General features: G+C 45.1%; 1 protein-coding gene and 1 pseudogene across 1 annotated transcript; one reads left to right on the top strand and one right to left on the bottom strand.

The window, feature by feature from the left end:
- Positions 1-7876: 7876 nt before the first annotated feature.
- LOC120968634 (uncharacterized) lies at positions 7877-48385 on the bottom strand. The gene is made up of 4 exons (XM_040395543.3): positions 48098-48385; positions 36630-36647; positions 29650-29849; positions 7877-7986 (listed from the first exon to the last, which is right to left on the bottom strand). Exons 1-4 carry the CDS (start codon positions 48187-48189, stop codon positions 7877-7879), a joined length of 420 nt encoding a protein of 139 aa, XP_040251477.1. The 5' UTR covers positions 48190-48385.
- Positions 37718-39108, top strand: LOC141028073 (uncharacterized; annotated as a pseudogene).
- Positions 48386-54133: the final 5748 nt, after the last annotated feature.

Below are 54133 nucleotides of genomic sequence, written 5' to 3'. Positions count from 1 at the left end.
CTGCCATCTCTGGTTGAAGCTTTTTCTATCGCCGATTGTAGCTTTTTTGGATGCCCGTTGTAGCTTTCTTTGGCCTCAGTTGCAGCTTTCCTCACCGCGGTCGCAGCTTTCCCTAACACTGGTCGCGGCCGTCGCGTCACCAGTTGCAGTCCATCGTGGGACGGTTGCATCTTGTTGTAGCAAGGTTGCAGCATTCCCCATGGTGTCGTAGTGGTCGGGCGCCCTCGTCGCCTATGGTCGCCGTTCGCAGATCCGCCCTTGCTAGTCCAGCAGGAAGTAGTCGCCCCGTAGAAAAATGCCGCCGTCTTGTAGCAAGCCGACACCTATGTCGTTGCAGGACCTAGCAGCCGCCATCGTAGCACATCCGTCACTGCATCGGCGTGCCGCTGGCCGCAGCTCTCAACGTTGCCGCTCACACCACTGGCGCGTTCAGTTGAAGTTCTTTCTCACACCGGATGAAGCTATTTCCATGTCTTTGGGTTGAACCTTTTTCCCCTATTGTTGAAGCTTTTTAAGTAACGGTTGCAGCCTTTTCAGTTTGGCAGTGGCTGGTTGAAGCTTCCGTTGTCGATGAATGAAGCTTTTTGGATCTAGGCTTGAAGCTTTTTTTGTCAATGGTTGTAACACCTGTATCGGTGGTTTCAACATCTCCGCCGCCCCTATGTTTTTATTCATCGGTTGCAGCTTTTGGATTCATCGGTTGCAGCGTCTGTACATTCGAATGCAACAATTTTATCTCAATGCAGGCGGGAGGTAGAAAAAAGGTAAACGATAAGGCAAACGATAATTAAGGGACAAAAAGAACCGTCACGCAGGGCCCGCCACGTACATAAATCTCAACGGAAGCAGTTTTGTGTGGGCCTTTGTAGCCAGCGTGGCGCCCGGCCCATCACCTGTGTGACGCGCGTGCATGTGCATGTGCGCACTGTGCGCACGAAAGCGACACGGCCGGCCGAAAGTTGCGCCGGCGCGCCGCACACAAACATTTATCTAATTTTTTATCTAGGTCGTTTCGTTATTATAGTCAGGACTCAGGAGGCCTGCTATAATATTTCTCTACTCTGCATCGACTTCTGGGCATCGTGACCTGCCATTAGCTGAATTAAGCTGGAACAATGGGGCAGTTAGCTACTCACAACATCCAGCTGACCAAGTCTTCGCGTGGGACATGGACGGGCAGGGTGCCAGCAACAGAACTCTGGACCCAACAAGGATGGTGTCCAGGAACTGCACGATTATCGGCCAGTTAGCTTGGTGCACGATGCTGCAAAATATTTTGGCAAGGCCTTGGCAAATCGGTTGGCACCAGAGCTAGCCCAGCTGGTGGGCATGCGCCAGCGTCCGTCCGAGGTCACACTCTCAACAGTAACTTCATGTTGGCACAGGAAACTGCCAAGCGCCAAGGTCCGCTAAAAGAGCCGGTCAGTCTAATCAAGTTAGACACATCCAAGGTCTTCAACACTATGGACTGGTCTTCCTACTGCAAATCTTGCACAAGCATGGTTTTGGTCACCTGTGGATCAGCTCGATATGTGGCCACTTATCATCCGCTTCCACAAGAGAACTCGTCAATGACTCGCTGGGCACCCCTGTCTACAATGGCAGAGGTCTGAGGCAGGGAGGACAAGGAATGCTACTGCCACTGGGCCGACGGGCTCTCTCTCTCATCGTCTGTCCTTCTATCCCGATGATATCATCCTGTTCTTAAAGCCGTTGGAAGAAACATCTCGATTTATTTGGCCATCTTAGAAGAATTTGGGGAGGCGACATGCTTAAACATCAACAGATCGAAATGCACCACTCCACCCATCCGATGCAAAGATGAACAGGCGGAGCTACTATCATCTGCGGTAGGATTCCCATTGGCATCATCCCCGTGCCCATATTAGGGCCTCCCCACAGTTCGAAAGCGGACGGCTGTGCGCGGTTTAAGGAAATTCTGGAGGGAGTTGCTAAAAAATTACCAACTTGGCGCGCCCATCCATGGACAAATCGGGGCACCTGTCTTTAGTTCAATCCATTATGTCCGCCATGCCCATCCACACACTATGGCATGATGCCAATGCTGAATCACCCACACCCCCGCCGTCCCAGCCCCAACATTTTGGTCGACTTTGCGAGGACCTATCATGGATTTCTGTCAGCAAGTAGGGAGAACACCTGAGGAGGGCAGTGCGGGGTTGAATTGTGCATAAAGAAAATCGTTAGTTCCTTGGTATCAAACATACTTTACAAACTGCATGTGGGATACAAGCAGCTTGTTTACACGCAACCATTCTTCGGGGTTCCGGTCAGCTTACCTATTATTGCTAGCTACTTCCTCGAGGCATGGAGACATGGCACATATGAGCTAACAAGCAGAGGCTGATTTGCGCTCCGCGTCAAGCTGATGGTGAAGAGGAAAAAGCTGCGACAGCCCAGGTCTAATACTCATCCAAGTGCATAATCAATGCACGTGGGGCTGTTAGCTAAACTTAACAAATGTGCTCTCGTTCCTGGTGCCTCGTATTCCTCCATGCTTGTTTTACCGTGGCAACTAGATTCACTTTATTTCTCAAAGTTGGCCCATTTGTGAGGAGTAGAAAAGGGTGTCACTTTGTAGAGTAATGCTACTAGCTAGGTGCTTGGAAGAGGATCGATGGAGTGGTATACGTAACCACACACAACGTGGGATGATATATATTCTACCCCAAGTGATCAGTAGTGCCTTGTGTCCTATATGCTGGAATGCAGCTCCTTCTTAGAGCATGGTTAATAGCATAGCCAACAGCAGGCTATATGATGTTGCCACCTCACATATAGTCAACCTAATAGCCAACATGTATAATAGCTAGTTGCTAAGTAGTACTACTTTATAAATGCATGGCCCACCTTACACTCTCACAATGTTTCTTGAAGTCCGTGCTGCAGCCGGCTGTTAATCTACAGCCCGCTTCCCTTCTCTCTCCTCTTCTCTCTCCTCCACCTCAGCAGAGATATAATAATTTAATCCTTACAGCCTGCTGACTGTACCTTATTATACTTGCTCTTATGGAACGAGACTAGTCCTATAGTTGGTACCAATAATTATGTCGCATTTCCTAGGCCTACACAGCTCCTCCAATACAAACTGCAATGGGGGTAGGGATGCAGGTGGGCATCCCGCATAAGTCCGCATAAACATGATATTAGTTCAAACTATACTTTGAACTTTTTTTTGCAGGGAAAATATACTTTGAACCTGTAGAGGAAAGACAAATATAACCTTAACTTCTAATTCCTGAAATCAGCACACCGAACTATCCAATCCTGGTCTATTTTGAAACTTAAGCGTGTTTTCGAGGGAATTGTCGATGTGGCAGGTAAGGCTGCGGCCAAACCAGACTGGGCCGGCCCACGAGGTGTGAAGCATGTGTTTCTTTATCGTAATGTGAGACTTAAAAATACCTAATGCTTGACTTAAAAATTCAAAAAAAAACTTAGACTCACGGGGAATCACTTTGGAGCTGAGGATTCTGAGCTCATGCCGCCTGCTACTCTAACTGCTGACCTTTAGTGATTCATTCAATAGCCGTCTCTCAAAAGTAGTGCATGCGACAGTTTGATGTGAAGAACGCGTTCTTGCATGGTGTTCTCGATGAAGATGTCTTAAAGAAATGACCTAGTGGGTATGAAGATTCTAGCTCACCAATGTATATTGATAAGCTTGATAAAGCCTTGTATGGACTGAACAGGCACCTCGAGCATGGTACCCTCGCTTGTCATATAAGCTTCAATCCCTTGGCTTCCCCCCCCCCCCCCCCCCCCCCCAAAGAAGATACCCCTTTGTTCTTTTATCATCAACAAGGAAATACCATCGTTATGCTCATTTATGTTGATGATATATTGTTACCAGTTCCTCTCCCAAAGCACTTGATGCCCTCCTTCATGATTTGTGCATGGACTTTGCACTCAAGGATTTGGTCAGTCTGCATTATTTTTCGGCATTGAGGTAAAATCTGTTTCAGATGGCATTGTTTTGTCTCAAGGAAAATATCTGCTAGACCTGTTGAAACGTGTTGACACGAAAGGTTGTAAGCCTGTCAGTACACATTTATCTATCTCTAAGTAGTCGCACTTGGAGGGGAAGATTTCACCAGGTATCCAATATTGTAGGTGCACAATAATATGTGACCTTTACTAGAAGTGATATTTCTTTCTTAATCAATAAAGTTTGTCAGTACCTGTAGGCTTCTACTAGTGTACATTGGACAGCGGTCAAACGTTTTCTTCGCTGTTTGCATGTTAGCCGGTGCTTTTTCTGACGCAGACTGGACATGTTGTCTTGATGATAGAAGGTCGACCGGTGGTTTTGCAGTTTTTCTTGGCAGTAATCTTGTCTCATGCAGTGCATGTAAACAAGCAAGTTTGTCACGCTCAAGCACAGAAGCTGAATACAAGTCACTTGCTAATCCTACTGCAGCGATTATTTGAGTTCGGAATCTTTTGATAGAGTTGGGCGTGCAACATCCCAAATCAGCCTCTCTCTGGTGTGATATTCTTGGTGTCACTTATATATCTACTATAATCCTATTTTTCATGCTAACACGAAGCACATGGAGTCACCAAACCTCTCATGGTTCGATAGTTAGAGCCATTTTGGCACAATCTCAACTTAGATAGTTCTGATTGAGGGGGAATCTTAAACCTCATGTTTTTGAGATGTGCACGTGTTCTGATTGAGTAGGTTGTCACGGACTCCTCCTTATGTGATGTATAGCCTTACCAAAGGATCAAGTCTGTAACAACCTACACCTCTTGTACGTCTCTATCAACATAACCTGAACACGTCTCTGCCTATACGCTTCTAGCCTTTTCTCACACATGGCACATATGAGCAAAGAAGCAGAGGATGATCTGCGCTCTGCGTCAAGCTGAAGGTGAAGAAGAAGCTGCGACAGCCCAGCTCTGGGACTCATACAAGTGCATACTAAAAGCACGTGGGGCTGTTTGCTACACTTGGCAAGTGTCATGTCGTTCCTGCTGCCTCGTATTCCTCAATGCTTCTTTTACCGTGGCCACTAGATTCACTTTGTTTCTCAAAGGTGGCCCATTTTGTAAGGAGTATAAAAGGGTGTCATCTTGACCACACACAACGTGGCATAGTATATATTCTAGCCCAAGTGATCTGTAGTGCTTTGTGTCCTATATGCTGGAATGCATCTCCTTCTTATGGAAGGAGACTAGTCCTATAGTTGGTACCAACAATTATGTCGCATTTCCTAGGCCTACACGGGACCTCCAATACACACTGCAACAGGAGGCCGCGCCACATTGGGCTCGTTAGGTGCCATTTCTACCAGCTATATGTCAGCTATCTCGCAGAACTTTTTTTTTTCTCTTTGTTTCTACTGTGCATCTGCCACTTTTTGAAAGTAGAGAAGAGAATGAAAGGTCCATGTAGACCAACACTGAATGGACTGTCATGCAGCATGCGCGAGCTCATCACGATTTGCCTGCAGGATAGTCATCAGAAAATCCCTAGTTACTCAGGATCCTACACACTTCACAAATTGCATGCACTACAGGAAAAAAATTGTAAGCCGTGTACCTAATACACTCGGCTTATGGTACGCGTCTTACAGTGGACCAGCTTATCGGGTATAAGCCAGGTATCGTGGCAAGAAACACACGCTTTATATATAAGCCGAGTGTTTATACGAGGCACTCGGTTTAATAAAGTTACATGACGACGACCGAGTGTTAATGGCCACGTGTCCCACATGCCGCTAAAACAATGTAGATGCAAAACCTTCTCGCGGGACTGTCGCGTTTGTGAGACAAGAGCGTTTTCGGCCGCTAAGCCTTTCTGGACTTACAGTGAACCAGCTTATCGTGTATAAGCCAGGTATTGTGGCGAAAAAACACGCTATATATATAAGCCGAGTTTTTATACGAGTTACTCGGTTTAATAAAGTAACATGATGGCATCCGAGTATTAACGGCCACGTGTCACCACATGCCGCTACAACAATGCAGGTGCAGAACCTTCCCACGGGACTATCGCGTTTGTGAGACAAGAGCGTTTTCGGTCGCTAAACTTTTCTGGACTTTTTGGACATGACAAACCCTAAACCCTGAAGTTTTTTGCGTTATTGTCGTGTTTGTGAGGCATGTGCATTTTCGGCCAAAAAGTAGGGGTACATATTTTTGGACTTATACCCACCAACGGAGGCATCTATCTAATAACATGAATAAGGGACACAACAACTTATTCTTTTCATGTGATCCTAATATTAAAGTGGACGTAAATAGAGAGAGATAGAGAAATTGAGGGCACCGGAAAAAAAGACCCATGGAACTAATAGGAAGAAAATGGGTGAGAAAGAAGGGAAATGATTTATAAACCATTTTGCATTAAAAAATAGGCTTAGAAAATATTTGCGAAAATATAAGCCGAGTGCTCTCAAAGGGCACACGGCTCCGACGCTGTCAACCACCTCCATTGTAGACATGTGGCAGATACCTTTGTCGTGTGTGCACTATAAGCCGAGATCTTTTTTGTGCATATGTCGTGTAGCTCATGTAAGCCGAGGGCTTTTCGGGACCACTCGACTTACTGGATACTTTACGGCGAGAGCATTTTGTTTGCTGGGTGTTATTCCCTCCGCACTTGGCTTAAAGAAACTTAAGTCGAGTCCCTAAAAAATAGCCCACGGCTTATAGGTTAACGCACGGGAAAACAGGATTTTCCTGTACTGATGCGGGATACTCAGCTAGTTTCCTAGTTGGCAATTGAACACGCGTTTATTTTTCAATGGAAAAGACTCAATGGACTTGGGTGCTGTTTTGACTCTGTGGATTCAGCAAAAAAGTGGAATTAAGAAAAAAGTGGGATTTTAAAAACATGTACTCTGCAACAACACGTGCAAGATCTTACAAAAATATATTGGGTTATTGAACCCTCGGAGGCCAAGCTCCATGGAGGCCTCCAAATGCAAAATTCAAAATTCATGAAAATTCATATTTTTACGTTTCAAAAAATTTTGATCAGAAAATACAGAGATAGATGAAGGCATAGATCACACGTGTGTAAATTTTCAGGATGAAATACATTGAAATGAGGGCTATGCAAAAAAGACAAATCTGAGGCTTTTTCAACACATGATACTATTCATTCTTCCGGACCATGAATTTGTCTTTTTTGTACAGGTCGCATTTCAACATATTTCATCATGAAGTTTTACATACATACGCTTCACACCCTTGTTTACTTGTACGAAGTTTTTCAGATTTTTTTTGAAGCCGAAATTTTCGAATTTTGAAGGCCGAGAGCCAAAACGCCGTTCTTTATTGAACCATCCTACTAAGATCTACGTGACCAGCTCTTCTAACTTGCTGTTACGAGATGATGCCGTGCTACGGATGGTTGGTCTTATATGGTTTGCTTGCCTCGGCTAATTGACCATAATCAACTGGTACTTAGCTTGAGAGATTTGGCCCATAACTTTTTAGAAGTTGGCAATACAAAACCTGATATGTGCAAAAGAGATTGCTACTAGTTGCGTGCATATTTCTTTGTTGTGCTGTTGCAGCTAGCATATGGAGCAGTTCGTTCCTCTGAATTTCTTGTACCACTCATGTCGGGGATTAAGCCCTTCTACGGATATCGAAAAAGGATAGAACGTCTGCTACACTGCACAGAACGGTTCCGACCAGTTTACAGGCAGGCTATTTCATTCAGACATCGAGACATGGCACTGATGAGTGAAGATGCAGAGGATCTGCAGAGGAACAAGTTGTGACAGCCCAGGTCCAGCACCTTCTCCTCCGGGCCAAGAGCATGCGTCGGATTTCTGATTCTGGTTCCAACCAGTTTACAGGCAGGCTACTTCATTCAGACATGAAGGCATCGCACTCATGAGCGATGAAGCAGATGATGATGAACTGATCTCCGCGTGCTCCTGGTGGCGCACAGGAAGGAGTTGCGGCACCCCAGGTCCACCACCTTCTCCTCTGGGTACAGAGCTGCGCCCATAATGGAAGCTTGATTAACTCAGGTCTGAAGATTAAATGGATCAAGGAAGAAGTACGCGGCCTGCCTCTTAGTTGTTACATACCGTCGAGGGCGTACTCGGAAAGATGTAGCTCGAACCATGCGCGGGCGCGTCCGTGGCACTGTCGTCCTCGGGGAGTGGCGGCCTGCGGCCCTCAGAGGCGTATACGGCAACAGCAGCCCGCGCTAGGTCGGCCACGGAGGCCGGCAGCACGCGCACCGGCCACAGCCTCGTACAAACGAACAATACGTGGCCACGGGGCGAGGGAGAATAGCTGGAGGGAGACAAGAGGCACGGGGCGGGGGATGACGGCATGCACTATGAAAAGCACATGATCGATTGACTAACTGACTGAAATGGGCAGGCTAGCTTTTCCCGGAGTTCAGAGTTCAACTCTCAACTCTGGGCACTTCTCTATTTTTTCCCTCTTTCCATGTCTCCTTTTTGCTACTACATCCCTTCATAAATATAAAATATTGTGATATTTCAATATAAATCACATACAGACTGAAATGAGTGAACAGATACATCCAATTCAGAAAAGTTATAAAGTCTTGTATTTATGTACGGAGGGAGTGTGTTGTAAGAATTTTTTTTAGTTTCCCTCAAAATTAGAGGGAAATGCAGATGCCCGGTATAATTTGAATGCTGGCGCTCTCTTGGCGCAGGTCCGGCTTCAATAAGACAAATTGAGCCAGACAAATTTGTGCATTTACCACAAGCTTCACGTAATTGGGGCAAGCTTCATATAAATACAAGACATATTGCCTACCTTTGACAAGCTTCATGTAATTGGGGCAATTTTGCTGGTAGATCCGTAGATGGTGCTCTCAAAGAAGGGAAGTAAAAAAACGAAGATATGGGGGCTGAGGGGTACCCATGAGACAAAGCATGAGAATTGACACGGGCAAGTACACAGTGGACAAAGGAAAAGACCTCACCATCCAGCAAAACCTGATGGTCCGTGGGAAGATTAAAATGTGGTCTAGCAAAAAAAAATGACATTTTGGTTGGAGTGAATGTTGATATGTTCGAAACAATTAGCTGGGAGATTGTTGTTACTGGAATAGTTAAAGACAAATGGAATTACCTGGTCATTAGGTTTACAACATCATATGGCTCCCCTTGTGAAGAAGGAAAGCAATCTTTTATTTCCGAATTACATGTGATTGTTCTAATATGTCAGGACATGTTATTATTGGCGCTGATTTCAACCTTGTGAGAAAACAAAAAGATGCTAGTAGTGGTAATGTGGATTTCAAGTGGGTAAATAAATTCAATGCTTGGGCTTGTGGGCTAAGCCAAGAAAACAACCTTGAAGCCCACCTTGTTGTACACAACTCTACTACTATGGTACTGCAAGATCAAGGCAGAAGCCCATTAGCTATAGCTAAGTCACTACTGGGTTTCTCTTGTTACAACACACACTACTAGGAAATACACACTAGTGTCTATTTTTCTGGTAGTTGTTGCCGATTTGATCTAGACCATCAGTACTTCTAGTGGTGTAGATGGCAATGTTGGAATTGGAAGGATAGTGATGGTACCCTTGCTGATAAAAAAAGATTGAGGGGATGTAATGGATTCTAGCATTGTGATTAAGAACAACTTTCTATGGGGCTGCCTTAAGAGCACGATGTTACATAATGTTTTCCACCCATTCTCTCATTCTGGGTGCCTCTTATTCAATAATGTTCTTTATAGACCTTTTTTGTCCTAATCTTGTCTCTCCATCCCTTTAGGTAGCTCCCCCTACCTTCTCATCCGTGGCCTATTCGAATGAGAGTAGTAGAAATGTGTGTTTCGTCCACTACGTTTATGGAGAGGATTTTATGACTAGGTATACCTGAGTGAAGATGGAGAAGTACCGTATATGGGTGCACAATCACGGGAAATTTATTAGATGAGTAAAGATTGTACAATTATCGCAAGTGGTCTTTTAATTCTGAGCTCAGATGCTCCACATGGCGTAAACAGTAAACTCTGAAAAAGAATATATTTATTTTCAAAAGTATCTGATTTTGTCTGATAACAAACATTGCTTGGTTTTTTAATTACATGCATGCAAATTTTGTGATGAAACAACCTCATGGATGTCTAAACAAAAATAACAAATCAGCACTAGATAATCCTTTTAAAAATAGTCCTTTTGGAGCATCGATTTTGTTATTTCTTTCCCAGACCTGCACTAATGTGATTTCATCAGAATTTCTTTTACACAGGAAGATAATTCAACAATGTTTGTTTCAGAAAAAAAGGAAATTTTGGAAGCTCTTTATTTTTTTTTAATTTTCCTGTTCCATGCATGCATTTGTGCTCCAGGGTAGAAAAGAAACTCCATGCCCATATGCCTCTAATCCTTGTCCAACAAACATTTCTCTTTTGAAAGATACTAGAGTACCAACCATTTGATCGGCAGTTGCATGCGCTAGTCTTGTCGTGTCATCCGAGTACTTTAGTTTTGTACAATTTTTGCTGTCGGCATTCGGTCGACTACTAGTTTGTTTGACACACTTAGAAATGGTTCACAAGTGAATACCATGTGTGGCTAGCATGGCTCCACCAAACAAGATGATTTTGCTTTGGTTTTACGTGTGGGACAACGTTGTGGACGACCCAAGCAATAAAACCTAATTACAAAACGTCTTCCGTCCTCAAGGCTCAAGCCCCGTGCTTACCACCTCCTTTTCCTAGTCTCGTCTCGTCCTTCTCTTCTGAATTTCTAGCGTACGGTAGCCGCTTCCTCTCCTCCCACCTCACCTCGTCCTTCACGGTCGACCTCTTCCCAGTACCATGGTGAGCCAGCTTGACCTCTCCTCGATGCCGCCTCTCCTCTCAGCCGATGCATCACCTTTCTTATCTGTGCCCTTCACTACTGCCCTGAAACCTCCTCGACTAACTCGTTGCCCCCACCCCATGGGCCCCAACGGTATCTCCACGAGACCTCATTTTTGCCATGTGGTTGCTAAGATATGGTCGCGCCATGCTCTACCTACAGCCCTGTGCGCTCTCTCCAACTTTCCTTTGTAGATCTAAAAGTAAACCGATAGTGCATTCTTAAGTGGATGGTGGAGGGTGCGACCCCTATAGAGGTGTCCGTTGCCCTCTTCTGTAGCTACGCAACCATCACCTCGAGCCGTGAAGCAGTGGCGGCTGGTGGATTTGCAATGTTTGGCCAGATGGGCGTATCGATGCTGGCCAAGCCAAGTGTTTCTTCGGAGAGAGACTGAAGCCATCAGGAATTGTTGGGTTGAATCCTTGGCATGGGCCTACCCCTAAGCAATCCCGCCATCACCTAGCGATCCAATCATGTGTATTTTTTTCATATATGACTCAATATAGCATGACACAAAGTTTAGATGGTTGTGCGTGTGAAGAGAAGAAACACAAACTAGGTTGGAATGCATGTGTAATATCAAAATCAGTTAAATGAATTCTCCTTTTTTCTGCATGGTTTTCCCACTGAATTCTATTTTAAAAAGAAAGTTTCTGCTATTAAATGTTCCTTTAGATACAACACTAAAATACAATGCATCATTGTATCTAAATATCTACCAAGTCATAGGAGACCACACTAAAAGACATCGCATTGGGAGTGGTCCTAGGTTAATGATCTCATCGCCCCATATATCTTGACAAGGAAATCGCTAGGTGGCTGGTTGGTTGATCGGAAGGAATGTACTCAGCGCTTGTCCTGGATTGTTTCTTGTTCGAGGTGCTAGTGATCTCCTAGGAAATCATAGGACCACTAGTTCATCTTGGAATTGCATTCCAATAGGCTTTCAATTAATAAGTGAACATGTGGCTCCAAAGCCACGCAGCTATCCCTGAGATACCCTGCAAGTACTCCCCATCGAGAAATGAAAAGAAGAAGAAGAGAGAAGTGAGGAGGCAAGGAAAACCTCCATAAACCACAAAAAATGGAAAATCTTGTCAATAAGTAGAATACATTGGTATCAGTAATTTGGTTGGAGAATAACCAGGGGATCGAGGCAGGAGCATGTCGTGGCAATGGAAGAAACTAAGAGAGACAAGAAGAACAATAAAACAATTTCACGTGGTGATAGCTGGTTGGGATAATAAATGCAAGAGGATAAGTCACATGTGCTGGAGAAGGGTGATACTTGTTTCTTGCTAGAAGCACACCTGGATGTGCCGGAGAAAGCAAATTTGAACAATAATAAAAAAAACGTGTGATGTATTTAGTATTTGTTTCAATGACAATTGGTTTTGTATTTGATGGGTCTAAGCATGACGATGTTTTTACCGAAAAATTTCAAAACTTCATGCAGTTAACAAATTCATTGTTCTACAAACATTTTCCTTTGTGTCTCTTGTTATTGTTATTGTCAAACGATGCAAGAAAGCTGAAATGTTAAACTAAGAAAGAATAATCACCGGTTCAACTACTTTATGACCATGACAAATGATACAGTACAACAAGGGTAAGAAAAGAAGGCTAAAATGATCCTAGAAAGATGTCATGTAGAACATCAAATTAGCAAAGGGAAATGCCAATTGCATAGCAATCCCATCAAGTGTCTTTTTAGTATGTTTTCATATATGATTCTATATAGCATGCCACAAATTTGAGAAGGTTGTGCGTGTGAAGAAACACAAACTGGGTTGAAATCAAGTCTAATCCTATAATGAGTTAAATGAATGCTCTTTTTTCCGAATACAAGGGTCTCCCCCCTATTTTCAATTAAAGAGACAAAGTTTGTACAAATGAACACTCATTTAGATACAACACTAAAATACAATGCATTGTTGTTTTAAATATCTACCATGTCATAAGAGACCGTACTAAGAGACATAACATATTGGGAGTGGACTTAGATTAATGATTTCATTGCCATATCTGGTCAAGGAAATCCCTAGGTAGCTGGTTGGTTGAGGAGAAGCACACGAGGCACTTGTCCTGTATTTTTTTCTTTTTTGAGGTAATAATGATCTCTTGGGAAACACCAGGACGCCTAGTTCAGCTTGTCATTACATTCCAGTAGGATTTCAGTTAATAACTGAATATGTGTGGACATACGCTACCGGTATGTCAGACATGCACTATACTGGCATCAGACAGACGAGTGCGGACTCAAATCACGTGTGGCCATTAGCAACAATTAGCAAATGTCCTCTCGTTCCTGCTGCCTCCTATTCCTATATGCTTCTTCTATCGAGGCCACTAGCATTTCTCTATTCTTCAAGAAGTACACTATTTGTAAAGAGCACAAAGGGTGCTACCTTGTAGAGTTATGCTACTACGTGTTTGGGGGAGGATCGATGGAGTGGTATACATACCCACACACAACACAATATAGTATTCTAGCCCAAGTGATCGGTAGTGTCTTGTGTCCTACATGCTGGAATGCATCTTCTTTTTATGGAACCAGACTACTCCTAGAGTTGGTACCTACAATTATGTCGTGTGTCCTAGGACTAAGTGGCGCCACCATTACTTATAACCAGCACCACCATTACTCATTGCAGCAGGGCTCGCATCACATTGGCCTCGCCAGGTGCCATTGCTCACTAGCTATCTACTAGCTCTCTAGAATGTTATACGACAATATTATCTCTTTGTTTCTAGTTGATGTGCAGCCATCACTATTTGAAAGTACAATTAATCTCTATTGGAAGAAAAGGATAGGGTCATGTGAAGCAACACGGAATGGAGTGTCACGTGTAATAGACATCACAACATCCTCGAGCTTGTCAAATGTGCACGGCTGACATAAAGAAAATTGTTGATCCCCTAGGATCGCACATACTTTATGAACTGAATCTCGGTCGCACTCGGCTAGTCGGCAAATGCACAACTGAACAAACATATATTTTTCAATGGAAGAGACTCAATGGACCTTGGGTGCCTCGTTGACTACCTTGATTCAGGAAAACAGAATTGAAATAGGAAAAAGCCGGCTTACCAAGACATGTACTCTTCAACAACACGAGCAAGACGATAATGGTGGATTTCTACTTACTAAAAAGATACTAGTTACTGAATCATCCTATTAAGATCTATGTGACTGTAGGTTATGCATGAGCTTTGCTAACTAGGAGAAATGAGTGGGTGCACATGGTGGCAGCTGGTGCAGGTTATCAACAGACGTGCAAGCGCCAAAATTTGCATTAGAACCAACAAGCCTGTCATTCCTCTGAAGCACATGGGCTCGAAAAGTCTTGGCATCACACGCTTGAAAGGAACATACACTCCAACCATCTTAATCCACGCGGACCATGTTCCTGTGCAGATGGAGGCCCTACTACCCTCTCATATCAACGTATATAGTTGTATTGCGAGATAAGCCTGAATATAAAACCTTTTCTGGGACAGATCATGAGCTAACAGACACTCCTGAGATAGCAGTGACCATCAATCACCGTGTCCATGACGGCCGCACTCTGCTAACTAGCTGCTACAATCTGTTGTGCTACATATGCTTGGTCTTGTATGGTATGCTTGCCTCTGCTAATTAACCGTCTCATCAACTGGGACTTGACAATCACATACTCGAGAGGTCTGGGCCAGGGATTTTGCAAGTTGGCAATACAAAACCCGATTTGTGAACATTAGATTCCCAGTTGCGGGCACATTACTTTGTTCTGTTGTCGCAGCAAGCACACAAAGGAGTTTGTTCCTCCGAATTTCTTCTACCACTTATGTCGGCGAGTAAGCCTTCTACAGATTCTGGCTTTGGGTCCAGCTTTTGAGAATCTTCAGACCGAAGGACACATTAGAGGCCATCAAATATTCTTGGTGTCTCCTATTCCTTACTTATGTTCTTGTCTCTTCGAGATCTGCGCTACCGGATATTTTGCCTTTCTCATCCCAGTCTTATTTCATAGCTATAGAAATTCATAGGTCGCCCAACAGAACTTGAATTCTACTTGGGTGAAGATTGAGCATCAATATATATGCACACAAATGCTCAATTAATCAACATTGGGTCTGCTTGGTTGAATATTGTGGAGCCCATGCAACAACCTAGAAAGTACATGGCAAAGGCTTCGACAAGCCGAAAATTTCATGGGAAAGAAAGAGAGGGGAAAGAAATAAAATGCAAGAAAGAAACCGAAACATGAATAATATATTTTGCGTTTTTTCATGCACTTTTGCTTCGGTACACCCACCCCCCTGAATACAAGGATGGCCCAAATCGCACGATACCTCTTCATAATCAGGGGTACGATTGACATATTTAGAAAAGTCCGCCCCGCCTGCCCCCGGCTGGTACATATACACGTATGGTTTTTTTTTCTCGGCTGGACGACGCTCGACCGGCGCTGGATGACCAGCTAACCGCGGCCTGCATGCATGCACCTGCCCCGCCTGCGCCCTGCATGCACGCGCCTTCGCCACCTACCCCGTGCCTGCCCCCGATTGCCACCTACCCTGGGCCTGCCCCCGCCCGCCGCGCCTCCGCTGACCCGCTGGCGCCCTCAGCCTCCGCGCCTCCGCTGACCCGCTGGCGCCCTCGCCGGCCGCACCCCGCTGATGCCCTCGCCCGTCGCGCCCCGCTGACGCCCACTGACCTGCTGGCGCCCTTGCCCGCCGCGCCCCGCTGACGCCCTGGCCCGCCGCGCCCTGATGACGCCCGCTGAATTGCTGCCGCCCTAGGCCGGCGCGCCACGCTGCCGCTGTCGCATGCCACCTCACCCCCACCCTGGCAGGCGGCGTGCCAACTCCATCTCACACTCGCCCACAGGCAGTCGCCACCCTCGGTCGTGCGCCTATATAAGCGCCCTCGGATGCCACCTCTCCCCTACCCCTACGTCAATTTTTTCTGACGCCACATCTTCTCTCCCGCGCCATGCCACATGGAAGCGATTGTTTTCGGATGCGGTGATTCAGCGGCCGCCGAGGAAGAGACGGCGCCGGAGGCAGCCGCGATGGAGGCGGCACCGTCGGCAGCCGCAGTGGAGGTGCCACACCGGCCGGCTTGTGGTCGTCAAGCCTAACGGGGCCGTAGACGGTGGACATATACCACCATGGCATCCCCGTGCCGCCGTCATGCCACCTAGCGCACGGGTGGCACATCACCTCCGACGGCTATGCGACGCCGGGCCCATGACAACCTGGTCCGTGGAACCCTGAAGGTCACCGTAGTTTTTGGGAAGGCCGCGACTTCGACACCGTCGTCGCTTTCTACAAGTCTCGCGGCATCTGCGCAGATGATCCAAACGCGCCCTCGCGCCCCTTGCCGCCCCGCCTGTGCAGGCGCGTGCCGGTAGGCGCACTCGTGCGTCTGCCCCGGCCGATCCTCTCGCCGCATAGGCTGCGGACGCCACCGCACCCCAATTTCAGGTCCCGCCAGTACTGGCCGCGATGCAAGAGGAGGGCGACCCGTTGGAATCGCCGGGTTTGATTCGCACAATCCGAAACTCGACATCGGAGACGGGTTGGATTCCGCCGGCGGAGTTAGTTCACCCGAGGGACCCGCTGGACGAGCCGGGGTACTGGCGGGCGATGAGGGAGTCTACCGAACTGCTAGCGCAGCAGTGTGGTAGCGCGTCTGAATTTTTAGCGCACTTCGGTAGCTCGGACGGCTCGAACTCCGACGGTGGGGAAGACGGCGGTGCCGGTAGGCGCACTCGTGTGTCAGCGAGGATGAGTAGTTAGTTTGTTTTTCGTTATTTTTAATTTGAAATGTAAAATTTCGTTCAGAAAATCTATGTAAAATATTTTAAATATGAATGAAATGTTGTTGCTTTCAATAATTATGGAATGTCGTTTGCTCTTTGCTAATGTTGGTAGTTGCATTTTATAAAAAAAATGTGTGTGAAAGAATGCACGAACGAATTCCCCCACTCAAGGTTAGAACAAAATCGAACACCGAACGAACGTTGCGTCACGTCCGACCATTGTTTGGAAAATCCTAGGAAGTCCATCAAGCGTTGGAAAAATATGCAAATTGGCGTGCGTGATGCCGATGGTGACGCCCACGTGTGGAAAAAGTTTGGGGCAATTTGGCGGAGTCGTAAAGAAAACATCTTCGGAACCCCCTCCGACAGACCGATATGGTGCTGGTTGCACAAGGTCTACATGATCGCATGCATGCAATCGCACCAAACTGTGCAGAAATGTGGGCACGGCCAATGTATGCCCCCACGCAAGGTTGGAATGAAATCGGACACCGAAGAACGTTGCGTCATGTCCGGCCATTGTTTTAGGGTTTTTTCACCGGCAAAATCCTAGGAAATGCATCGAGCGTCGGGAAAATATGCGAATTGGCGTGGGTGTTGTCGGTGGTGACGCCAACGTGTGGAAAAGGTTTGGGGTCATTTGGCGGAGTCGAAAGAAAAAACTCCGTCGGAACCCCCCCTCTGGCAGACCGATACGGTGCTGGTTGCACAAGGTCTACGTGATCGCACGCATGCAATAGCACCAACCTATGCAGACATGTGGGCACGGCCAACGTATGCCCCCATGCAAGGTTGGAACGAAATCGGACACCGAACGAACATTGTGTCACGTCTGGCCATTGTTTTATGGTTTTTTCAGCTGGAAAATCCTAGGAAATGCATCGAGCGTCGGAAAAATGTGCAAATTGGCGTGTGTGCTATCGATGATGACGCCAGCGTGTGGAAAAAGTTTAGGGCCATTTGGAGGAGTCAAAAATAAAACTCTTTCGGAACCCCGCCGACCGATACGGTGCTAGTTGCACACCGGCAACATGATCGCATGCATGCAATTGCAACAAACTGTGCAGACATGTGGGCATGGCCAGCGTATGATCCCACACAAGGTTCGAACGAAAGCGGAGACGGAACGACGTTGCGTCACGTCCGGCCATTGTTTTGGGGTTTTTTCACCGGGAAAATCCTAGGAAATGCATGGAGCGTCGGAAAAATATGCAAATTGGCGTGCGTGCTATCGATGGTGTGTGCCAACGTGGGGAAAATGTTTGGAACCATTTGGCAGAGTCGAAAAAAACTCCTTCGGACCCCCCCCCCCCCCTCCGGCAGACTGATACGGTGCTGGTTGCACATTGGTAACGTGATCGCATGCATGCAATTGCACCAAACTGTGCAGACATGTGGGCACGGCCAACGTATGCCCCCACGCAAGGTTGGAACAAAATCGGACACCGAATGGACGTTTTGTCACGTCCGGCCACTGTTTTAGGGTTTTCACCGGGAAAATCCTAGGAAATGAATCGAGCATCGGAAATGGATGAAAATTGGCGTGCATGCTGTCGATGGTGATGTCAGCGTGTGGAAAACGTTTGGGGCCAGTTGGCATAGTCGGAAAAAAACATACTTTGTTTGAAAGATAAACTTTGGAAGCTATGACAATTTTTGTATAGAATAATATACTTGGTTCAGTTAGCTAGCGGAGTCAAAAAAACATACTTGGATAAATCAACGTAGTTGCGACAAAATTAAGAAAAATGCCAACACAATTAATGAATGGGCCCGGCGTATCCATCGGGGCTCAAACCCTTAGACCAGGACTCCACGATCGGGAGTCAATCCCATAGTCGACGACTGCAGCCTCCACGATCGCCACGCCCCGCTCCCTCCACGATTGCGACGCACGATCGTCAGCCTCCGCCGCCAACTTTGAGCTTTGCGTTGGTTTTCCGGTGAAGAGGAAAGCGTGATGCAGCAACATAGAGATAAGTATTTCCCTCAGTTTGAGAACCAAGGTATAAATCCTGTAGGAGACACCACACAAATCACCTAATACCTGCACAAACAATCAAACAACTTGCACCCGACGCGATAAAGGGGTTGTCAATCCCTTCACGGTGACTTGCAAAAGTGAGATCTGATAGAGATAGATAAACGGTAAAGTAAATATTTTTGGTATTTTTGATTTATAGATCGGAAAGTAAAAGATTGCAAAATAGTAGATCGGAAACTAATATGATGGAAAATAGACCCGGGGCCATAGGTTTCACTAGAGGCTTCTCCCAAGATAGCAAATAATACGGTGGGTGAACAAATTACTGCCGAGCAATTGATAGAAAAGCACATAATTATGACGATATCTAAGGGAGTGATCATGAATATAGAGATCATGTCCATGTCAAGTAGACCAAAACGATTCTGCATCTACTACTATTACTCCACACATTGACCGACTCCTGCCTGTATCTAGAGTATTAAGTTCATGAAGAAAAGAGTAACGCATTAAGTAAGATGACATGATGTAGAGGAATTATCTCAAGCAATATGATGAAAACCCCATCTTTTTATCCCCGATGGCAACAATACAATACGCATTTCGATCTTGACTTTCCCACATGAATTCGCATACCTAGGTATCTCTTATTAAGAGCTTGTTTCGAAATACCTAAAGTACGTGTCACATCATATTTATGCTTGGCCTTCACATTATTGCTAAAGAGAACTGCAGACTTGTCCTCGTTAACGGTTTGGCCTAAGCTTGCTTCATATACCCGCAGGATGTGTTGGATCTGCTCCGCGCTTTCTTTATTTGTCTTGAACAAAATGAGAGAGCCATCTGCGGAAAACATATGGGAGATGCTAGGGACATTGGGGCACACTAGTAGAAAACAGGACTTTGGTTCGAGCCTGGCCAGCCTATTAGTCCCGGTTCATTACGAGCCGGGACCCATGGGGGGCATTAGTACCGGTTCGTGAGCCCAGGGGGCCGGCCGGGGCCTCGTGGGCATTGGTCTTAGTTCGTCTGGATCCATTTGTCCCGGTTCTAGGCACGAACCGGGACCAATGGGCCGCGCTCCTGGCCCACAGCCATTGGTACCGGTTCGTGCCTAGAACCGGTACAGAAGGGGGGGATTTAGTTCCGGTTCCTGCCACGAACCGGGACAAATAAGTTGCCTATATATACCCCATCGCCGCAGGAGAGCACTCCACAGTGCTATGGTTTTTGCTGGCCGGCGAGGGGGAGGGCATTGGGTGCTCTAGCTCACCTCCTATGCACATGAGGTGTTCGATAAAATGCCCGAGCCACACTAGTTAAGCTTTCTTCTCTCGAAGCTCGACCTCGGAGCTCCATTTTTCCCGAGATTTGTCTAGGTTTAGCGGTCCGTCACACCCCGTCCCCGTTTTCACCGCCGTCGATCGCCCGCGCCGATCTCGTCACCGGCACCACCGTGGTGAGCCTCTTGTTCTTATCTTCTTTCTGATTTTCTTACTTTAGATAGATACTTGTCTGATTTTCTTACTTTAGATAGATACTTGTCTGATTTTCTTACTTTTGACACACGTAATTATATATAATGAACGCAGATGAACCGGCAATGGATGTACGGTGACAGACACACCTCCGAGTATATTAAGGGCGTGCATAATTTTCTCGAAGTGGCTGAGGCAAACAAGCAGAATGGTTTTATGTGTTGTCCGTGCCCTAAATGTGGGAATACGAAGTCTTACTCTGACTGGAAAATCCATCACACCCACCTGCTTTACAAAGGTTTCATGCCACACTATAATGTTTGGACGAGGCACGGGGAAATAGGGGTTATGATGGAATACGGCGAAGAAGAAGAGGACGATGACAACTATGTGCCCCCTGAATACGGTGATGCTGCAACGGGGGGAGCTGCTGAAGATCAAGAGGAACCAGACGATGTGCCCGATGATGCTGCAACGGGGGAAGCTGCTGAAGATCAAGAGGAACCAGACGATGTGCCCGATGATGATGATCTCTGTCGGGTCATTGTCGATGCAAGGACACAATGCGAAAGTCAAAAGGAGAAGCTGATGTTCGATCGCATGTTAGAGGATCACAAAAAAGGGTTGTAGCCCAATTGCGAAGATGGCAACCCAAAGCTCGGTACCGTACTGGAATTGCTGCAGTGGAAGGCAGAGAATGCTGTGCCTGACAAAGGATTTGAGAAGCTACTGAAAATATTGAAGAAGAAGCTTCCAAAGGATAACGAATTTCCCGACAGTACGTACGCAGCCAAGAAGGTCGTATGCCCTCTAGGATTGGAGGTGCAGAAGATACATGCATGCCCTAATGACTGCATCCTCTATCGTGGTGCGTACGAGGATTTGAACGCATGCCCGGTATGCAGTGCATTGCGGTATAAGATCAGACGAGATGACCCTGGTGATGTTGACGGCGAGCCCCCCGGGAAGAGGGTTCCTGCGAAGGTGATGTGGTATGCTCCTATAATACCATGGTTGAAACGACTATTCGGAAACAAAGAGCATGCAAAGTTGATGCGATGGCACAGTGAGGACCGTAAGAAAGACGGGAAGTTGAGAGCACCCGCTGACGGGTCGCAGTGGAGAAAAATCGAGAGAGAGTACTGGGCTGAGTTTGCACGTGACCCAAGGAATGTATGGTTTGGTTTAAGCGCGGATGGCATTAATCCTTTCGGGGAGCAGAGCAGCAATCACAGCACTTGGCCCATGACTCTATGTATGTATAACCTTCCTCCTTGGATGTGCATGAAGTGGAAGTTCATTATGATGCCAGTTCTCATCCAAGGCCCTAAGCAACTCGACAACGACATTGATGTGTACCTAAGGCCATTAGTTGAAGAACTTTTACAGCTGTGGAAAGGAAACGGTCTTTGTACGTGGGATGAGCACAAACATGAGGAATTTAACCTGCACGCGTTGCTGTTTGTAACCATCAACGATTGGCCCGCTCTCAGTAACCTTTCAGGACAGACAAACAAGGGATACCACGCATGCACTCACTGTTTAGCTGACATCGAAAGTATATACCTGGACAAATGTAGGAAGAATGTGTACCTGGGCCATCATCGATTTCTTCCGACCAACCATCAATGTCGAAAGAAAGGCAAGCATTTCAAAGGCGAGGCAGATCACCGGAAGAAGCCCGCCATGCGTACCGGTGATCACGTACTTGCTATGGTCAATGATTTACACGTAATCTTTCGAAAGGGTCCCGGCGGACTAGCTGTTCCGAATGACGCTGAGGGAGGCGCACCCATGTGGAAGAAGAAATCTATATTTTGGGACCTACCCTACTGGAAAGACCTACAGGTCCGCTCTTCGATCGACGTGATGCACGTGACAAAGAACCTTTGCGTGAACCTGCTAGGCTTCTTGGGCGTGTATGGGAAGACAAAAAATACAGCTGAGGCATGGGAGGACCTGCAACGTTTGCACGAAAAAGACGGCATGCCTCCAAAGCAGTATGAAGGTCCTGCCAGCTACGCTCTTACCAAAGAAGAGAAGGAAATCTTCTTTGAATGCCTGCTTAGTATGAAGGTCCCAACTGGCTTCTCGTCGAATATAAAGGGAATAATAAATATGCCAGAGAAAAAGTTCCAGAACCTAAAGTCTCATGACTGCCACGTGATTATGATGCAACTGCTTCCGGTTGCATTGAGGGGGCTTCTACCGGAAAACGTCCGATTAGCCATTGTGAAGTTATGTGCATTTCTCAATGCAATCTCTCAGAAGGTGATCGATCCAGAAATCATACCAAGGCTAAGGAGTGATGTGGGGCATTGTCTTGTCAGTTTCGAGCTAGTGTTCCCACCATCCTTCTTCAATATCATGACACACGTCCTAGTTCATCTAGTTGACGAGATTGTCATTCTAGGCCCCGTATTTCTACACAATATGTACCCCTTTGAGAGGTTCATGGGAGTCCTAAAGAAATATGTCCGTAACCGCGCTAGGCCAGAAGGAAGCATCTCCATGGGCCATCAAACAGAGGATGTCATTGGGTTTTGTGTTGACTTCATTCCTGGCCTTAAGAAGATAGGTCTCCCAAAATCGCGGTATGAGGGGAGACTGACTGGAAAAGGCACGCTTGGAGGGGACTCAATAATATGCAGGGACATATATTCTTGGTCTCAAGCACACTACACAGTTCTACAGAACTCTACCTTGGTGACCCCGTATGTCGATGAACACAAGAACAGTCTGCGCTCCAAACACCCGGAGCAGTGCGACGACTGGATTACATGTGAACACATCGGGACTTTCAGCAGTTGGTTGGAAACACGTCTCAAAGGTGACAACACTGTTTGTGATGAGCTGTACTCGTTGTCCAGGGGACCATCTTCGACTGTATTGACTTACAAAGGATACAAGATAAATGGGAATACATTTTACACGATCGCCCAAGATCAAAATAGCACCAACCAAAACAGCGGTGTCCGCATTGATGCAGCAACCGAGAAGGGAAAGGACACATATTATGGTTACATAGTGGACATATGGGAACTTGACTACGGACATGATTTTAAGGTCCCTTTGTTTAAGTGCAAATGGGTCAATCTGTCACGAGGCGGGGTACAGGTAGACCCACAGTATGGAATGACAACAGTGGATCTGAACAATCTTGGGTACACTGACGAACCGTTCGTCCTAGCCAATGATGTGGCACAGGTTATCTAGGTGAAGGACATGTCTACCAAACCGAGAAAAAGAAAAGATAAGGAAGCGAATACATCATACGATGAGCCAAAGCGCCACATAGTTCTTTCAGGAAAAAGGGACATCGTGGGAGTGGAGGGCAAGACAGACATGTCCGAAGATTATGAAAAGTTTCATGAAATTCCTCCCTTCAAAGTCAAGGCTGACCCAAGTATCCTGATAAATGATGAAGATTATCCATGGTTACGGCACAATAAGCAAAGGACAGAAGCGAAGAAAAAGTGAAGACTTTCTCTCCACAACTATTATGATGATATCATGCCAACTTTCAACCTTTTCGTAGTTCATTTGAAATGCCTGTTGTAACAGACGAGTTTCCGTATGAAATCCTGATACTTCGAAAGAGATTGTCCGTTTTGTACACGAAGTGCATCCAGTTTTTGCAGTAACCCTCTCAACTTTCTTGCACATGCTTTTCAACCTTTTCAGAGTTCATTTGAAACGCTTTTCAATTTTAGGGTCTTATAGCTCAAAATAATCACTAAATGCATGAAACATAACAAATGAAGTCAGAAAGGGTTGAAAATTGATGATGTGGCTTTGAATGGTGCATTTTGAACACACGAAAAGTCAGGAGTTCAAATAAGTTTTAAAAAATGAAATCCCTTTCTAACAGACGAGTTCCGTATGAAATCCTGATACTTCGAAAGAGATTGCCCGTTTTGTACACGAAGTGCATCCAGTTTTTTCCGTAACCCTCTCAACTTTCTTGCACATGCTATGTGGATGAAATGATGATACCATGCCAACTTTCAACCTTTTCAGAGTTCATTTGAAATGCTTTTCACTTTCAGGGTCTTATAGCTAAAAATAATCAGTAAATGCATGGAAAATAACAAATGAAGTCAGAAAGGGTTGAAAATTGATGATGTGGCTTTGAATGGTGCATTTTGAGCACACAAAAAGTTAGGAGTTCAAATAAGTTTTAAAAAATAAAATCCCTTTGTACAGACGAGTTTCCGTATTAAATCCCGATACTTCGAAAGAGATTGTCTGTTTTGTACACAAAGTGCATCCAGTTTTAGCCGTAACCCTCTCAACTTTCTTGCACATGATATGTGGATGAAATGATGATACCATGCAAACTTTCAACCTTTTCATAGTTCATTTGAAATGCTTTTCAATTTCAGGGTCTTATAGCTCAAAATAATCAGTAAATGCATGAAAAATAAAAAATGAAGTCAGAAAGGGTTGAAAATTGATGATGTGGCTTTGAATGGTGCATTTTGAACACACGAAAAGTCAGGAGTTCAAATAAGTTTTAAAAAATGAAATCCCTTTCTAACAGACGAGTTCCGTATGAAATCCTGATACTTCAAAAGAGATTGTCCGTTTTGTACATGAAGTGCATCCAGTTTTTGCCGTAACCCTCTCAACTTTCTTGCACATGCTATGTGGATGAAATGATGATACCATGCCAACTTTCAACCTTTTCAGAGTTCATTTGAAATGTTTTTCAATTTCAGGGTCTTATAGCTCAAAATAATCAGTAAATGCATGGAAAATAACAAATGAAGTCAGAAAGGGTTGAAAATTGATGATGTGACTTTGAATGGTGCATTTTGAACATACAAAAAGTCAGGAGTTCAAATAAGTTTAAAAAATGAAATCCCTTTGTAACAGACAAGTTTCCGTATGAAATCCTGATACTTCGAAAGAGATTGTCCGTTTTGTACACGAAGTGCATCCAGTCTTTGCCGTAACCCTCTCAACTTTCTTGCACATGCTATGTGGATGAAATGATGATACCATGCCAACTTTCAACCTTTTCAGAGCTCATTTGAAATGCTTTTCAATTTCAGGGTCTTATAGCTCAAAATAATTAGTAAATGCATGAAAAATAACAAATGAAGTCAGAAAGGGTTGAAAATTGATGATGTGGCTTTGAATGGTGCATTTTGAACACTGAAGATAAACCTCTAGTATTATTGAAACTAACTAAAATTGTATAAAATTGATGCAACTAAAATTATCAAAGTATTTTCTGTTCAAAATCATTAAAAGGAAAAAAATTCATAAAGAACTTTTTTGTTACAAACTTTAATAGCAAAAAGAATTATCATAAAATAAAATAAATAAGTAATTAGAAACAAAATAATATAAACTTTAATAAAATATATAAGTAGAAACAAAATAAAATTTAATAACATAAATAAAATTTATGAAACTAAAATTATCAAAGTATTTTCTGTTCAAAACATTATAAGCAACCTCTAGTATTATTGAAACTAAAATTATATAAAATTGATGCAACTAAAATTATCGAAGTATTTTCTGTTCAAAATCATTAAAAGCAAAAAGAATTTTCGTAAAGAACTTTTTTTGTTAGAAAATTTAATAGCGAAAAGAATTATCATAAAGTAAAATAAATTAGTAATTAGAAACAAAATAAAATAAATTTGTCCTATAGATGTGTGTGTGTGTGTGTGTGTGTGTGTGTGCATGCATGGTCGTACGAGAAATTATATAATATACGATTGGTCCTACGAGAAATTCTATTATATACGACGTGTACAATATGTAGTAGCAGTTGCACTTGATGACTTCAGTAGCGTAAAATATGTTTCGAATGAAAAACAATTAAATGGAAAACACAACGAAAAGGAAAAATAAACCATAAATCATAAATCCTAAAACCCTATACCCCTAACCTCTAGTCTCGGTTGATGTCAGCCCAGCCCCCAGCGCGGGCTCGTGCCACGTGGTGGGCCATTTGTCCCGGACCGTGATGAACCTGGACTAGGGGGAGGGGGGGGGGGCTTTAGTCTCCACCCTTTAGTCCCGGTTGGTGAGCCGGGACTAAAGGCCCTTACGAACCGGGACTAATAATCAATTCTGCACTCTGCACTAGTGTCTGGCCTTTCCTTTCGTTTGTAGACTGTATTCTATACTCGCAATAACATTCGTTCAAATTATTCCTGTTAGGGAAGCCTTCTAGAGCTACTTATTTCATACTATTTACCCCACTTTATAGATGGAGGTGATTATCTGAGTGTACTGTATGCAGGTTCTTGTTTGTCCCTTCTCAAATTATTTTAAGAGAGAATAAACTATTAGTATTTATGCCTTATAGGCTCTTGAGACTAGGTACTTCTTAAAATGTGAATATATCAACAGTGTTTCGACATGTGCCCAGATTTATTTTGTGTACCTCCTATGTTTCACTTTCACCGCTCTTTGTCAGATAAATGGAGAGATTCTTCATTCTTTTTATGTTGTTTCTTTACACGAAGGATCCATACTAAACTCTAACGTGCTGTTCTTGTTGGCTTAGTCTAAACACATGCATTCTAGATCACCTGCTTCTCAATTAATAATTTTTTATTCGTTGTATTGCGGTTAATTACCATAACACACTCACCCAATGTATCGACGCATCCATACATAATTTAAGAAAATAATTTATGATGTGTTGGTTCTACAAATGTAAGCTGACTATGTAAACTGACTATCCTGTTTGCGTATAGAAAAACGTGGCATTTTGTTAATATCAATAGTGGTAAGAAGATAACGTGTGGGTTGGACCGAGAAAACAACCCACAAGTCCACCTTGTACACAATTCTACTACATCCCCGCAAGATCAATGCAATAACCCACTAGCTATAGCTAAATCACTAGTGGGCTTCTCTTTGTAGAACACACATTGCTAGAAACACAAGCACTTGTATCCAATTTTGTGGTAGTGGATGCCGTCTAGACCGTCACTACTCTTGGCGGTGTAGATGGAAAGGTTCACATTGGAAGGGTAGTGATGGTATCCTTGCTAATATGTGGCTCTATGGGATGAAGTTGATTCTATCATTGTGATGAACAACAACGTCCTGTAGGACTGCCACCAGAACACAATGTTCCATAATGACATCGACCCATCCTCTCATTCAGTGGCGGAGCTAGCGCCCGGCCACCCCGGGCACTTGCCCGGGCTCCCTGGGCAGTGGACTGCGTACGCAGGTGGTAAACAATGGGGGAAATCCCACTGTGCATCGTGGTTTACCCGGGCAGGACCGCAGGAGTGTTCGTGAGCTCCTACCAAGTGTACAGCTAATATTTAAGTAGGAGTAATGTGCTAATTAAAAAAAACGAGACCAACCCGGGCTAGACTAGCCTGTTGGCATTTTTTTATAGAAGAAAACTCCGTGAGCACCAAATGCTCAAGCCGAGACTTGAACCCTGGTGGGCTGGCTGCGAACTCCCGCGCCTTGCCAACTGAGCTACGTTCGGTTCTCTAATATGCTAACTACAAAGGGTGATTCATGACATTGACTTGGGCAGCCCTGCCAAAAGCTGTTTCCCGAGTGTTACTGAGAGGGGACTCAAGAAACGCTCGAACGTTTTGCCAAAGGCAGCACTCGGGAAATGTCAAGGACACGTTGTGCCCTCCAATGGAGCCATCTTCGACAAGTATTGTGCGGTAGGTACTCGGCAAACCCACAAACGCTTAGCCAAAGACATCACTCACCAAATGTCGAGGACACGTGCCACCCTTCGGTGTACCCATCTTCGCCGAGTATGGAACGAAAGGTACTCGACAAACACAACGTGCCATGTGATAGACGTCGTTTACGTCGGTTGGTTGTGAGCCTAGTTTACTTTGTTGAGTACTTCATTTTAGCACTCGGTAAAGACTTTGCCGAGTATCTGAGGAAAGGAACTCGGCGAAGCTCTCTTTATCAAAATGGGGTATGCCGAGTGTCACACTTGGCGAACTGTTATAAAATTGAATGCTGATATATCATATGGTAGTTCACTTTAAAATTACATTTGCATGACTATCATGTTTATATTGTTACTTCTTTATTATGGTGCATTTGTGGTTCCGAAGTTTGGGGCTATTTTATATATTGTGTATAAAAATACTTGATTTTTGATTTCCAAATTAGACACTTAGGCTCAAGCTTGCCCAGACTCCACAAAAGTTCTGGCTCCGCCACTGCTCTCATTCTCGATGCCTCTTATTCTATAAGGTTCTTCACACACTCTTATTATGTCCTTCTCTTGTCTCTCCAACCTGCTAGCTAGCACCAACCCCTTCTCATATGTTGACTGCTCAGATGATAGTACTCCTCCGATCAACATTATATAGAGGATGCATCAATTAATTCGGATTGGAGGGAGTAGCAGAAATGGTTGTTTTGTGTACCACTTTTATTGAGAGACTTTATGCCAAGCGTCGGTATACCCGAGTAAAGATTAAGCAGTAGTGTTATATGCTTGTTGGATGAGTACATAGGAGTACAGTTACGCATTGATTCCTATCCAACAAACGTTACTAGTTTATAAGATGCTAGAGTACCCTCCATTTGATAGCAATTGTGAGTGCTGCCCTTTTTGTGTTGTCCGACTAATTTACAGTTTTGTGGTTTTGGTTGTTCGCGCTCGACCAGCTTTTAATTCATTTGACACGAGCTTTTAATTCATTTGACACGTTCGGGGAAGGTTCACAAGTGAAAGGCAAGTGGGGATCGTTAAGCATGGGTCCATGAAATGAGAGGATTTTGCTTCGGTTTTACTGTGAGAAAATGTTGCGTGAACGACCCGAGCAGTAAATTATAGCTACCAATCCCCTCCTGCCCTTGAGCCCCACACATCGCCGCCTTCTTTTCACTTCTCTCCTTCCCTTTCTATTCTCTATCTCCATCGCCTGGTCACCACCGCCTTTCGTCCCACCTCACTTCGTTCTCCATGGTCGATCTCTTCCCAGCACCCCGACGAGACAGCGTGACCTCCCAACGGTACTAGCTTAAGTTTCAGTCTTTGGATAAAGATCCAATGGACAGAAAAAGAAGTGACTGAAACCAGAAAAAAATTCGGGCACCTGTCACATAGGTGCTCTTTTATTTTCTAATCTTTTTCGCACCATCATTGGTGTTGCGCTGGCATTGCAATTGCATAGATACGTACAGCTCGTAGGACTATCGGACAAGTACGTATATGTATCGTCCCTTTGCCGAACTGTACCTAACTCTACGTGCTGATCGTATATGCGTCAACTTATGACTTCTGAGTGATTCCGACCATTTTTAGTGTTTTACAGCACTGCTTTCACAGTTTCACTCTTTCAGACATCAACACATGGCAGTTCGCCTGTTGATGATCTGATCTCTGCGTCCGCCTGTTGGAGCAGAGGAAGAAGTTGCGAGAGCCCAGGTCCAGCACCCATGCCCAACTCAGTATCTTATCGTCAGTGATCGATGCAGCTCGAAGTTGGACTGGAGAACTAATCAATCGAACAATGGAATACATCACGAACGGCTTGCTAGGTATACGTACCATCGAGGGCGTACTTGAAGTTGAAGAGGTGCAGTTCAAACCGTGCGGCCGCGTATGTGGCGCCGTCATCGGCGGGAGCGGTGGCCGGTGGCCTGCACCCCTCGGCGGCATAGGCAGCGACGGTGGCACGCGCGAGGTCGGCCACGGTGGCTTCGGCACCCAGCAGCACATGCACCGGCCACAGGCTCCGCTCCACGACGCTGCCACCCGGTGGCCCAGCAGTGCCTCTGCCGCGGCTGGCACGTGCACGGAGCTCCTCATGGCTGGGCCGGCCGGGACGGAGAAAGAAATCAATCAAGAATTCAAGATCGATATCGACGGTGCGTCCGTATGTGGCTTCGAAAGGAGCAAGAGACAAGCTGTTGTTTGACTGACTGATGTTCGCACTGACACTGAAACCTATATATGTTCGCCACCACGGTACAATCGCGGCCGCGGGGTTGATCTCGTCAGCCCACCTCTTGAGATTTGCTTCAGTCTGGAGAGATTAATCTGAGCTGGTCTTGTTGGAAGTCATCAACACAACTGCCAGTATGTTTCATGCGCATTAATTAATTACTTAGGTACATTCTCGTAATGAAGCCTCACGTACATTGTCAGTTTGTTGTGGAGGAGTTTGTTGTGGCTTCAATTTCACCTACTGGACCTACCCGTAATGAAGCCTCACGTACATTGTCAGTTTGGGATCAAATATAAAAGTATCCCTAGTCCTAGGGATACATTGGAGACCTGTGAGGTGAAGCAAGACCCGTGCTCTGATTCCCAGTGTCTCCTATTCCCTACTACTAATCTATTGCATCCTCTTTCTATCTCGTCTCATCTAGATTTATACTAGTACAGTACTACCATTGGCCTGTCCCATCCATGAACGTTTGATTTTATAGCTATAAAAGTGTGTGTCGCCTAACAGACCATGATTCTTCTCGGGTGAAGATGGACGAGTAATATATATGCACCCACATGCACAATTAATAAGCAATTAATTTGCATGATTGAATGTTGTGCAGCACATGCTAGCAGATAGCACATTGATTCCAGGTCAAGTATCTCGTGGAAACAAACGAAATTTTTGAAAGTGCACATCAGTTCGGTAGGACCATGGTTAGTTGTGTAGCCAACTGCTAGCTATATCAGAAAAGACTTTCGCCCTGCCTTATATATAAAGCAACCATCAACAGCATCCAGTACAAACGCATGTCCCCCCAATACACGCATATACACACCCAAGGCAGGATAGATAGCCGCTGAGTGCAGCAACACCATTCCTAGCACTGCAAGAGCAGCCGGGGGCTACAACCATGAACACGCCACCAAAAAGAAGTGAAGCCGCATATGATGATCCATGGTCCTGAAGCGGCCTCTTCAGGAAGGGGACGACACCGGAGCGCCGCCACCGCCCGATCCGAGGATCGGAGTTTCCCCTGAAGAAACACGACGGGCAATGAGAGCCGCGCCAACGACTTTAAGAAGGGAAAGAGCTTCGCCGCGGCCGGTCCATCCGAAGATAGAGTAGGTTTTCACCTCGGCCACCACTCACCGCCACCGAACGCCACACCCCGGCTACCACGCCACCCACACGGCCGTGGCAACCGGGCAGCACCAAGCCACACGCTCTACCCATGAGCACCGTGGAACCACCACGAGGGCCGCCGCCCCGGCATCCAAGACCTTGAAACCACCTCACCCGCGACCTGCCGCTACCCCAGCCAAAGATATGAGTGGAAAGGACCCGCATTTCCCACCCCTGGGTTGCCCCCAGTGTCGAGACCCAATAGGCTAGCCAAAACTGGCCTCCATCCACCCATCCTCGGCACCGGACGCGAGACGAGCTTGATCCTACTTCTAGGCACGAGACGAGTATGGTCTTGCTTTCGGGCGCGAGAAGATCTTGGTCCAGCTGCTGGGCGCGAGACAAGGTCAGTCATGCTGCTGAGCGCGAGACAAGGTCAGTCATGCTGCCGGGCGCAAGACAAGCTCGGTCCTGCTACCGGATGCGAGACGAGTGATGGACCGCGGTTGGGGCGAGGGCCAACCATCGACAAAGATAGCGGCCGAATGCCAAGGATATGGATCTTATGTCGAACCGAGCCACCTACAAACGAGCCGGCGCCTGAAATCCAGTCGCCCCCGCAGGTGCCGTGATGGTTGGCCCAACCCGCCCACTCCCAGAGGGCCGAGCCGCCTCGCCGCCGCCGCCCACAACCGAAGCAGCAGCCGCTCCGTGCCGGTGCCCCAACCCGCATCGCCCGCTGGAAAACGCCAGATCCGTCGCCACGCACCGCCACCACCGCCACCAAGGTCGCGTGCCTACCTCCACCAGCCACTACAACCACCGGAGCTACTGCGGCAGGTGGCCCGCTCCGCTCACAGCCAGCGCCGCAACCTTGATCTAGGAGCCAGATCCGAGGCTCCAGCACCACGCCATGGCTCCAGGAGGCACGCCCCTCCAGCAAGCAACCCGCCACGCCGCAGAGCGTGCCGCCCGCCGTCGCCGGCTGAAGATCCGCCGCACCCTACCCCAGCGCGGCGTCCCGGCCCACCGAACCTAGCCTACGCCAAGCCCCCTGCACGGGGAGACGAGGAGGTCCACCGACACCAGCGGCGGCGGCGGGGGGGGGGGGGGGGGGGGGAGTGGGAGACGAGGGCGCGACTGGCGGCTAGGGTTCCCCTCGTCGCCCGCGGGAGCACCATTCGCAGGTTTCAGTTTAACTGCTAGCTATATGCAGCTGCCATGTCATTTGAAGTCATTGTGTAGTCACTCATACAATAAGGTTGGCTTAAAGGTTGTCTATAAGACTACTACACTTTTTTACCTTCTCTTTTTCTCTTTAATTGTATTTATTACGTTTGTCTAGGAATACACATATAGCTAGGCTCTTGCAAGAGAGCCTACTCACATAATTTTTCAATGTCTTTCTCCTCCATATAGGCTAAAATGCCATGTAAACGGGCTATAAGCCACTATTGTACTTGTTCTAAGGAACAACTGATATCACAGGTGGGGTTATTGTCAACCACTTAAACCTAATATTGTAGAATTCACTTATCAACAAGCAGGAAGGTTTGATCTCCTCGTCTTCGACATCGTGGAGTGATGGAGACTGCCCTCTATCGACCGTGAGCCCTCGTGCTCCAATGAGATGGGAAAAAAATCGTATGATTGGGTCGTTCCTCTCATCAAGAAAGACCCAGTCCAAATGATGCCACGTGGCCACACAGATCCCAAAGCATAGCAGTCTCTTCTTTCCCAATTTTCATACAGCAGTTCCATCGTCAAAACCAGTGCCAGATCTATACAAATCAATCGCGCTTGTAAAATTCGTTCAGCCGTGATATGGCAGTTGCCCATGAGATAGGCGTTTGCTAAATCTGCAACCAAATTGGTCAAACACTGACGATGTGTCCACCACCATGGCCGGTAACACTCGTGCTCGGCCACACTGTCACACAATTGTTTTGCATTAAGTCCTGCAGCGAACTATGAGAATGAGGATTCTATGTCTGCTAACCAAGCACATTCTCGCCCAGCGATGTTGCATGTGTTCTAGGCTTATCTTCGGCTACATATATTTGCGGCTCATCCGAGCACATGTTCCTACTCATGCACTTCTGCACTGAACGTCACCTTGATCCTATTTTTTTTTAGAAAAGGATGATCCCCGGCCTCTGCATCTCGACGATGCATGCAGCCATAAGCCTAAAGTCATCATCTTGGCAACACCGTTGCTACTCCTATCCCCTTGATGAAGGCGTGCCGAATGTCCGGGCCTAATACCAAACAGACATCTCACCAAAGCCTAACATCTAAAGCTGGGTATCCCTTCAAAGCCACTACCTGGAATGGGTCCCACACCGGTCTGGCACACTCCTAATGAGCACCGCACGCTGCAAGGGCCGTCACCTCCATCATCCCTCAGTCCATCCTCAGAGCAAAACTGAAGCACCGACCTTGCCAGGCCTCTCTGCCATCAACGCCACCATGACGCCAGACAGCTTCCTCCTCCTGCGCGAGTCCATCTCCGCGCATCAGACACCGAGTCTCCACAGCACCACGCCGCCGAGATCTGCCATCACCTTGATCCTATTGGTACTCGAGAACGATGGTGATCCTCGGCTGACTACGGATGTGTGATAATAGAAGATAGAAGAAAATCAGGAACGAAGTCAACTATTGTGCTTTTAGATTGGTGTTGCCACATTGCATCTTTGTGGGTGGATCTCACTTGATAAGAGGAAAGAACCGGTCGTATTGGATGTTTTTCCGACATTACATGAGCCATAGCCCTCCGTTGGCTTTGACTAGTCCTTGAGAGCTCATGGTCAATGGCCTTGCCGCTCCTCTCTCCCTTGCCATGCCCCATCCTCCTCATAACCTTACACATGTAAGTAATGGGGTTCCTTTTGATGATTGTTTTTCCCACTCAAACGATAATACTGCAGCATCTCAATTGATCTCCTCTTAGTCTTCAAATTTTACCCATATTTATAAATGTTGCCGCCGAGACCAGGGATAATTTGGTCGTTAAATATCCGTAGCCAGTTTGTGATGTGCCGTTCCTAGAAAAATTAGACATCCATGAAACATTGAGCCATGCAGACATCTTGGATCAATTCGTTAGAATATCTAACAAACAGATGGTAGAGAAACTAAATAACAATAAGTACTATGGGATGCAAGATATGGACGATCCTCGCTTGTATCACAATTAATGCCAATTAGGTCAGTGTATAAATATTAGATGAACAACAAACAATATAACAATTAATATTTGTGGCTGCATGACTTGCTTTATTTGTGCAACACACATAATCTACTATCTTTATTCAAGCCATACGACTAGAAAAACAATCTTTGTTAATCGATTTCTATGGACAGAAAAAACGAAAATGATATTATTTAGCTCGGCACCCAGGTGCCCATCAGCGGCGTCATCATAGAATGGACCATTTTCAGCAAAAATGGACAACACTGTCAAGCCATAATTACGCACATTATTACCGTTGACAGTACATTGGCACTAGCATGCTCTATATATAGCACGCCTTTCTTTGTAAAATACACGACACAAACAGGTCTCATATTAGGCCTGCTTGTCCAAAGGATTCCACTTCACCACCTAGTAGCGTGTAAAAACGGTTACTTACCCTAATTGTCACAAGTTTCCCTTAGTCTCTCCCACCCCCTTTTTTCCATCAACGCACCCTCTCAACACCTTTTTCCATTCTCTTCCTATCCACTTTTTCTATGCAGCTGATTCGCAAGGGTAGATCTCACAACGGTTTGCAAGGATGAAAAGTCACATCTTGGGATAGATTACCCGGTGAAAAAGCAGAAAAAAAAATCAAGGAAATCTATCCGAGTCAAAAGAGGGTGTTTGCTTTAATATAAACTTGTCTTTCGAAATTATGCCGAAGCCTTTAGTTCAGCCACGAAGACACACATGAAGTGAGCACCAACACGTCCCCCGTCCACATCGATACTTGTTTGTATGAATACTACATAATCTGACTGAAATTACACATGCTCATGTGTATGCGAGCACTAGGACTTGGACACCTACACAAACTCACTGAGCACAACGATTTGGACTCCTACACAAATTCACGCTCGCTAGTGGAAAATTCATTTCGCACAGATTCATTTGGTGCGGGTTTCGATTCTTTGTTGACAATGAAACAACTAATCCATTTGGACCACATGTGTGTACTAGTTTGACGAGCCATCTGGACCGTCCATAGGCTCATCAAGATCCCTCTCACCCCTCCCAACCGATCCCACAGCTCGGACAGTCCCGTCACGTCCACCCCAGTAGTGCTCGTTGTAGCTGAACCCTAGCCGCTAGCGACCGCTCCCCCTCCCCCCTCCGTAGCTAAACCAAGCAGTTGCCTCTGTCCGCTTCCATATCGGGGCCACAGTGTCTATGAGTCCTTGTTTGTTCGAGGGGTATTTCCGGCCCCAACGGGGGTGGGGATTCCAAGGGATTTGGTGAATCCCTCTCTTCCATCCAATCCCATCAAATCCTCTTGGATCCCCCCCCCCCCCCCCCCCCCCCGCTCTATCCACTATCTTCTTTGTATAGAAGTGTTGTTTGGTAGGCAGGGTTTGCATATTGATAAAAGATGGTGCCAAACATGCAAAAATCCAATCTTTAAAAGCAAAACAACATCATAGCATAAAAAACTTGCTACGAGTAGAATCGACACACAAAACTAATCATGTTGCTATAGAACTGTAGCAGCACTGTGATGATCGTCAAGCTCATCATCGTGGGAGCACTTTATCCTTGCCGAGGAGACAATATCGTCCACCACAAGGTAGCAGACAAAGCCTCTATCTTGCTTGCAATTCAGGCACTATCTGTCGGGGAGCTCGGCAAGGCATGTGCCATGAGCTAAATGTCCGCCATTTCACTGCACAAAGTCAAGATCATATCAATAGGTTAGTATTAATGCTGCCTTTCTCAAGTGAATGGAAAAAAGAATCGTCCGAGTATTTTCCTAGAAGACAGGAGGCGGCTACTTATCAAATCTTAATGGAGGATGCAACCTGAAAAAATAAACTAACTAGGGGGAATCCACCAAAACAATCAGTATGACCTTTATAAACCAGAAAACACATACAACCACAATATGAAGGATCACCCAATAGCAGCAACAGAATCGTATGAGAACTACAATCTTATCGGTAAACAGTTAGAAATCTCCACAATAAGGTAGTAGTAATGTGTGTTCCTAACAACAACTGCTGACAAAATCCCAAAAAAGTTTACAAAACCATGACAAACTGCTGAAAAAAGATGACCAGAAGACTGAATCTTCATGTCTTCTCCAACAAAGTAATACATGCCAACTTGGAATAGGATAAAAAACCAGAAACAAAATGTCTAAGATCTTACCCGTGAATTGATTAAGATCCAGGCAAATGAAAACTCAGAACAGGCATGTAAGATGACACAAAATCATTCACACTAGAAACAAACATCCACCTAATCAATCGACTGACAGACAGGCTATACAAGGTATAAAGAATGTTTATAAGCACGATTCATCCAGCCAAACATGTGCAATTGAACGAGCATCTGATCCTAGGTATAAACATAAACGAATGCAAATAAAAATGAATATACAGCAAGCTTGGGGTAATATATTTATTCTAAGCTTGGCACAATATTGCCAATACAATATCTACAGATTTTTGATGCTGCTGCTACAGCCTAGGGTTGGCTAGCTCTCGATACTTTAGTGTCCACATACTAGCTAACCTATCTATCATCGCTACAATCAATTTTCTTGCTTCAGAATTCCAATTTTAAAAACCGATAAACACCCAAAAAATGGTGCTCATGGTTGCTACTAGATAACTCATCACAAGTCTGTCGAATTTCATACCAATAGTTTCTTTGCATGTTATATATGCAACAATCATCCAGGTATATCTGAAACTCAGATCATCTTCAAAAGAAACATGCCCCCATACAAAAAAGTTCAATGTGTTGTAGGATGGTGGAGCACCGGAATCGGATTATTTGATGCAACTGAACTTAAATATGCCAACCTACGTTCTAGTACTGCAGTTCGCTCAATGAATTACCACATACTAATATACACGGATGCTGATACTAAAGAAAATTATACACAGATGCACCAACGTCTTCATCATTCACAACAATAGTATGTCCACACCCCCAAAAATTTACGAAGCCAACAAACCAGTAGTGCCAGAAGCAACTCGTGCTACTATAAGATAGAGCATCTAAACTAGCACTTCTGAGAGAACATGATGGATTCTCGTTTAGAAAATAATCATACTCTTGAGATCTCAATTCAAGGGTGCAACCATGTATGGCATTCTAACATTTTGAAGAAGCTATATGCAGAGTTGCAGACTGATAGAAAGATACAAACTATGAAAATACTCAGATCAGGAGATGCTACGGTGGAGATGGGGCGTCTAGGAGGACGGCGACTCAAGCAAGCTCGGAGAATACAGGCCATATGGAGCTAGGGGTATGGGATGGTGCGCTTGGCAAACTCGTTGGGGAGGACGGGGCGAACGGAGGTCTGGACCATGGTGGGTGAAGGTGAGAAACCCTAGGTGAGGGGCATATAGGGGAAGGGGCGGAGGAGACGTACCTATGGCGAGAAGGACCGGCTTCTCTGCCGGAGAAGGGACACATGCATCATGGAGGCGCCGGCTGCGTGCGGCCTCCTCCCATCCTCTTTTTCTGTTCGTCTCCTCTTTTCCCCTTCATTCCACGTGGTCCCCGTCGGGGCTTATAAAAACCACCCAGATCAGGGGGGATTTCAGGGATCACAGGGAGTGCCCTGTTCCAAACCCCGACTACCAAATGATTACTCAAGGATTCACGAGGATTCTAAGCCTCGCGAGGATAATCCCATGTAAACCTCCCTAAACCCCTTCAATCAAACGAGGCTTGAAGGACTAACTGAAACGGTACCAGTCGGGCCCCGCCGCTGCCGTCGACCAAAAGAAGAACAAGAACCCCAAGCCGTCCTCCAAGGGGTGCTAATCATCGGCGAGGACCGTGTGTGGCAGAAGTCTGATTCGTGAGGATTTTGCCAGATCTAGAATAGGGCATGTGGTGGATTGTCGCACGGGATGAGAAGCCCCAGGTGGACGAGGGCATCGAGGAGAAGCGGATGCGCGCATGGACATACAACTCCATCGCTGGCAATGACAGCGGTTGGACCACTCTACTTGTCCTGCAGCCTACACGCAGTGATTCGCCCCGCCGCGGAGGAATGACACTCCATGTCATCGGAGAGGGAAGGCGGCTCCAGGAGAAAGGAGGACCTCTCTCCCCCGCGGCGAAGACAGTGGCACGACACGCCATCTCCTAAGCGTGTAGGTGCTGCAGGGAGTGACATTTCACCGCCGAGGCAGAGGAAAAGACGACATGACACACACTCGTCGGAGGGCAAGGGTACATGAGATGAAGGTGATCTATCACCACCACTGAAGTCTAGGTAGCAATACGATCCCTCTCCTCCAAGGAGATGAGCTCGCCATGATTCCGAGGAATCCTAGGACATCTCGCCACCACGGAAGCGCGTGAGGCATGACTCGGAGGAGCCTTAGAACCACCGAACCGCTCGGAGGCGCATCAGGCATGACTCGGAGGACCCCTAAGACATCTCTCCCCCATGAAGACGGAAGCGTCAGGACTTGGCACAGCTAAACGACCAGTCACTTGCGAGATGAAAAATTTGGGACAGAACTGGGGCGGGGGGTGGGGGGTGTATATCTCTCCACCAAGGAAGGGTTGGAAGTCTGCATGAGATGATTTATCTCCACCTCGTAAGGAGAGGGACACTTCTCCTCCAAGGAAGGTTAGAAAGGAAGGAGCTTTGAAAGAGAGAAGGAGGGACGGGTTGCTGACAGCAGAGGAAGTTAAAGAGGACATTAGAAAGGTTGAGGAGGATGAGAAGCTCAAGTGAGTGATACTTCACGTCCTGGAATGCACATGCTTATTCCTTTTGCTAAGATTTGTGATATGATGTAGTATGATATTTGTGGTATGGTGTTAACGAGGGTGGATTAGAGTTCGTGGTGCACATAACTAGGGTTTTGTCAACCACAAATGGCAAACACAAAGCACACGGTATGAATAAAGCACATCCAATGGCCACTATGTTGGTTAAGAATTGGTTGATTATCAGTCGACTGAGCTTTAGACATACCCATGCTGGCCATGGCCTCGGGTATGACTTTCTTCTTTCAAGACAACTTGTGTCTCTTTGACAATTTCTGTACGGGTATCCGACACCAGCCTGATGTGATCTCGCACTGAAGAGTTGGTCGATTATTCCCCTCTTGCTCTAAAGTTAGCTAGCAGAGGAACCAAACTAGTGATTGATTTTCTAGATTTTGGTGCCACTGAATAGTGAGTCTTTTCTTGGTGTCTTTGGTACCTTAATGTAGCGTTTCACCAAACTAGTTAAGATATTGATATCGCGTCTATGTTGATACACAAGACTGAACCCAATCCAATGCACTCTATTATTTGATGACTTGAGTAATTTCTAGTTTAATTTCCAATTCAATTCAAAGCCCATTCATCTGTCGACTAATTAACCAGGTATTGATATACATATCATGGATGAATGTACCTAGTTGGTCCATGTTTTCTCATGCTTCTGCCGGTCGGATGTGCTCCCGGACGGACCTGTTGCATTTGAATCATTCCCCATCCCACCACCATGCGTCAACAAGAGGCTGCTTAGCAGCGAAAGGCCATGTGAAGAGCAGCAGCCCAGAAATAAAAAGAACCAAACAACCCCATCAATCTTTGCCCTTAGGAAACTTCTTCGCTAGATTCTACACTCACACGGATGTTGATCTTCAAGGCTGCAGGCTAAAGACTCGCCACATTCCCTATGAGTTAGCTTATAGTTTGTCAACCATGATCTAGAGCACAGCCTAGCAATGTCTAGGATTAATATGTGAGAGGCCAAGTGAGCCCATATTGAAGAAATGAGCATCCTCACAGCTTGATATGGTGGATGTTGTACAGATAAATGGTTGCGTCTTTCCCGGGGTCTCCTATTCCCGGATTGCAATACCCTGGTTTTCTTTTCTTCTTCTACCATGTATCCCCTAGGCTAGCTCTTCTATGATTTTCCTTGCACGTGACCTACTCTTTCTTATGTCAGCAAGCGAAGTTTTCGCCAACTCGTGGCTTGTGGATCTTGCATCTCCTTCCGTGGAGACTGAGCAACATATATGTGCCTGAAATTATTTGTATCTTGAAACGTGGTTGAGTATGTACTATTTTACATTGATTGTATAGCGATAAGTAGTACATTTACTAGTATGCCAGTGACCTTTTACTTGTTATAAAATATTTTCATTGGTTTGGATTGATTGGTGGAAAATCATGCACACGTTTTGCAAGAGAATTATTGTGTCTCACAAATAAATTAATGGTTCCTTTTAGAGATTGGTACTTGGCCTCATAGTTAACCCACACTTTCTTGAAAATTTGTGCAGACCATCATCACTGTTATTTGCCAAGACAAAACCCCATGGTCTGGTGGTTTCAGTTTTCCAAAACAGGTAATTATGTCATATATAATTAGCATAAATGTGGTGATCTTTTATGATAATATTGCAGGCGAATAAAATACAAAAACTAAGCATTATCACTATATAGTGGAATATTATTCCAAGAATACCCACCGATATAGAACACTAGTACCAATCATGTCTATGGATACCCCACACATCGAAGGGCAACCAACATGTGTGAAAGAATTGCCTTGTATTCCATCGAACATCGCCTTTCGACAGAAACAATGTACTTCCTCCGTACAGGTGCATTAGTCACATTACGAAAACCAAATAATCTCAAAACACTTAGGCGCGTTGCATTAACTACCCACCTCGTTTCTTGTTTCTTGTGACGAAAAAGGAAAAGGGCCAATAGGAGATGTGGAACGTGTGTGCCTTCAATGACTTGCGACTACCGAGCATGACATGCAATAGTTAGTTCTATGCATGTCATGGTATTAATTAGCTAATAAACATCTATTTTCTCTTTTTCTCTCCTTCGTCGCAGTGCACCATCTAAGATGCCTAGGGCCTCTTTCAATGCATTGATACTTAGGTGAGGTGCTAAATGCATTAAAAACCTTAGCAACTAATCTCCATAGTGCATTGGTGCTTAGCTTTTGTAGCTAAGCTTACCTTATTAAATTTTTTAACAATTAAACTACTTCACGCATTGGTTGGTAGACATTTCACATAGGTCCACCTGCTTAGCATTGTTTCTTCTTGGGGTCACCATAAATGCTTTCTCTCTTCTATAATTGCTTTGTCACATCATTTTTTTGCCTATGTGGCCACCTTTGCACCTATACACCTTGAATTACTCGGAATGGCCTAATGCACCGGTACGGAGGCAGTATTTATTTGTGGATGTTTTATCTAGTGTTCCACATAATATTGCATTTCTACGGAAAATATTTATTACACGTGGATGTTCTAGTGTTCCACGGAATTGCCTTTCGACAGACGTTGATTGGTGATAGGTGGGTGACTTATCTTTACTTAGTGCGACGTCTTAATGGTAGTCAACCTCACACATGACCTAGTCGTTGTTGGGCTTAACTAATTCCACAAATTGATCTAATATCAAGTACAATGATGACTGGTTAGCCATGAAAGTTCAATTTAGCGCACTGATGTATTATCATAGACGAAGTACTAGCCAACTACCATGTAGATGGCAAGATGGTTGACGTGCAATCTGAGCTCAAAATTCCATGAACTCAGTTCCTAACAACACGTGTCTAAATATTATACAGATTGTGGTAGTTACAACAATGTATTGTTGGGATACGATGCTATCGTACAGACTTTCAACAAAAAAAATTTGATTTCAGTTCTTATATCCTTACATAGCTAGCAAAAGCATTGAGCCAATGGAACACTAGCTCCTCCTTCTTGGGTCGACCAACATATTGCGATTCTATGGCTTGAATTCTTTGCACAAGTTTAATTCCCTAAGATTTGATGTTGATCTGGCAATGGAGTAATTTTTGCCTCTTTCCCGGTGCCTTCTATTCCTTGAAGTTCTTCATATTTCCATTATTTGTAATTTCCTCTCAATAGGACACTAGATCTGTGGGTTTTTTTTTTGTTTGCAGCATGCTTGATGATATATATTTGGATAAGATGGATAAATATTAAGATTCACATGATTGTTCGTACAAATGGTTGAAGATTGTTGGGCGAGCTGTTTTAGTTATTGTGTTGGTTTCAAGAGAGGATTTTGGGCACATGGGTGCGAGAGAACACACTTTTCTGGGCCGTTGTGGGACACAGGATTGCCTCGTGGCTCGGAAACTTGTTTGGTGGTTGCATGTGTTTTATACCTTAATTACTTTAGATGGGATCCATGGACGCATTTTGGTATAAACGGCATGCTCCATACCCCCGATCTCCGATGCCTTTCTTTTCACTTTCAGAATTTGAATATATATTATATCTTTGAAACTGGAAGTCCAACTTATGTTTCATTTGCATACTCGTGTTCCTCACGACGAGGGCTATGAAACAAGCCACTCTTGAATACATTTTCACAAGTTGTAAAAACTTCAGCATGTTTTCGCTACTAAAACTTGATAAAAAAACAAAGTATAGACTCACCAAGTTTCAAATACTAAACCCTAAAAGGAAATGAAACTTGGTCAAAACTTAATATTACGCCGATCAAGTTTTATTATTTGAACTTGCTAAAAATTGAAAAGTTTTCAAAATGAATTCATGTTTGGTCTTTTTTGAAATTTTTGCCGCGGGGAACACAACTATGCAAACAAAACTTAAATTAAACATTTAGTTCAAAAGATATAATAGATTCTAATTTGGAGATGAAATGAGAAAGTATGGGAGGTGGGATCCATGGAGCATGCAGCTCTGCGAAAAGCACGCATGCATGGACCCCCCCCCCCCCCCCCCCCCTATTGGCACCAACCAACTTTACGAATCTTGGAGTGATTGTGTGGTTGCAGGTGTGTGTTCCCCTGCGAATTTCTCTGTTTGTTTCATGTCATGAAGTGATTGTACAAATGTTTTTATTTTGTAGTGCTTTTCTTCATCTTTCCTTGTTGTGATCATATGTTAGTTGATCTTCATTAACTTATTTATCTCAACATGCAATCATGTCACCTCAAATATAACCATGCTTAGGGAAGGCCTGCCAAAACATGCAACTATGCATAGGAAAATTTATTAAATTAATATTAAAATATGGTTGACACAAATGTTGTTGAGTAATAAAAGATAGATAAATCAACAGCGGCGACGTCGTTTCTGAATTGTCTCGACGGAAGTTTCTATTTTTGTTTGTGCAGGGCTCTTGATGGAAGTTTCTACCTCCAACAACAATGTGCTTCTGCTTCTTTTCGTACACTCTTTTTGGTGTTGGACTTCATCTTCTTCTAGATAGATGACAGATTGGTCATAGTCTAGATCTTCATTCTTGGCCAGTTCTTCGTCGCTCTATTCTTTTGGCCCTTCATGCAAAAGGTTTCTCACTTCGTGAACCTCCGAACGACCTTCCTTCTGGCTCATCATCATGTGCCGCCCCTTCTACGTTGGCATCCTTCTCGTCCTCACCGTAACTTGTCCACTTTGTGTTACCAGACATGAAATCATGTTTCAAAAAGTGCATCGTCACACGCCCAGTAGAGCGGTCAATCAAAACTTTGTTTTTGCACTTTTTACATGGACATAATATCTCCGTTTCACCCTTGCGATTCATATCTTCCAACGCCACCTTGAAGAACACATTTAAAGTTCTATACATATATGTATGAATCGTTCACTTCATCCACTTACCTAGCCAAGAAGGCTCAAAAAATATTCAGCACAATTTCCTTTTGATAAAAAATTAAAGCGAAAATTGGGCATTACCTAGATTAGATAGTCATCGATAGTCAATCGATCTATAGAGAGACACACGATTGACATGAGAAGAGATAATGTTGAGAGCTTGGCTAGCCACAATTATATTTAAGCTGCAAATACTCACGGTGTGCCTCCTTTAGGAATGTCAGTACACCATTTGTGAATTGAGGAGGGACCCCACATCGTTTACCAGTGATGTGGAATAAAATTTGACGCCACAAGTATACAAATAGTGCCAGCATATGAGTTTTTGCCACGTCACTAGTAAGCTACGCACGGTTAGGATGATGGGCCCCACATGCAAGGGGCGTTCAATAAATTCCTATGCCACCACTAAGGCAGTAGTGATGATGTACCAATTATTTTAACGCCACCACTATTTGAAAAAATAGTGCTGACGTTGATTGGAAATGGCATGCCACCAACAAAAATTGTGGTTGGGCATTTCTCCACTAGTGAGAGTTGCATCCAATAACAGAATGCAGACTAAAAGCACATACGGATGTTATCCAAACTTAGCAATAGCCCTCTTGTTACTGGTGTCTCTTATTTCTCAATGTTCTTCTATCAAGGCCACTAGCTTTTCTTTTATTCCTCAAAGGTTACCTGTTTGCAAGGAGCAAACATGGGTGTCGCCTTGTAGACTTCGATGCTACAATGTGCTTGGGTGAGGATCGAGGAAGCATTATAGCCCAAGTGACCAGCATTTTCTTGTGTCCTACACGGTGGAATGCTTCTTCCTTCTTTATGGAATGAAACTAGTTCTAGAATCGGTACCTACAGTTATGTGGCCAGTCCTAGATTTACACTGGCTACTCACTGCAGTGGGGGGGGGGCACGTCACATGGGGCCATCAAGTGCCATTGCTCACCACCTATTTGCCGACTCACTATCAGTACTATGTTGTAGGACACTATTATTTTGCCTTTGTTTCTACTGTCTGTGAGGGCATCACTTCTTGAAAGTACATTTGATCTCTAGAAGAAGATAATGAAAGGATCATGTAGCTCGAAATGCAGTTTTCATGTGTACTGAACATCACAACATGAACATGTTCATCCAATGTGCGGGCGCTGTTGGCATAAAGAAAATCTGCAGTTCCTTAGGATCATACATACTCCTACTTCATAAAGGTATGCGGGTTGCAAAGTCATTTTTGCCGGTGCCGGTATCTAGCGGCGACGTACCACCCAATGGCGTATTGCCACATCGTGAAGTATCTCAATACAGTAGCACATATTTGATTCTTTTCTTAGCTTTAAGTGTTGGTATTTGTCTCTTGTGGGTCCCACCATTGGCAGATAATGGTAGCATCCATGGTCCTTCACTTCTATTTTTTTCCGACTCACACGTACAGGTTATGGCACATTCACTCTCTTCTCTCTCACCAACAAACCCATCATTTTATTCCACCCATGCCAATTTTAATCATTCGTATCTTTTAAACTATATTTTGTTTCTGAAATAATTTATATATTTGAACTCCTCACACAAAAACCTTTAGAACAAGAGCAACCATGGATATATTTCAAACACGTTTAGTTTCCAACGTTTCAATTAACATATTTCAATCAGTATATTTTCTTAGGAACTGCTTATTTCAGTGTTTGAAACTAATTTTCTTTTTGTGATGAGTGAAATACATTTCAATTTTTTCACAAATATGTAGTGAAATTAGTTTAAGTGAGTATAATATGTTTTCTGAAAATGAGTGTAATGTGTTTTCTGAAACGAGTGAAGACCGAAATCTATATTTTGTAAATGACTGTAGTGAGTTACCTGAAATGAGTGAAATAAGTTATTTGCAAAAGTGAAATACAACCAATTTTTGTTGTGAAACTATTTTTTCAGTGTTTTGAAATGGATATTCGTGATGAGCGAAATGCATTTCAATATATTTCGTCAATTTGCAGTGAAATGAGTTTTGCAAATGAGAGCAATGTGTTTGCTGAAATGAGTGAAATCTAATTTTGAAACGAGTGAATATTTTTAACTGGATATATTTAAACGTGTTTTCTTAAATGAGTGGAATCTAATTTTCAAATGAGAACAATTGATTTCCCAGAAATGAGTGAAAGCTAATTTTTCATTCTTTTTTCGAAACAAGTGAAATTGAATGTTTCATTGTGTGAAATTGATTATTTCAAATATATGACACTGGTGTTTCTCAAATATATGAACCATATTTCAGTATGTTTGTCAATTTGCTTAATCCAGATTATCAAAATATGTGAAATGGGTAATTTAATATATGTGAAAAGACTTTTGTAATTAAATGAAACTAATTATCTGAAATGAGTGAAATCTTTTATTCACAGACATGACACATGTTTCGGTGTGAAATACATGAAACTTGTTACTTCAAAAAAATTGAGTAATTATTTAAAACGTGTGAAAGTGATTATTTCAAATCTTTTTTATAAATGAGAGAAACTTGTTTTATGTAGCAAGTGAAATTGTTTTCTGAACTGATGTTTTTTTAATTGAGCGAAACATTTTTTGAAGTAATTGTTTTTGCATTGAGAGAAATCAATTTCAAAATATGTTTTCTCAACTGACTGAAATTTGTTTCGAAATTGAGTGAAATTATTTTGTGACATAAGTGACATCAGTTTCTTCACATCAGTGAAATTGGGTTTTTGAACATAAAGAAAGGAGTTTTTTTTAATGATTGAAATCAGGTTTCTGACACGAGTGAAACTAGTTTTTTCAAACGACTAAAATCTGTGTTTTTTATTTTGTGAAATAGGCATTTTACAACGTGTGAAATCATTTTTTTAAATGAGTGAAATCACTTTTTTGTAATGTGTAACTGACTGAAAAAGTAAATTCAAACTAGTCAAAATGTTAAAACCGGTCTTGTTGTAAAGATCGTATCGTCCTGAATTCAAATATATATATAAAAAATCACAAATGGAAATTCTGTTGAGAAATTATTAGCTATTCAAAATGTGATCAAAAAATAAAATGCCACTGTTTTGTTTGGTATGAGAGAACGCATGCCTAGTCCTTTTCTCCACTTCCTTATTCTCTCTCGTTGTACCTAAAGCTACCACAAACCTGACATGCGCCGGTGTATTTTCTCTTCAATTTGTATTGCAGAGCAAATTTTTTTTACTTTATACACTAAAAGTTGTCATGAATCTAGCAAGTGACTGGCCGATTCTTCACCGCTAGCTACCGGTTCCGGTAAATTTAGTTATTCGGCACGCGGGTTGCACTCAGATAGTTGCCTAGTTGGCGGATGAACAATTGAACATGCATTTATTTTTCAATGGAAGAGACTGAAGTGACATTGGGTGCCTCTTTGAGTACTTGGATTCAGGAAAATGAAACAAAAAGAGGAAAAACAGGGATTACGAAATATGTACTCTTGAACAACACGAGCCACATGCTGATGGTAGTTTTGTACCAAATCTCACTAAAAATAACTGGGCTACTAAATCTATCTATATCTATATACTACTTAAGAAAAACGTAAGGTTCCCATTTCAGTTTTCATCCCACCACCCCCTTCGTCCAACCTTCCCCGTAATAATGAATCCCCTTAATTTTATTACCTTATGAACCAATTTCATTTTAATTTACTTACCAAACTTTTGATCAAAATATAAGGTAAATCACGGACAGAATTTGATAAACTTTTATTTACACAGCATACTATTGACAGATAAATCACTTCTGATCAAAATATAATTTAAATCACGGACATTATTTGATGAGCATTTATTTACACGGTCGCATATTATGGGCAGGTAAATGACAAGCTAATGTACTAAATATTTATATCGCGCTGCAACCCATGGGCATTGTTCTAGTCATTCTACAAAGATATGTCGCAGGCTCGCTCCACTATCAGATACACCAAAAGCCGTTGGAGGCATGAGCGGCGGTAGGGAACGGGCGCCCCTCGCTGGCGTAGCCTGCCAAAGTGGTGCATGCGAGGTCTGCCGCGGTGCCGTTGGCGCCCTGTAGCACGAGCATCGGCTACAGGTTCCGCTCGACCGTCCCATTTACGTCAGCCGTGGCGCCGGCCTCTCCGACAGTGACACCACCCGGTGGCCCAGCAACGCCTCTAGCACGGCCGGTGCGAGCGCAGAGCTGCTCATGCATGGACAGGTTGGAGATATAGAGAAATAAAGATCAATCGACGGAGCTTACTCTAGTTACCGCGCGACCATGTTGGACGTGGAAACCTGACCCGCCAACCATCAAACATGAATCCACTGGCTTCCAGTTACCTTTGACGAAGAAAACCATCGGCACCCGCTCATGAACATCCTCATGTGCTCTGCGGCGACGCGGACCCCAAGAACACAAGTAGCCGCCATCACACCATCCTCACTTAAAAGACAGTACCAAGATCCATCGCCCACCAAAAAGCCAGACGCATGGTGCATGCTTGCACCGTACCTGCCACATCAATGAAACGTGGTGCTCCGTTTCAGGGTGCACGTGCATTGTTGAAGATGCTTGGAGGGATTTCTGAAGGCCCACACAATTAAGGAGATTGGCTCGCATTGATTTAATATTGTTATAGATCCGTGTGGTGCAACATCATAAGAGGAAAGTGTGTTTGATTTCACAGCTTCATATTCTGGATATCAACAAATACTACATCAATCAATTAGGATTACCACATTATATGGATGGTAAGAAACTTCATATATAAAGAAAATCCAGAAATTATAATCAATTAGGATTAATAATAAGGTGCTGCCGCATGATATTCATTAAATTTGATTATGTAAGTCAAATACGGTACTGTTCAAAATAATCCATATGTAATCATGAGCTAAATTCAAGCAGTTGTCATACCAAAAGTACTGGGGCAAATGGATGAGCCTTTACCATAGATTTTTTTTTTTGCATCAATTAGATATTTGATTTTTTTTCTCCAAGATTCCCATTGACATGTTATTCATAGTTTTTTTACGTGTCGATAATCTTCACGGCATGATTCTTCATAACTGGACGGTACAATATTAGTTGTCCAAACCTGCACAATATTGGCTTCCTATATGAAAACTCTGAATATATTTGAGGATGAAACATGCAATCGTTAACGTTGATTACCTTCAAGTAATATATGAATCTGTGTATTCCCCCGAGGAAAGCTACTGCAGTTTTTCTTTTAAAGGAGGAGGACCCCGGCCTCTGCATCTGGGCGGTGCACGCAACCATTTTATTAATCATACATAAAAGACCTTACAAAAAAATACAACAGTAAGTCTGAAGCCACCGACTAGGCAACAACTATCGTTACTCCTATCCAGTTGATGCAGGGATGCTAATAGTCCGGGTCTAATACCAAACAGACCTCGCAGTCAAGCCTAACATCTAAGAACTGAGGCCCCAACCAAGCCACTTGCCGTTTATGGGGCACACACTCGTCCAGCGCGCTGAGAGGCCGCCGCCGCCAACTGCCACCACTCCATCTTCATACTTGCACTGACGCATCAACCTTGGCTGGTCTAGCTGACGTCGACGCCACCACAGCGCCCAACTGCACCACCTCCCTGCGCGCGAACTGCTGAGCACGCCGCGGTCGTCGCCGGTACATCTCAGCACCATGACGCCAAGTACCACCAGCCGTCATTGCTTCAAGTCTCTGGAAGATCTGTCTTGCGCAGCACTTGCCGAACAGGCATTACAAAGCATAGCACCTGTCGGCCAGGCATGACTTAACATTTTCACTGAAGCTTCGTGCAAGATGAAGCCGCTCCACCTCCTGCCTTTGTCTTTCAGCGCTGCTCCACAAATGATGCTCCCAAGAGAGAAACGACACCGCAGTGCCGCCATCGTCCGATCTGTATGACCAGATCCTAGGGTTTCCCCCGAAGTAGTACAAGTGGGTCGACAGTAGTCACTCGACGATGCTTTCATCAAGGTAACGACGCGGAACGCCGCCATCGCTTGCCGTCGGCTCGGTTTTCACCGGCAACTACGTCTCCCCGACTCGCAGCCGGTACTAGGCGACGGATCCCGAGATCCGAACACCCAGCCTCAGGACGACCACCTCTGACGGAAGAGATGACCACCAGCACCGGCTGCACCGGTCGGATCAGATCTGACCGGAGGTGCCACCGACGAGACCAGCAGGCCATCCACGATGCCGCTGCCGATCTGAAGGCAGATTGCATGCCACCGTAGCCAAGCTGGACGCCGCCGCCGACCACAGCCGCCGTCCGTGACTGGGCCGCCCGCTGAGCCAAGCCGTCACCGTCCGAGGACGAGCCGGCCTCCCGCCTCCTGCCGCAGCCATCCGCCGCGCTGCACAAACCAGATCGACCGAGCCACCACATGCCTAGGGGCCCCGCACCACCCGGGAGACACGGGATAGAGGAAATACTCCGCCACTGCCGTCAGCCCCCGGGCTTAGCCCGGCGGCGTCCCCCGGCGGCGGCAGAGGGAGGGGAGGAGGGAGTGCGCGGCGGCGGCGGCTAGGTTTTCGGCGCCGCCCGAGTCGCCCTGGCGGGGGAGGGGGGGGGCGACGCGGGAACGGTTTGATGTCAAGCTACTGCAGTTGAGATGAATCTGTTCGTAGATCATTTCACCATCATCTCTTTTTCTTGGTAGAGAAAATGTGTAATCTCAACCGACCTTCCTTCTCCTTCTCGTATCCTTCTCCAACTCTTGTAACTCTTTCCTTGTATGCGAAGGCAGGCTTGCCCGATCTCAATGCTCCCCATCGAGGGAGTAAGGGATCGCTCATTATCTTTCATGGTCATCAGAGCCGCCTCTTCTCATACATCTAGCCACAAAACAAAACCCTAGAAAACCACATAGTCCACAAATCAAAACCTAGAAACCGCATACTATCGTCTCCATGGCTTCCTCTGCCAGCGTCGCCCTCAACCTCGGTTCGCCGCCATCTGAGAAGCTCGCACGAGGAAACTTTATCCTCTGGAAGACTCAGGTGCTACCAGCCCTGCGAGGAGTGCAGGTGACTGGACTCCTCGACAACACAGATGCCGCTCCGCCCAGGATGGTGGAGGTCACAAAGGCTGACAAGACCACGGCCCTAGAGCCGAATCCGCTGTACGGGCCCTGGATCGCCAAAGACCAGCATGTCCTGTCCTATCTCCTCAATTCCATGTCGCCATAAATTCTTGCGTAGGTCGTCGGGAAGGACTCCACCTTCGAGCTCTGGACGACGGTGACAAACCTCTTCGCCTCGCAGTCACAATCCCGGATTACCAATCTGAGAATCGCCATCACCAACACCAATAAGGGCAGCATGTCAAGCTCGGCGTACATGGCGGAGATGAAAAGCCTTGGGGATGAACTAGCTGCTGCCGGTCGTCCCGTCTCTGATCCGGAGATGGTGGACTACATCTTGGCCGGACTGGACCGCGACTACGACTCCGTGGTGGCGGCCATCGGCGCTGTCAAGAACACCATCACCGCTGATGATCTCTTCGCCCAAATCTCTGCCTTTGCTCAAAGGATGGAGATGCTAGGTGATTCTTCTTCAGGCGGATTTCACTCATCTGCCAATGCGGTCTACAGAGGCCGTGGACAGCCCCGTGGCAGATCCCGTGGGCGAGGAGGACGGGGGTGTGGCTGTGGTGACCGCGGTGACCGCCAACTCTCTTCCTCCAGCGGTGGCAACGGCTTCAGAGGGCGTCCTCGACAGCAGCACCAGGTGCGTGAGCAGCAGCATGATTATCCTGAGTGCCAAATATGCTTCAAGCATCATCCAGGAGGTGCACGGGTCTGCTGGTGGCGCTATGAGGAGAACGAGCCAAAGAAAAGGAGGTACATGCCGCCTCATATGGCGTGGACACAAATTGGTATGCTGACAGTGCAGCAACAAACCACATCACAGGTGAACTTGACAAGTTGACGATGCGGGAGAAGTATAATGGAGGTGACCAAATTCGCACGGCAAGCGGTTATGGTATGGATATCACACACATTGGTAGTTCAATTGTTGAAAACCCCGTGAAAAATTTACATCTGACAAATGTCTTGCACGTTCCTCAAACATCAAAAAAATCATATTTCCCTTCATCGATTCACTCTTGATAACAATGTTCTTATAGAGTTCTATCCTTATTTTTTCTTGGTTAAGGACTTGAGAACATGGAGAATCATTCTTAGAGGACGGTGCGTGGGAGGCCTCTACCCACTCATATCATCATCATCATCTTCGTGGTCCAATAAACAAGCAAATATTGTCACCAACCTTTCATCATCAAGGTGGCATAGTCGCTTGGGTCATCCATCTTCAATCATAGTTAAATATGTTCTTAGCAAAAATAAACTCGCTTATGAGCCTAGTGTTGAGTCAGTTTGTGATCCGTGTCAACAAGCAAAAAGTCATCAATTACCTTACCCTATTTCTACTAGTGTGTCTACTGCCCCACTACAACTTATCTTTTCAGATGTATGGGGGCCAGCTCCTACTTCAGTTGGTAGATTTTCTTATTATGTAAGCTTTATTGATGACTATAGTAAATTTACTTGGATTTATTTACTGAAGAAAAGATCTGATGTATTCCAAGTTTTTATCAATTTCCAAAATCTTGTTGAACGCAAACTGAACTCCAAGATCATTGCTATGCAAAGTGACTGGGGTGGTGAGTATGAAAAATTGAACTCTTTCTTCCAAAAACTTGGCATATCCCATCATGTCTCTTGTCCTCATGCTCACCAACAAAATGGGTCTGCCGAAAGAAAGCACCGTCACATAGTTGATATGGGGCTTGCATTATTAGCAAATGCGTCCATGCCACTCAAATTTTGGGATGAAGCCTTTTTAACTGCCACATATCTTATCAACTTGCTTCCAAGCAAAGTCATCAAATTTGAAACACCCATTACACGACTCCTAGGTGTCACGCCTAATTACACATCTCTTCGCATCTTTGGTTGTGCATGTTGGCCCAATCTTCGACCCTACAACACACGTAAACTCGCTTTCCGCTCGAAAAGATGTGTCTTCTTAGGTTATAGCCCCATGCATAAAGGGGTCAAATGCCTTGATGTTCCCACCGGTCGGGTCTATATATCCAGAGATGTTGTCTTTGATGAGTCTGTGTTTCCCTTTGCATCTCTTCATCCAAATGCCGGTGCACTTCTCCGCAAGGAAATCCTCCTTCTTCCTCCACATCTTCGGTCTTTTGATCATGGGGGCGAAAACAATTGTACTAATCAATGTGATGATGTTTTTGCTAGTACTGGTTCTTCTCTTATGCCTGTGCAGATTCCTGGAGAAAACGGTGTTCAAAATGATCAAAATTTCGAAGATATGGCTCAATTTGACCCAATATTGCATGCTGAGTAAGAGGACGAACCTGGCACGGATAACGAGGGAGATCCGTCGGCGCCTGGCACTCCTGTGCGCGCGCAGTCCTCGGATCACGCGGGCGGATCGTCATCGGGTCGCGCCCCAACCAACTCCACTCTAGATTCCAGGGAGTGCCACTCCCGCGCGGCCACGTCGCCTACAGGCGGGACCAGCAGCGGGACCGGATCCCCCTCGTCACGCGCGCACGCCCAGGTGCGGTCAGGCAGCGGATCCCCTGCGTCAGGTCGAACGGGTGACACCCATGTGTCTGCAGGCGCAGCGGACACACCGATGGCCGCAGGATCTCCTGCGCATATGGCGACAGATACGCCTGCTGCGTCAGCGCGTGCAGATTCGCACGGATCCTCTATGGCGAGCATTCCAGTGGTTCAGCCAGAAATTTCTTCACGAGTTATGACTCGGCTACAGAAAGGTATATGGAACCCTAAAATAAGAAAAGATGGAACTATACCATATGGGATGCTGTGTATTTCAGGAGAACCAACAACGTTGAATAGTGCACTTGATAATCCTAAGTGGAAAAAGGCGATGGATGAGGAATATTCTGCACTCATGAGGAATAAAACCTGGCATCTTGTACCAAACCAGAGAGGTAAAAATATCATTGACTGTAAATGGGTGTATAGAATTAAAAAAAAAGGCAGATGGCTCCATTGACAGGTATAAGGCACGTCTAGTTGCAAAAGGTTTTAAGCAACGTTATGGCATTGACTATGAGGACACATTTAGTCCTGTTG

Source organism: Aegilops tauschii, chromosome 7, assembly GCF_002575655.3.
Source record: "Aegilops tauschii subsp. strangulata cultivar AL8/78 chromosome 7, Aet v6.0, whole genome shotgun sequence".
In the NCBI taxonomy this organism is placed as follows: Eukaryota; Viridiplantae; Streptophyta; class Magnoliopsida; order Poales; family Poaceae; genus Aegilops; species Aegilops tauschii.
Note: the sequence above shows the minus strand (reverse complement) of the source record. Positions and strands in the feature narration are given on the sequence as shown.

Excerpts from the sequence above, each read along its gene's own strand:
- LOC120968634 (XM_040395543.3), bottom strand. The coding sequence starts at position 48,189 with ATGAGCAGCTCTGCGCTCGCACCGGCCGTGCTAGAGGCGTTGCTGGGC. Across the intron at positions 7,987-29,649 it reads CTTCAAGTACGCCCTCGATG|CTCTGTACCCAGAGGAGAAG; the intron begins GTACGTATACCT and ends TTATGGGCGCAG.